This window comes from Rhamphochromis longiceps, linkage group LG13 (genome assembly GCF_057381845.1).
Source record: "Rhamphochromis longiceps isolate RC_006_pf linkage group LG13, R_longiceps_female_GT1.1, whole genome shotgun sequence".
NCBI classification, from domain to species: Eukaryota; Metazoa; Chordata; class Actinopteri; order Cichliformes; family Cichlidae; genus Rhamphochromis; species Rhamphochromis longiceps.
Window position 1 is genome coordinate 18,071,566 of NC_140569.1, and position 72,089 is coordinate 18,143,654.

At 40.3% G+C, this 72,089-nt stretch overlaps 3 protein-coding genes across 4 annotated transcripts in view; 1 reads left to right on the forward strand and 2 right to left on the reverse strand.

The window, feature by feature from the left end:
- golga7bb (golgin A7 family, member Bb) overlaps positions 1 to 944 on the forward strand; it is a 13,937-nt gene extending 12,993 nt beyond the window's left edge. The window contains exon 5 of the mRNA XM_085427724.1: positions 861 to 944. Coding sequence (XP_085283850.1) covers positions 861 to 944 — 84 coding nt within the window. The remainder of the gene's footprint in view (positions 1 to 860) is intronic.
- Positions 945 to 13,600: 12,656 nt separating this feature from the next.
- On the reverse strand, positions 13,601 to 33,758 carry crtac1b (cartilage acidic protein 1b). 2 transcript variants are annotated; one of them, XM_085427559.1, is made up of 15 exons: positions 33,632 to 33,758; positions 30,653 to 30,843; positions 28,075 to 28,271; positions 27,571 to 27,707; positions 25,034 to 25,190; positions 23,256 to 23,390; positions 22,441 to 22,583; positions 19,743 to 19,879; positions 18,235 to 18,317; positions 17,851 to 17,951; positions 17,590 to 17,758; positions 15,846 to 15,991; positions 15,579 to 15,621; positions 15,327 to 15,470; positions 13,601 to 15,056 (listed from the first exon to the last, which is right to left on the reverse strand). In XM_085427559.1, exons 2-15 carry the CDS (start codon positions 30,835 to 30,837, stop codon positions 14,929 to 14,931), a joined length of 1,905 nt encoding a protein of 634 aa, XP_085283685.1. In that variant the 5' UTR covers positions 30,838 to 30,843; positions 33,632 to 33,758; the 3' UTR covers positions 13,601 to 14,928. The 2 variants fall into 2 exon arrangements, with proteins under 2 accessions (XP_085283685.1, XP_085283686.1); XM_085427560.1 differs by lacking the exon at positions 33,632 to 33,758 and having other exon boundaries at positions 22,441 to 22,609; positions 23,210 to 23,390; positions 30,653 to 30,837.
- A 12,635-nt stretch (positions 33,759 to 46,393) lies between these two features.
- Positions 46,394 to 70,790, reverse strand: loxl4 (lysyl oxidase-like 4). The gene is made up of 15 exons (XM_085428129.1): positions 70,744 to 70,790; positions 69,354 to 69,687; positions 67,140 to 67,456; positions 66,845 to 67,059; positions 60,213 to 60,251; positions 59,810 to 60,023; positions 59,543 to 59,720; positions 54,883 to 55,037; positions 54,622 to 54,789; positions 54,102 to 54,264; positions 53,780 to 54,023; positions 52,817 to 52,932; positions 52,350 to 52,486; positions 49,013 to 49,124; positions 46,394 to 48,925 (listed from the first exon to the last, which is right to left on the reverse strand). Exons 2-15 carry the CDS (start codon positions 69,664 to 69,666, stop codon positions 48,855 to 48,857), a joined length of 2,442 nt encoding a protein of 813 aa, XP_085284255.1. The 5' UTR covers positions 69,667 to 69,687; positions 70,744 to 70,790; the 3' UTR covers positions 46,394 to 48,854.
- Between the last annotated feature and the right edge of the window lie 1,299 nt (positions 70,791 to 72,089).

The following is a 72,089-nucleotide window of genomic DNA, read 5'->3' on the forward strand; positions in this document are numbered from 1 at the left end:
TCGTGAACATTTTATTAACAGTAAAATCAACATATGATGATAGTAGAGTAGCGCTGTCCAGTAAGACCATTGCCAAGGTTTATGAATGTAAGCAGAGAGTTCAGATAACTTTGATTCATACATTTCTGGACAGTGACACGCTTTTTGTCGCTACGCCACCACAGTGGATTTTAAGTAAACCAACGAGATGTGATCAGGGAACAGAGTTTCTGCTTTAACTAAAAAGCATTAATCCAAAATTATTTTTTAATCATTGAGGAATTAAAAGCAATTTTTAAACATTGTCTCCCATTCTCCGTGGCTCAAAAGGAATTTCACTATTTCCTGACAAGCAGTTCGACAGCCAGATGTTCCCTTGTTATTTTATGACAATCTAAGCAGATAAAAAATCTGGTGTTGAACTTGCGTTTGGTAGCCATTCGCTGGAACTCGCTGATGTGCAAAGAGCTGCAAGTTTATGCAAGAGAAGGAAGCTCTTATTTAGATGAAAAAGAGAGAAAACAAAATTTCTTCTTTAAAAGTAGGAATCCACTGGCCAGCACAGTAACAGGAGAAGGCCACAGAAGGCTACTAAATTATAAGATTGCAGAGTTCTTTCCACAATTAAGAAAAACAATTTCTTTGCATATAATCAAGTCAAGGAGACCCTGGAGGAGTCTGCAAACAAGAGAACCCTTCATGAATGGAAATACAGAGGATTTAGAACAAACCACTGGTTACACTGAAGAACAGTAAGGTCAGATTAGGCTTGCCCAAATAGTTGAAATACCTTACTGAGGTTTCTAAAACTGTATTGCTTTAAATTCTCATGGAATTTGTCGACAACGCACAGTGATCCTTGACATTCATCAAATTTTCAGCTTGAGATCAGCGTGTTTGAAGACCGGGGCTCGGGCGGCTCCAGTCCCAGCAGCACCATGTCGTCGGGCAGCAGCGCTCGGTGACTGGAGGGGCAGCACCAGGCTTACGGATACCACCACAGGGGCAGCGGCACACTTACCAACATCCGCATGCTGAAACATGAGAGCACCAGGTTCTAGGACGAGTGGAAAGAAAAAGGCGAGGAGGTGATTCACAACATTCATGCTCTCTCTGCTGGGGCCGACAATGTATCACCTCCAGAAGAAGAGCTGGCTTAAAAACACACCCTGGATACAAAACAGAATAAACACAAGTGCAACAGAACCCACACATACTCTAATCGTTAGACACAGCAACCAGTGTTTCTGTGAAGAAATATCCTACACTCTCCAAGAGCTATCAAACTAAAATACTCATTGATTGTTTTTGCTCTAATTTTTTTCCATTCACATTTTCTCTCATTCCATCACATCTGCTACTATGAGTCACACCATCTCTGCATTGTAGCTGATTCTCCAGACTTTCACTTCCTTAGACTAAATTTCAGTGCGGGACTTTTTCAAGGAGAGGTCACTTTGCCTGTCTGTTTACGCACTGACATTGCAATCTTAGGTTTTATGCAACATCTCTGAAATCTGAAAGGAAGGAAACGGCCACCTTACTGGGAGACTCGTAGCTGTCTGTTCTTGCTAAATGACTGCATTCATCTCAGGTGGTTTAGGTCAAGCTGCTTTGAATCCTGGCAAATTAGGCCAGCTGTGGGACTGCTTGGTTCTCTGCTCCGTTCACATACACTTGTCTTCAATATCAAAAGGCTAACAGAGAGCACCTTAAATTATTTATTCTTCTCATTCACGACAGTGGATACAAGTGATCCACATCACAGCTGTAGGTCACGCTCAAACACACTCTGTTTCTCACTTTCTTTCTGTCGCTTCCTGCATATTCACATACTTGCACATAGAAATGCACACAGCCATGTCATTTACTGCACTCGAAAAAACACATATCAGCGAGGGGGAGTGCACACGTGCATATACACAAATACACACCTGTAGATTGTGGCCAGGCATCCCTGCATGCAAGCAGATTCTGGTAGACTTGGAGTTGGAGTCGACCTACGCCTCAGCTCATTTAGAAAACAAGCAAACCTCAGGCCCTTGAAGGCTGTGCCATCTATTCCAGCTTAGCAGAGATCATTAAGAAAATATCAAACATCAAGGAGCAGTACCTTCAAGAAGCCACAGAGTCAGTCTGACATGTTTGGTTCAGAAGAAGAAGAAATCGAAAGACATCGGTCTTTTATCTCTACACCTATTCCACGCATGAAACAGCGTGGATGTTATTGGCAAATGCATATTTATATGTGAGTATAGATGTGTGCAAGAGGGCCAGCCACACAAAGTTCAATACCTAAACCCACACAAAAGCAAGGATTTAAAGAACTGTCTATTGACTTTAACTGATATATACCGCAATATGTTGATGCAGAATAAAGAATCTTTCATTTTGTAAGATAAAGAATAAGTTGTAGATCCTTTTAGATGAAAAAAAAAACATTATGTTTGATCACAAAATATCCATCTATCATCTATCACATATATCTAACTACTTATTCACAATATCACACTACAGTACAATACAATACAGTACATAAAAACTATTTCTCCTTTGGGAAATGAAACACTGTATGACTAATATGTATGTGTGTGTATATGTGGAGGCTGTTAAGATTATATGATGCAGCGAGCGTGCTGATTACCAACAGACAGCAACAATGCCCACACATCTTCCAACAAAAGACAAGGCCTTTCAGAAAAGTTTGTCTTGACCATGGTTCATTTTCATTTTTTATTTCTTGTTACCATAGTGTTGGTCTTCATCTTTTACCGTCTTCAGTCTTTTTCTTTATAAACACATACATGTCTCTTAATAAACCATGAGAGTGTAGGTTTTGATTATTCTTTAACACAGTGGGCTAGAAGCAAACTGCTCTGCAGAGAGCCCTTGCATGAAAATAGCCTTGTGCACTTTTACCAGAGCCATGTCGAGTTAAACTACTCACTGGACAGTCATTGCAGAAACGATTACATGTTGGCTTCATTCCAGTAAGTAGTTTAATTTCAACATAACATTTTATTAACTAGTTGATTGAGATTTTTACCACAGCAGTTGAGTTCAGTTGTGCTTGTGTTAAGCCTCCTGTGCTTTTTGATGCCTTCATGTTTCATCCCGGTGGAATGGATATCCAGCCTGGGGCTGATGGACTGATCGACTTTAAAATGACTCAGCACTGCCAATAAGCAGATAAAGGAGCTCATTAGACAATGTATAAAGAAAAAAAAGAGCGTGCAACAGAGTGTAAATGAACTGTACAGGAGATGAATTGTAGTGTACATGCTTGTCAATGTTTACCCACACAAACAAGTGGATGGGGATTGCCATGAAGCCGTTTTCTTCCCCCCCAAAATCACTGATGTCCAGTATCAATACATGTTTTCACAATCTGTCTACATCTGGGTATGAAGTGGACGATCATATTGTCTGTACAGCATGAGCTGCTGTATAGTATCATATGTAACAAGTCTTAACAATGTAGCTTATGATATTGTTGGTAATTATAACAATATTGTCACTTTGTGTAGGAGGTATAGAAAAGGGTGGTGTTAAAGATCCTCAGGGGAAATGTGCAAAATACATAGGCTAAGGTTCTTGGAGAAATATTGTTGATGTGTGGGATTACAGACTAGTGATGGGCGTAATGACTCTTTTTTAGGGGAATACAATTTGTCAGTTCACAGAAAGGTAGCCTGACAAAGTGTCCATTCACCCTCTGATTCCCAGTTCTGTCATTCTGTTTGCTGTTTCTCAACTCCCAGTAGAACTTCAGTGCCATATGCTCTCATTTAGTCTTTGGCAGTGCATTCATGTGAAAAAGAAAGTACACACTCTTTCACATGTCAGGATATAATGGAAAGTTTTATCTTTAGCAGGTCTTAAAATAAACAAAATACAACCTCAGATCAACAGAAATACATGAGATACTTTGCAGTGTTATCGTTTATTAACAGAAACGAATCCTTAATGCAGACTGTGTAAAAAACACACTGCTTGCATAGAATTTAGAGAATTCAGATCCAGGCGCTGCTAATCAAATGTACATGATTAATGGATCATCAGTGAGTGTGAGCAGCAGATGCTTTGGTAGTTTGATGGTCTGAAGCATTCAGGTATGTGTTAATGCAATGCCAAGAAGGAAAGACATCAGCAATGATCTTAAAGAAGTAATTGCTGCTGCCAATCAATGTGGGAAGCATTATAAGGCCATTATCAAACTATTTCAAGTCCACCACACTACTAGATTTTTCACAAGCAGAAAGCATTAAAGACTGCGTCCAGTCTTTTCAGGATTGGAGATCCCAGCAAATCTACTCCAAACTCAGAGAAACTACAGAAAACCAAAGAGTTACACCGTGGACACTACAGCCATCAGTTAGCAGGTTATATGTTAAAGTTCAGGAGAGCAAAATTAGACAAAGGCTGAACAAATATGACTTATTTAGAAAGGTTTCCAGGAGAAACACTCTTCTCTCTAAAATTAATTTGCATGGCTTAGGCTTGCAAAGCTGGATCTGAACAAAGACTTCCGGAACAATGTCCTTTGGATACATGACACCAAAGAGGAACACTTCATGCTAATACAGTGGAGGAGCTTGTAGCTCCTTGCATGAGCTTGACAATGAACTCTTCTGTATATCAAAAATATTTTAGATTCAAATGTTGGACAGGCTGTCTGGTGGACATCTAAAGCTTGTTCAAATCTGATTCCCACTACAGCTCGTTGCAACAGAATGGCTGAAAAAGAAAAGAATGCAGGTGTTGCAATGATTCAGTCCAAGTCTAGACTTTAACCCAATTGACATTATTAAGAGAGCTCATCTCAGTCAAATGAAGCAATGTGAAAGCAATGTGTTTAAATAAAAAAAAGTCACAGTGTAATATGTCATGTGTTGTTGTGAGGTTGTATTTATATAATTTTAAAACCTGGTAAGGAACAGATGTTTTTTTTTTAATTTTATCATAATATGTAAAACATAGGAATCAGCACAAATAGCTTGGAGATGCTGGTTTATAGCTTTACTGATCCTCCAGCAGTTGGTCCACTGTCACAATATGACTTTGAATGAACAGCTTCAAGAAATGTCAGATTTCCATCAAGTAACATGTTCCCCGCAAGATGAATCGTAATAACTTTGTGATAAATGAACTTTTTATTTAGCACCATCATCGGGTTTCAATTTGTTCATGAGAAAACACTAACAGAAATCCCATCAACATCATCTCTTCTTTGAGATTAGTGTAAATTACTAGATGTTACTATGGTAAGAATTTTACCTACTAAAAATTAAGCGCTGCCATTGTGGGAATGTTACCATGCTAACAATTAGTTTAACCAATTAAGTGCTGCTAAGCACAGCCCCACAAAGCAGCTAGCATGGATGTAGGCTTTTGGTTTTGTTTTAAGTGTGTCAGCATGTGGGTATGTGTGTTGGTGTAGACTGATCAAAAGTATTGCATTTATTTTCAAGAAGAAGCACTGTGTGCTATTTTATACTTAATGTAGCTTGTCCTTTCAGGAATGACTGATTCATGAAGACTGGCAGGGGAGTAAAGATTATGATAAAGCATTAAATATATTATTGTAAAAAGATGTCCATTGAGATACAAATAAATGATCACAGGCGAGAGTAGCCTTCACTTTGGATACTTGAGCCTCAGTCAAGCTACTTATCAAGATAACCTCAGAAAAACAGCCATCTAATGATGTACAGTTCATTTCAGTATGTAAATTCTACCATGATATGTATTTATCTTGTACTGTATGTGGGACTGCAGCTAGTTCATTTAGATACACGGGCTCATCGGCAAGAAGTAACATATGTGTATTATGCTGTTACAAGTGAGAGATTACTCAATAGTGCAATATGATGTCTTCCTAAAAATATAAAAGACAATAATGATGTGTAGAGTCTGGCACCAGCATCTTTGACTTGCTTTGAGTTGAGTTGTTTTGCTTCAGGGCGAATAAAACCGCATTGATGTTTAATACTGCATGATGTGTGTGTAAACAAAGCGAGACGACAAGAAGTGAAGTCCCTGATCCACAAAGTCTCCAGCGGTGCTGCTGCGAAAGAGGAATTTATATCTTATCTTGATGCTAATTGTGTGTTTACATTAGCTTATTTACATACTAATTAAAATGGATTTATGTACTTTTTACATGTATATTTTTTTTCCAAAGCTGATTATTATTCAAAGCCTGCTGAGTGAAGTTTTAACTGTCTCCAAGAGATGAATAAAATATCTGATGAAGCTGATAAAAAGAACGTTGCCTTTGACTCCAGGCTGCTGTTTGTAGCTACAGTTCATGTTGTTTATAAGCTCAGTCTGTGCTGTGTCTTTGCTTGTTCGTGATATATGATCTCTCGCTGTCTCTCTTGTACGCATTGCTGAGAATAGCAACAGGAAGAACTTGAGTTGGTATAGGATGCTCTTTGAGTTTGGAGCAGTGGTCTTGAAATTTGTTTTATGTGTTTCTCTAAATGTCCGTGCATTTGTTTTGACTGAATAACAGAATGGAAAGTAAGTTTTAATACAAAAAGTAGCTACCAAATCTCAATCTGACCTTTGGGATGTGAGCAGCAACTGTGCGATGCTATCCTGACCAACATGTTAACAGAACCTTGTTGAATCCATGCCATGAACATAGAAGGCCCAGTGCAAGCAAGGTGTGCCTAATAAAGTGTCCAGTGAGTGTATATGTATATTGACTTTTTCTGTCTCCCATGCAGTGCAGAGTGGGCAGTGAACAGAAAGCTGTAGGCAGCATAAAGTTCAAAACTGAACCATGAAGGTTAATCTGACACTGAATATTCAGCTGGTAGGCTGTTTTGTTCACATACCACCCAAACCATAACCGAACCATTGTTTGCATAAAGTTGACAATTTCTATAAACATTAGTCTTTATTTAGCCAAAGAATTGTTTGATGGATGCGTGACTAATGCAAAATTGTCCGTAACTAATCGACCCTTCTTCATTACAACAGTTCAGTAACAGAACAATGAAACATTGAAACATCTGCAACCATCTAACAATGAAACATTAAAAGTTTGTTGCTTACCAAAAATGTCATGGTTTTCTTAAAATTGGTATTAATTTATGAAGAATTGTAACATCAGTTATCAACTAAACAGCTTGATTTCAAATTTTCTTCCTAACTCTCTCCCCTATAAAGACGGCATTTGACAACCTTCCCAGCACCATTAATCATGAGCTTTGACACCTCAGTATGTATCAATAAATATGTGGTTTGATGACCATTTAAATAGTTTTATGGGTTTTTCCAAGGGTAGCTGCACAGTTCAGATGCACACCCAGTCATTTTGTTCAGTAAGACAGAAACCATCAAAGGGTTGTTCCTTGTAAGCTTTCAAAGTGCAAAGAGTTACCCATTTATATTTTCAGGAAAATGTGCGGTGCTTCATCATAAATAAGTAAAATGATTCCTGTGCACATCCAGTTTTCAAAGTTTTCAACGATCTAATGAATATTATTTTCTTTCATCTTTTTTTTTTTGGTGCGCACAGCTTTTTGTATTAGTGTCTATTTGTAAGCATGATTCTGTGTGTATGTGTGTGTGCGTGTGTATAAGAGGTGTACAGTAGATCCATCATAGCCTGCTCATAAGGCCATAAATGAGCGATAACATCCTGATTGACACTGAGGCTTAGTTAAAATCTCAGGAGTGTAGACAGAAGGAGGAGCGGCGAGAGTGGACTGATATTTTCTCAAAGACAGCAGAGGAGTGAAGAAACATCTCAACACCTGCGGGCAAAGGTCAGCCTCACACTACCGAAGCGCAAGCAACTCTTTCCTTCAGCACAGATCCCCCTTTTTCATCAAACTTTTGCTGGAAGGTTTTAGCTAAGTTTCTTTTCTCTTTCCAAGTTTAAACATTTTTTATTCTTCGGCTGCACAACGCTGTCTTTCTGTTTTATTCCTTCTACCCCCCTCCTGCTCATTCCTTGTTCTCCTTTTTTTAAAAAGGGGGGGAGGGGGTCTGCTTAATCTTTTCCACTATTTCTTTTCTGTCTTAGTCACAGATGGGGAGAATGGAAAGTCGCTTTCCGGTATTGATTGGTTAAAATGTTTATTCCCGCAAATGACAGAAAATCTATATCCTGTGTTTCAGGCATATTTTGACTGGCACCAGTGCCTGGCAAACGGAGTGCACCGGTTACAGTGAAGTTTACAATTGTGTGCTTGCATGTAATGCATGTAATGCGTTATATGTGGAACCCCTCGAGAGAGAGTCTTGGCCTCAGAGAAAAGTCCTGCCTGTAGTGACATTAAAGGATATTCACGCCTATTTTCTGCTCTTGACATTGGTTTGGGACCGGATTACAAACAAATACACGTTCATTTCAGTTCAATCACAAAAACTGGCATAACAACAGGAACTCAGTTAGGTAAATTAACCCTGGCAGTCCATCCCAAACATCCAACTGTTGGCTGGCGCCCTGGGGCCTTCCAAACATTTATCCGCATCTGTCCAAATTTCAGGATCACGGTGACTTGCTATTCTGAATGAAAACTCTGTGATGCAATGCACAGAAAGACCCAGTGCCCAGTCTTCCTTTCAAAACTCAGACATTTTGTACACACAGTCCCATCCACGAGGACTCTCTCAGCTTATTGTTTGAACGCCGGATGTTGTAACTGATTTTTAACATTTGTTTTGAGATTCCGGTATGAAAACCGCAGCCCTTCAGGAGCTCTTTGAAGAGTGGAAAGAGGTAAAACACAGTGGAAATGGCAGGATTTGTCTCTGTGTGTTTGGCCACACTTGATTTGCTGTGTACTCTTTAAAGTCGATTTTTCTGTTTTTTTTTCCTCACCATACTGCTGCCCCGCCTGTTGGCTTTGGCACCAATATCCGCTCGGTTTATTTAACCTCAGTGTGACTGACAGCTCTTGTGTTGTGTTTGCTGCTGGGCCTCCCCCAAGCACAGCCCAGAATGCTACATAAAAACACAATGTGAGAGTGGAAATGTGTGGTTCCAGTTAAAAATGTCACTTAGGATCACATTGTTTAATTGTGAGACAGCGCTTATTACGAGCACTCCTCCTTAGATCTACCGCTAAAGGAAAATAAATGTTCCCGTGTCAGTCCCTGCCCTCCTAATAGCTTTTAAATGAGTCAGGGATGAGATCCCGCCGAGCGCAGAGTTGAAACACAGATAATCGCTGAAAGAAGGAGAGCTGTGAAACACTGCATCTGTTTTCAGCAAACTCAAGGCCAAAAGCAATGATGAGAAAATACACAGAGAAATCGCATGATCGGTGTTGTGAGTTCAAAGCCCTCCAGGGGTCATTTAGTAGACAAATGATTAGGCTAGGAGAAACAAACAGGTAAGTAAACGGTGCAATGCCTGAAGAAGTTTTGTTTCCTCACAGTACACCAGGACTGACCGATGTGCTCCATCTCTAGCCTGTGCTGACGATTATTTTTGTTAGTTTGGACCTTTGATGAGTATTAATTACTAAGAATTGCCATTTAACTGATCTGGAGAAACACTCTAATGTTCAGCAGTATGAGAAGTTTGAGGTAAAAAAAAAAAAAACCAATCACCTTATGCTACAGTCACACTAGGGAAAACAGTGATTGCAGAAAATGCAAGAACAAGAACAAAATTACTATGACCGTGTGAAAAAAAAACTTGCCTTCTTGTTACCTTTGAAATAGTTACTTCGAAGATGGGGACCAGTTGCTGTCCTCAAAGTGACTTTGGTGCATCAGGACAGCAGCACAGCCAGAGTCAGCCTGCTTAAATTACTTATGCTTTTACACGCAATTTGTAACAACACAGTGTTAACTGTGATATATCTGCAAATCTGTTGCTCTACATTTACACAGAAATTCACATAAAGCAGAAATTTATATTAATTACTTGCATTGAGAATCCAGCTAGAATGTCATAAATTTGAAAAGAAGTTCTGAAATTCTTCCAAAAATTGACATAGACGCTCAACAAGTTTGCAAGACATGCATGACATACAAGTTACTCAGACTGATAGCGATGTGTCTATTTATAGCTTGTCTCCATTTATAAACTAGATTGTAATTATTTGAAAACCTTTGCCAATCTGTTTGAGAGTGACCGCAGTTAGTTGGAGTTGGACCACGTTTGTTTGGAGACAAGTTGCCTCCCAACAGATGACCCGTGGATCCGCCTTGTGAACTAAATGGTGGAGGGTGATGGACGCTCATTGATTGTTGCAACTACTTGCAAATGATCGCTGAAAGAGGGAAAAAATATTTTATTCCAGCCCCACTGAGATTTAAGGTTATCACAATTTATCCGAAGAGAGGTTTTGCTTTGATCTAATGTTGCTATAGTGATGTGGCCCCAAGGTTTCAGCAGTAACTCCTGTGAGTGTATTATCATTAAAATGCAGAGACAAGATTAGAAAAACAGATTTTTAGCCATTACTTATGACTATTGTACTATGTAAGAAAACCTTTTCTAACCCTTTCTTTGCAAATTACCTATTTTGTTCACAAACGGGCTTTTATAATAACCTACAACCTCTTAACAGTCAGCTGCTGATGCCGTTCATGCTCAAGTGGCTGTTCGAGTGCCTTAATCTGTAATGTCACTGACTTATTTTAGTGTGCAGGCTTGGTTAAATTAGTCGGATAAGTTTAAATGAAATGACCTGAGATGTGCTCGGGCAATTACAAGCAGGGTTGATAAAGTTTTAATTTTGATCTCAGGCTGCAATGAACTGGAGTGCACCCTTAATGGAATGAAGCTTGTGCTGGCCTGAGGAGTTTGCACACAGCATTATTATACTCATGAAGCTCTGAGAAGGCCGGCCTGTTGTTTCCACTAGGGATACGAAAAAATAAGCATACATATTCTCTGGCTGCAGCTAAAAACAAATGACCGCTACAGTGAAAAATCCACATTTATGCAGCTTTTTCCGTTTGCAACCTTCCGTTCTTTTTTTCTTTTTCTATTCATTTCGGTGCAGAACAAATGTTTTCTTAACATATCACTCCATATCTGATCTTCTGTCATTTTCTGGGAAAGCTTCCTAGTGTGTGAACATTGTGCATGTACTGTTTGCAGGGCGTTTCGGCATTGGCAAGACTGCGGCAAAATAAGGCATTTTGCAATATGTTTCCACGTGGACAAAATCCCTGCACACAAACCGACTGAGAACATGAACACACACACACTGGACTCCCCTGAAACACACATAAGCGAGCATTTTGTTCCCGGTTTTATTTTGCACAGGGACATCTCTACTCTCAAGTTCATTCCTGCAGAGAGAAAAACAGCTGGAGCCTCTGGGATGTAAATAACGCAATGGCACTGACCATGCCAGATACCACACACACACAATCACACACAGCTTCCTCCCTCAGGTTCTTGGATGTTATTCACAGACAATCTTTAGACACATTTTGCAATTTTAAGAGTCACAAAGTGATTTTTTTTCTAATTACATAGTTTCCCACTAAACACTATGCTCTAAGTGTATCTGATGATATCACGTGTGCATGTTCATCCACTCTATCCAAAAAATGTTTTTGCTTCCAGGTACATTTGCAGTGGTTGAGCAACTAATTCTTCACAGTGAATAGTGTGCTTTTATTTATTTCCAGTCCTTCCATACATAGAATGAGCTGTGAATGCAAAGACACCCTGCATGTTAGAGTAGATCGAGTAGACACAGTAAATACGGCACACAGCATATTTTAGCATGTACATGTCAACGGCAGTTGCCATTTCTATTTACCAGAATCCTAACTTTTCTCTACAAACTTTCCAATCAGCTGAAAGTTTGCAACCAACTTCAACACAGCTATAGGAAAATATATATACTAGATGTCTTTGACAGTAGATTGTTTTGAGCACTGTGTACTTTAAATATGATAAACAGGGTTAAAAAACTAACAAAAATATATTTGCACACTGTCCTTTGAAAGTGTGCAAATATAATGAACACTTTCAGATCCAATTATTTATGCAAACTGTGAGCTTACACAAGTCCTTGTTCTGTTCAAGTCAGACCCAGCAGCGTGCAAGAAAGTAGAAAAAGTTTTGCGTTCTCTCCTTACAGTCCAATAACAGCTCAAGAGGAACTTCAATTGAACCTCTGACATAATTTTTGAGAAAACATAAAAATGTTTAAGTGGACTTTGTCTCACTGAGCACTCAATCTGAAGGTTCTTTGGCTTTCGTGGAGGGTGTCACGACAATGTCAGCATAGATCCAACAGGGATCTGTGGTGATTCATTTTAATTGCTTTAACACATCCATCATCATTTGCTTATTAGTTTTTCATGCTCCGATGCCTCCTTATTTTTATTAAAAAAGAGAGAACTGAGTTCAGCTCCCAAAACCTCTGAAATGTGTGATATTCACAGGTGGCATCTGGAGTTTGGGTCCAGCCCATTAAGAGGCTCAAGGACAGATATCACGCGGCAGAGAGTAGCGCTGGAGCTTCAGTGGAATGTGTGAGGTTTGTGGTTAAGAATTTCCAAAATATATATAACACTTGCCTCAGCAAGCGAGTAGGGATGAATCCATGACTCATACAAAGACATTCGCTTCTCTGGAGAATTGCACTGGCCAACATTTAATAAGGAACATTATCCCCTGCTGTGACACTGATTGTGGTCGAACACTGGATAAGTTGAGGGTTGTGTTGCAACAAGTGATGTGCCCCTGCAGAATTATATGGAAGCAAAAACCTGTCAGTCAACGCGCTGTCATCGTGGAGTGGAGGAAAATGCTTTCACTTTTTGGTCGTCTTTTTTGTTTTTGGCCAAAGTATTTATTCGTTTCCCAAACGCTTCAAGAAACATGGCAATAAGGCAAAAAGATCTGTAGCTTTTAATAAAAATGAAGAGCTCCATATGTTTTATGTATTTTAGTCCGCTGTAGCGAAGGTTTCACGCGGGGCTATGTGAAACCTCACTGTGTGCAAATCACGACTCATCAAATAGCCACTTTCTTCCTTTTTTCCAGATATTTGTTTTTAATGTCATTGTCAACAAATCCTTTAAAAACACCAAAATAAAGAATTCGATCGTATGCCTTTGTAACTGAGCTACACATTTACCAATGTGCCTTCATTTTATGTACACGGGAACTTTTTTTTAAACAAGTCAATGCCACTTCCCACTGCAAACCAAATCTGCATTGTACAGTCAGTATAAATGCCAGCATACCACCGTTTTAGGAAATGATATATTAAGAAATTAATTTTTAAAGCTAAACTGTATATTTGAGCTTGAGCCACAATGTCACAAACATAGTAGGGGACTTGGAACGTAATAAGAGACATTGGGGATTTTGGTCTTGTAAGAGCAACAAAACTACTGAATGCCACTGCAACTTGTCAAGCTTTATATTATGTGGAAAACTATTAGGAATGCATTAGTGCACTTAAAACTTAAAGCGGCAGTCTCAAAGATTATTATTATTACCAACTAGGTGCCTGTGGCATCATTAGCGGAGAAAAAAAGCTACCTTTAAAGCAAACTGAGAATTTTCTGCTGCCACATCAAAGGTAGAAGGTTTGCTTTAATGCTTTCTGTCACAAAGCCTCTGCAGGGCACGGTTCTTGTTTTTGACAGGGTGTAATTTAACCCAAACTAGGATTTTATCTACCACTAAAACCAATGTAAAAGGAATAAAAATATTCAGTGACTGAATATTTTTGCTCTTAAAATGCATTCGAAGGTGGTTGCTACGAAAAATACTCGGCAGTTGTTTGGATTAATCATCTATCTACTGTCAGAACTAAAACACGCAAAGCTTGTCTCAGTAGTTTCTCGATACCAACTGCTCCAAACTGACGGTGGCTGTGAGCACTGGCATGATGGATTCCTTGTGGCGGTGATGTCGTACAAATATCCGGTTGCAAAAGAAGACCTGTAGGAGTCCCCAAATCAGTCAGGACTGAAATCTTGAAGACTGCTGCTTTATTTTGAACACTTTAAAATGTAAGAACAGCAGCTTTTACTGCATGTTGAGTTCATGATTGTAATCACAGTGTAACAGAAGGAGAAACACCAACATAAATTAAGTGCACTGTTCAGTTCAGTTTTAGGTGTTTTCCTTTTGTCATCATGTTCTTTGCACATGCCTACGGTGATATGTTTTAGTACACTTTCCAAAAAATGTAAAATCTGCCTCATCCTGTGCTCGCACGCACGCACGCACGCACGCACGCACGCACGCACGCACGCACACACACACACACACACACACACACACATGTGTTTGCCTTCTTCTCTGTGCTGTTGTATAATTCATGTGTAACAAAATGTAACCAACCATCGGAGACAGATGGTCTGGCATATGTTCCCCAACACGACTGCCTCTTTGGACCCAGTACACTGAGGCTCACACAGCCACGCAAACACATTAATACACACTCAAAACATACAGTTTGGAGGCCTGGTGTTCCTCGGCATCCCAGTAAGCGCATAATAAGAATGAGAGTGACATTGTAAGGATTACCATAGAGGCATTTTGGATATACAGATGGGGCTCAGCGTGTCTGTAATGAATGTGGTCTGTGGAGCCAGTAGATCTGTTTGCTGTATGCGCAGCGGTTTCTATGCCGAAGCTCCTCTTATTGACTTGGCCTTGTTTCAGGTCCCACTAAGATAAGTGCCAGGTGATGACGTGAGGACTCTGCGGGTGTGGCACAGTTAGTTCTGAACCCTGTAGCTCCCAGCGAGCATGCTCCCTGTATGTTTCTTTATAGTCCAGAGGGGGCCGGGAGCCAAGAGGTGACACAAAGCAGCAGATGACCAGGAGGCGAGACTGTAAATAGCTGATGGGTAAAGATAGCATAGATCCATAGAGGAGAAGGTGAAGAGGAATTTCTCTTTTTTTGTTAAAAGTTTGTTCTAAGAGTTTCTGTACACCCACTTTTAGTAGTGGAAAGAGTTAGGAAGGGGAGAAAACAGTCACAGCTACAGCAGTCCAGAATAGAGATGGGTAGAGATGAGTGGTAGCAGAGAGACGGGGAGCAGCCGGAAAATAAGGCCCGAGCACTTGCGCTCCCCAGAAGACCGCGTTCCCCCAAAGTAAGCCACCTGGGCTGCCGAGAAGAGAGAGAAACAAAGGGCAGGGAAATGTTAGCCAACATGTGTGTCTTTGTAGTTGGAAGACAGCTCATTCACATGAGGGTCAGTCATGCAAGACAGTGGGGTGCAGAGAGAGGACACGGTTGGAGGAATGTAAGCACCTCTAAGCCTTTTATTCCAAACCACTGTAATTAAGACTTAATGCATCTCGTTCTCTGGTAGTGCTTCTTTTGTTCTAACGATCTTGGTAATCCGGATACCCTGACTCTGCCAGGACCACTCACCCACACAGGCTGACCCATCGTCGTTGGGCTCAAAGCCCTGGTTGCATCTTCTCTTGGCGCGGCACTTATAGCTACCATAGGTATTGGTGCAGACAGGGCGGTCAGAGGGACACACAGAGGGGAACTGGGTACACTCATCTTGATCTGAGGGCAGGGAGAAGTGAGGAAGGCAAAGACACTTGACGTGTGTGAGGATTTTTAAACAAAGAGACAAGCACAGAGTTTGAAGGTGGATAAAGTGCCTCAGCTTACCCGTGCAGCGGCCATTCTCATTCAAAGCAAACCCGTGACCACACTGTAAGAGACAATTAGTAAGAAATATTATTTTTAATGAACTCTCCTGTGAAAGATCCGTAAAACTGTTGCACTATCCCAACAATTTACAATAAACAACTTGATGTCGATTGTTTCTTGAAGTTGGTGTTGTGTTTGTAGCAGCTTTGTTATTCGGACAAAATGAGTATTTAGTTTATTGAGAATAAAAAACATGCTGAAACCCACTATGAAGCACTTGTGTACCTCTATTTCCACAGTAGGAGTAACTTCCTCCTCATCTCTTGGATAGTGGATCTCCTGCACTGAGTTGATCTCTGACGGCTCGAGGGCCCGGGCTACTGAACGACCATCTGGCCAGAACACCTCCACACTGGTGGCCACATCCTTGCCTATTCAGGGAAGTAGAATCTGAGGTAGTTACAGTGCATACAGAAATATAAGACCACTGATCACTGAACCTTACAGTGTTGAGGTTTGTCAGACACATGACTAACCACATGGCAGTAACTTGTCTGTCGTTTTAGATGGATAACAATCTTGGTGACAATGTATGGTCAAGACATCAGTCCACAAAGGAAACATTTGTATTCTCCAACCAGTTGGCAGGTGGTTGCCTAAGGTTGTTGCTAAAGTCCCAGTCACACAAGCCTAGAGACTGCTCCCTTAGCAGCCTGTCTTAGTCGGCCATAGTCTGTATGGGAGATGCAAACTTGTCTGCAAACACTGTCCAGTAAGGTGTAGTAAATCTGTGCAAACTGTGACACAAACCAGAAACTGAGACTTTTCACCTTCAAAGTAAAAGCTGCACATTTTGACAGGTCAGCTGAGGCACTTTTACTTGGGAGGAGAACGTTCTCCATTTTCCAGTCTGCATTGCACTTTTCCAAGTTTCACTACAGCACAGCTAGTAGTTAGCAAATGTCTGCAAACAAATCCCCATCTTTCATGCAAATTATGGGCACCTGCAGCAACCAGGTAACAACCACAGCAATTTACAATCACACGGTTTTCCCTCCCAACCACTGGTTGTATCACATCCAATACAAGATACAATTCTTGAGCAATGTACACATGATGAAACGTGAGAAACCTCTATATATTGGAGGTTATCTCTTTCCTTTCTTTTTTACTGGCTCACGTTGTACAAGCACTCTCCCCTCTTCGCTCTATTAACTGTTTTCATTGGGCATAGAGAAAGCCCCTCTCCAGAGGCCCTCTGTAGCCCTTAATTAAAGTGGCATTTCTTATGTAAACAGATCTGGAGTTACCTTGCCAGACAGACAGTCCACTCAGCAGGTGTGCTGCCTGAGAGCCAAAGAATATTTCACCTGTTCTACACCCACGTGACACCGTCTCATTTTGTTGTGGGGAACAGATCTCACATGTCTAAGAGTACTGACACTTTTCAACCTGGAGAATGGAGGTCTCTACTAAAGCCACAATTGTCTGGATAGTTTGCTGCTTGAGTGTATTATGAGGGCCACCAAAGGTGATGTGAGCTTGGACAATCCTGATATTGAACAGGGTCAGTGAGGAGAGCCAGGGAGGAGTAGTGGGTGGGTGGGCTAGCAGGCCTGTATGGTAACCAGCTGACTGTCCTAGGGAAGGACAGTCAGAAAGAGACATAGAGCTAGTTCCTCACAACCATGGCTGGCTTCCATCTGCAGCACCTGTCCTCCTCCACTCTTCATGTTTTGCCCAATCAGCTCCCTCCCACAGAGAACTTTTGCTCCCGTGGGTGCCTAATCAGGCTGAAGGTATTAAGACAATGCTTTCCACATGCTTTTGTTTTCTTCCTTGCTGCTACTCTCTGCAATGTTTATCTGTCTTACCGCCCATTCAAACCTCAGAAACCAATTTGAGAACAAGAGAAGCAAGCTATGAAGAAATGCTTTTATTAATTTATATCAGAGTGAATTAACATTAGATGTTGCATCTGCGGATCAGATAAAACAAGTTAAGCGTGTATTTTCTGATATTTCCTTACCGAGGCCAAAGTGGGCAACAGGCTCCATCTCACAGAGGTACCCTGAGCCGCCATCAATTATTCTTGTGTGTGGGCCACTCTTTTTTGTATATACAACCACTTTAGCTCCCCTGGCAAAAGCGCCAAATTTTGTCCGGGGAATCACTCGCAGCCATGAGTTTGCATTGCCCTAAGAAAAAGGCAGAAAAAGGGGAAAAAAAGAGGGAGTAAGGCTTAATGTCACACTACTTATCGAGTATCACATGTCTCACAATCACTCACCTGGTTGACTTTGTAGACAGAGAGAGGCTGTGCTGCACTTTCACCGTGAGACACCAGCAGTTCCAGGCGCCCATCCCCATCAAAGTCTGTGGCTACCGCTCCTGGAGATTCATCACAGTAATGATGCGGCTAAACACTCGAGGATACATTCCTCATAACATTTATTATCCTCATGCAGGGACATAATCCAACAGTCATTGAACTAATAATGTGGAACCAATTCTATTTTTTCCTATAATAAAGTGCATGAGGAAACTCAGATTCTAAGTGGAGCTCTAATGCCATCTAGAGGTTTGATGTTGTAATAGCAGAGGAGATATGGTGTAGTGCTGCTTATCATTTTTAATAGAGCTGTATGACAGCTATCTTTTCTGCCATGCTCACCGGTTCCTCGTCCTTCAGGCTCTGCTGCCTCCCCGATATTCAGCTCTTCTATCTGGGGGTCTCCATGTTCTCTCCTGCTCACCCTATTGAAGTAGTACCACAAACATTACCCTGAAATCACTGCAAAAATTCTAAGCTGCTATAAATGTGGTTGCAGTATAGGAAAGATCCAAATAACACAAGGCTTTTCTGAAACTCGTCACTATGCTACAATTCACTGTTTTGTTTTGTTGTTTTTAAACTGGAAACTGGAAACTCTTTAATGCATAAATTACACAATTAGATTAAAATATGATAAGTTTATACTTGATTTAATAAAAAAGACAACGAATTGTTCCAATTGCTGATATCCGTAGTGATATTGTCAATAAATTAGTACATAGTACATATAATAGGCACCACTCAGACTACTGACAATATTCTATTATGAGTAGATTTTGAATAGACAATTACTGTAGTGGAAAACTTTACAGTGACCTGCAGTCTCCTAATCAGAAGATATAGTGCATATTACTACACATAACACAGGAAACTAACATAAATAATGCACATAAATCTCAGCAAACACAAATACAACAACCAGAAGACAAGAAGAAAATTAGATATTTCCAAACTTACATAATTACTGATTTGTATGAATTAATTATTATCAATTCGTAATTTGTCATATCTCTGTGAAGCACATTGGTGAAAATGTATTGAGTTTACAAACCTGTATCCTTTGTTAAACATATGCACATTATCACCCACCATGAACCTGCTTTCCTTAAAATAATTAGCTATCTTGGTACACTAATCTGCTGATCCTGACTATTAAACACTTCAGCTAAGCTAAATATTGATTCGTTGTGTTGAATTAATTAGTTTGGGCTTGTTTTTATTTCAGTGCCAGAGAATAGAGTTTGAAAAAAGCTGATTCATCTTCGGAGCAGACAATGGCAGAGCCACAGGCCATGGAGCTGTGACCCCTGTCAGACCATGCCCAGAAAGACAAATTTTCCTTCGATGACCTGGTGTGCAGGAATATTCAGCTCCAGGAAATCTGTGGAGCTCAAACTGATTATTGATATTCAGAATAAATTAACCCAACATCTCCTGGCAACGTTCATCATGAGTTCTGCATCCTGTTCAGATAAATATGCCAGATCAGATTTTTATTCAGGAAGATGGGTTCATTCTACTATTAAGTCCTAACAATTAATATGTATCATATATTACATTTTAAGAGCTGAGTTCATTAATATTATCAAGAGAGGAAGCCAAACCACGAGCCAAAAAGAGACCTAAAACTGTCTTAATGAAAGATTCATTCATGTGTGGAGGAGGAGGCGGGATGCCAGACTAGATAAGTATCCTTGGCTGGGAATTTTAAATTCTTCTCAGCTTCCATGCTCGGCTTTAGAATATTAAATCAAGACACAAGAGTATTCGATTAAGCTTCTCATCAAAGTGATGTTAAAAACTTACTGTCATACTTGAACAAAATCTGACAGTGTTGGTGCGAGTACCTAAAGAGTCTGTTGGCGGAGGGGCCTCTGTAAGCGATGTTATTGAAGAACACCTCCAACTCGTTGTCATTGTCAAAATCTGCAGCGACAACAGTTCGAACCGGGGAGGGCATGGAAAACTTCTGGGATGCTATGTCCTGGGGAAAAAGGTAACATCACTGAAACACATGCATGCATTTACAGAAGCACAATGCATGCATAAGTTGAATGCCTTTCAATTATTTGGATGAAACTGGATGCTGGATACTGCATTTTAACTATTTGGATGAATCTGGATGAAACTTACTAGATAAACTGCCCAGGGTACCAGAATTATCAGGATTTATATAGCTTTTTCCGTATTTATAGTTATAACATTCTAATTTTTACAAATAATATATTATATAGCCTGTAGCAGCTGATCTCAGTTCTGTTCTCAAAATTCTGTTATTCAGACTTAATGTACTTGAGTTGGACCAATTTTATTAATTAATAATAAATCAACTTATTTACTGCAGTTGAGTCCAACCCATGCAAGAGTGTTGAGGCAAAGTACACCCTGGTGGACAGGTCGCCAGTCAACCACAGGGCTAGCACATAGAGAGAGACAACCATTTGCACTCACATTTACATATTTATGGGTAATTTAGAATCACCAGTTAACCTAACCCCACTAACTGCATTTCTTTTGACTTTGGAAGGAAGCCAGGGTACATGCAAACTCCACAAAGACAGGCCCTGGCCTAGTAGTGGATTCAAAAAAGTTGCTCAATTCCACTGACTAATCAGGGTTAAAGGGTTTTCCTTTCCTTCAACTGTCTAGATATGAGAACACCAGAGTAACTTTGTATAAGCAGAAGAGGTTTTCGAGGTAAAAACATTGGAAGGATGTGTAATTTTACATGAACTTGTTTTTACATGAACCTGCTGTGATTACATCTCGTGGTTCCTTAGTCCATTTTGTTCAATGTTATGTGACCTGATGCACTCGCTCGAAAGACCGTTTCATAACCTCAAGGTTCAACCTCCTTCAAAATAAAAACATGTCAATCAGCGTCCAGTGCTTGTGTCTGGGCTCTTTTTACATCCTCTGGCATGGGGCAAGTCGACAGCAGCCCTCGTGCCCCACCTCCGAAAAAAGTCTGCAGCAGAAGAGTTTTTGCATGAGAAAGTAACAGATATCTCCCCGCTTCAGTGACACAGTGATAAGTCGGGAAAGAGTTATAGAGCAGCCCTTCACTCCCCCCAGTATTTACTCCCTGTTTTAATTATAAGGCTCATAAAGCTGCAGGGGTGGGGGCCGCCCACAGTGACCTTCTGCTTCTCAGGTGAAGGAGAGGGGATGGCCAGCTGAGGCCAAGAGTGAGGAAAGCAGGGACAGCTCCGTAATAAGTGCCGAAGACAGTAGGCGCATGAATAAAAGTGCCTTCAGGAACAAAAAGGGCTCTCCCCAGAACTAATACAGGGCTTCTAAAGATATAATCTGCATGGAGTTAATTAGAAATAAATAGTAAAATGACTAAATTTCCTTACACTGACCAATTTTTATTTCAGATTACTGAATGCAAAAGAACTCCAAGAGAACTTCTACTAAAACCTTTCTTCTTTTTAAATATATATTCATTATGTGTATGTGTGAGCACAAGTGTATGTTAAACCTATTCCAAGGAAACCCTCTGCAACAGATTTTAATTAAAGCACAAACGGGCCTAATCGGCACTTTCCACTGCCCAGGCCAGCTGCTGGTTCAGCCCAATTTAATTGGTGGTTTACTGAAGTGATACAACAGCTTCATTATGCATGCCAAAGGTCAACACGGCTAGTAGGAGTGTCAGCTTGTGTGGGCGAAGGGCGTCTTAAATATGTTTTGGGGTTGTGATTTAACAATCTTGGTTCAAAAAAAAACATTGTCAGGCTAATTCAATTTGTCTTTTGTGTTTTTGCACGTATAGGCGTAACAGGGTTTGAGTGTCTCAGTGTGTGTGTGTGTGTGTGTCATGCTGATGGAACTATCTCTGGGCAAAGCATCACACATTAACCCCTTACTCGACCCCTATAAAGATGTCTTGGGTGACATTTATCTCCTAGGTAAAAGATGCGAGTGCAGGTGGTGGCAGATAGATCACCGAGCCCGAATCCTCTACAGATTTATGCAGCAGGGCCTGTCTCTGACTTCGCCACTCTAAAACTTAGTACCCAAACAGATGCGTGCTGCTGGCTGCCTTGCACACGCTGTCTGTAGAGTCATTGATTGAGTAAATCACTAACCTTGCGTCTTTAAATACCACTCAAACGCAAAGTGGGCAGCCACTGAGTAGTGTTAATTCACTCGCCAACCATTTGGATTGATAGTCCTTTGATTCACAGTGATAACAGGTCTGATTTGTTTTATTTGTGCTCCTTGTTCATTAGACAGAAGAACAACAACCTCTCTCTGAAACTCTCTAGAGTTGACAGTGACAATCTGAATGGGCTTTTTGGGTCCTTCACTAAGTAAAATCATATTATTCAATCGGTTATTGCAGTGAAATCACAAGCACTGCAACTTTTGAGCACACTTTCCTCAGCAGATCACATGTGGAGTGGAATGTGTGGAAATGTGAGAATGCCCATGCTTCCATTTATCATATGTGATCATTTGAAGTAGGTCTTTATAAGGTATCTGGCAGTCGTGTCGGTTTGATGCTAACTGAGCTGATAGCATCAAATCCGGGCCCACCTTAAACTTTTGCTTGCGGTTACTGAGCTGCATGTACAACCGATGAGGTCCGTTCCAGTTCCCGTAGACGATGTCCGTCTTACCGTCACGGTTGAAGTCTGCAAGAGCCACCCCTCTGCCGTGCTGCATGGGGTCTTCTACACCTAAAAAGATTCGAGATGTTCCCAATCTGTTTCCATCATCTGCCATCAATATTTTCAAAACCAGGTAACCCTGACCAGTGCTGCTGCTGGAACTGTGTCATTGGGTACAATACAGCACTTCAGTGTCTGATTTATTAAACAACAAACTGGTGACATAAAAACGATGAAGTGCTACATTTCTAATGTTTAAAATCAATCACTGAATTCATGGCAATCACTTTCTTGTCATCATGAGATGACGGTAAAAAAAACAGCTTCTCTGATAAGCTGATGGCTTTGCGCTTCACCTGCAGCGATCAAACACATACTTTATCACAATGAGTCATTACAGAAAAGGAGGCCTCACCAGTTATTATTACTATAGTGCATTTAAATCATCTTGATTTATTTATTTTTTTAATAAACTTAATTTATTGCTTTCTCATTCTGTGAGGTTTCATTGCAGTTGACAGCTAATTAATCGTTAAAAGCCACAATATTAAAATATATGGTTTAACAAACTTAGATTTTTATATTAATTAGGTTGAAATATTTTAGGAATCATGCACGACTGATATTTATTCTATACAACAATGCCTCTCGCGTTTATTGTTTTTCACAGGATGATTGATGTGTGAAGAAATAACTGATCTCCCAGGCTATGATCTGGTAAACTGCACGTGATCATCTCACCAGCCTGCTGTGCCACATCCGTGAAAGTTCCATCGCCATTGTTCCTGAACAAGAAGTTTGGACCGTACTCATTGTCGCAAAACACATCAGACAGAGTCTGACTGACAATGGGCCCCACCACGACACCTCTTCCTCCTGCACAGAGAAAGACAAGGGAACAAGACACACAGCGGTGGGAGAATTAGGCAGCTCAGAAGAGGGCTAGCACAACATTTGGGAGGAAAAAAATGAAGCAGGATATGAGGAACAACAGAGAGAGCAGAGGGAGAGAGATCACCGCCTTAACAAAAGTGAAAGGGAAGAGATTATTACTGTCTTTCCAGGTCATTTCCTCTGAGTAGGGCAGCTCTTTCTGCTGACACAGACACTGACTCTGATGGGTTACATACACACAAACACAGGTAAACACACCTAAGCACAACAAGAAATGCAAAAACACAAAGAATCTTTTGCATTAACCAAAAGCAAACAGTAATTTTCTCCTTATGTAGTGATTTTTGTAACTGTTACACTTGAAGGTACACTTTTAGCATCACCCCAGGATTCTCCAGTGACATTCTGTAAAATGTAGTGCTTCATCTCAGACCAGCAGAGTTTAATTATGGAGTTGAAAGGGCTTTGATTGTCCTTCCAGTATGCAAAGTCACTGCTGCAAGTCATGACTCGCTGCTGATTTACTGGCCCGCTCCATCAACCCAGACAAATACCACTCAACCCCTACGGCCATAAACCACTAATGTCTCTCTGGAGATATGTAACCATTAGATATACAACTTCACCGACTGTCCCTCTCCTCTGATTAACGGCAGTTTGATGACAAAGCCATCTATCGTACATCATTCACAGCAAATGTGAGCAAGCTCATCTTCCCCCCTGGTGGATCAGATGATATCCTGCACGTGAAAAAAAAATCCATAGATGATGAAGATTCATGCCGGGGCGCTCACATACAAAGTCACCTCGTATTTCCAAAACTCACCAGAACAAGGACTTTTCAGTGATTATAATAAATTATCACAGGGGCAGCATTTTTTTTCATCATGACAGTCTCTATTATGAAGAAATTAATCATGGTAACATTTTTTGCATTTACTGTTCTGTTCTTCTATATATCACAGACCTAAATTGATCCACGTGATGACGCGGGCTGTAGTGACACATTTCAACATCATTTCAGTGAAATATTCATTTTGTTTCCAAAAACAGTTCTAAGCAACATTTTTAATGAAAACAGGGAGTTGATTTGCCAAATACAATGTTTTATGTTCCTGTAATGATTATTCTGCCAGTATGTGAAAACCCTTTAATCCAAACAATTAATGCTAAAATATAATTAATGCCATCCATGAATTTTCTCAATTACTGTCTTACTAAAACGGAAACTATTTAATTTGATTTAGATGCCAAGATTAACAGCTGAATTTCATGGTTAGAATAGGTTTGATATATGTGTTTGCCGCCCTTTGCCTTTGATTCCCTGTGACTTTGGCTGGAGTAAATAGCTGACAGCGCCAAAAGAGCCTTTACATCCTCTTTCTTCTTCTTTCTCTCAAGCCCTTTTTCTCTTTCTCGCCTGGCACTTCTCTAATCCCCTCTGACTCGCCCCTCGTCTGCTTCCCTGTGTGTCGCGAAGTCCTATATTTCAACCTCTGTGAGTACAACAAGCACATGCCCCTTCTGCAAATGTCTGTATAAATCAAACTGAAGGTCCAGTAGTGCTGGGTGATCTTAAAGCAATCGTCTATATCAAATACCCCCAGTCAGTGCTTCATACCCACCAATGAATTTGTTGACTCCAGCCCGCTCTGCCACATTGGAGAGGGCAACGACGCCCTGCGAAAGGTCACTCGCTGCCTCATCCATTTCTATGAGCGCATGAGGGCCCACGTTGCCACTGGCGTAGTTTGCTATGTAGATAGCATAACGACCTGTACCCTGTGCAGAAAAATAAAGATTTACGTGTATTCATATTTTTATTAATATAAATCAAGAATATGCTGCAACCCGATCAAATGCACTCATAGCTACGCATGAAATTATAAGCAACTGTAAATTAAAAAAAACAAACATGTTTTATATTTCTGCATTTCTGTGTTTCCTGAAGAGCTTTTTAAGATGTCTGTAGTCAGTAAAACAGACTCTACGGTGCTCATGTCATATATAAAAACATTTACTTTTCCTTTGACCATATTAAGGATTGGCTGCATTTTCTCTTATTTCATTAGTTCTTCAATTGCATCATCAACACAATTTTCTTTTACTCTTTTGAGTGGGAGTGGAGGCTCTAAGCTCAATATATAAATCTATGTTCTACCTCTAGACTGCAGGACAGGACAGAAAAATTGTAGTCAGCTTAAAAATGTCTGAAATACTATAAAGTTCCTTAAAGCCAACTGAAAAAGCAAATGTTTTGAAATATGCAACCTCTTTCAGACCCTCACGTTGGAGTATTCATCAAACAAAAATAGGATTAAACAGGTTATTTGTAACACTGTCTAGATCATCTTTTTTTATTATTAATATTCTGGAGTTACTATGCTTATTAATATTGTTTACTTTCCCAGTCAAACCTCTCGTCATCTTCAGCTCCACCTACCCCCATTTCTTACCCCGTACCCCTTATTCTTAGCCCTTTCTCCCTACTCCTTGCTCTGCCTCCCTTTGGAGATTAATTTCACACTCCATTATCAGTCAGAGTCCCTGCAGACACAAAATCACAGACGGAACCACACTAATAGACTACACACTCGATTCCAATGAGCTTTCCCACCAGGCCTAACATATTTCAATCAACAGAAACACATGCACATATGCAAACAAATGCACACACGCAATTTCACTATTTCTGTTACACCATATTGTATCTTTACAATGCAAGGAAGGTAAATGAGTCTGGTTGATATAAATGTCATTTAGTGTCACATGCTGTGGGAGCAGTGCGTCGCGCACACACCGCATGCCGGACACGCAAGCACGCTCCGAAGCTGCCAAACATGAAAATGAATTACAATGAAAGAGCTAAAGGCAACTGGAAGTTACTTAACCAACTTAAAAGTCAACGGTTTTTCAATAAGTCTTCACCCAAGGCTAATTTCTGTCACTGGGATTGGCATTGTGAATAGCGCGCTATACATGCCTGCAGTGCATGTTGGTCCAAGGACTGCACACCCTTTACATCAATCAAGAAGTATGAATAAGCTAACTTGCCGCTACTGCAGCATTTTTATTCTTTTATTGTCAAGAACTGCATCTTGTACTTTTTCACTGAGCTTCATTTGAACAATTTTTTAATTATTCTGGCTTTTAAAAGTCGTTTATTTTTTCATGCCTGCCAGTTTAAAGTTTTAGTGAACCAATCTATCAGTTCAATGTGAGGCCCTTCAATATGTCACCTTCATCAGTTTGTGTTAGAATGATGATGGGATGTCACTTTCAAGGAGACCGGGTAGGGACGAAACGGTCGGGTGGTAAATCGATCTTTTTCTCTTAAAGATAACACTTTATTTATGAGTAAACAACATCGAAAGCATTAGCTACCCAGCTGACTATAAAGCATGCTTTGCTTTTGGCCTGTGCAACGTTCTGCAGCTGTTTCTTTTAATATGTTCTAATAAAACCTGTTCAGCAACAGGAAAACATGTTCTCTCTCTGCTGGTCAGCTGGAACTGACATGCAAAAGCACACATCGGGGTTTTGGCTCCTTCCAAAAGAATCGTGCCATTTAAAAGCAGATATCTTTCCAATCGGTTTGGCAGCAGCACAACTTATCAGTGCTCAGTGTGATGGGACAGTGGTTAAAAAAATCTATTGTAGTCTTTACTTTCCTCTTCCCGCTATTACCTTCTTTAGCCCGTCCCTGATTGGAAGTGAGAATTGCATGCGTGGGTGTGAGATAAGAGACAAAGAAAGAGGGTGAGCGTGTCAGTCAGTGAGAGAAAAGGGACTAAAAAATAAAAGTGGAAACAATGGAGAAGGGACTGAGTGAAAGAGGGGAAAAAAATGCTACGGGCAGAAAGCAGTAGTGTGCAGTCATCACTCCTCCCCTCGTACGATGTTCTATAAAACAAACGAGCCCTGGCTTCTGTAATTACACTGGTGCGATGGACAGAAGAGAGAAAATGGCACACCATTCCCCCCAAATGAACTGTCATAGCACATGCTGAGAAGGGCGGCGTAGGCAGGGCATGAGTTATCACTGGTAAACAAACAGAAGCACCCGTGCATGTACGGAGAAGACACTCTAGGGAGTGTGCGTACGGTGCAGATCTGCATATAGTGCACTTGATGTGTGTGTGTGTGTTTGTATGAGAAGTACCTTTCTGTCCACACAGGCCACTGAGCGCCCAGCCATAGGGTTGGCTACGTCTCTGTGTTCGTTAATATCATCGCTCAGCAGATCTTCAAAGCGCCCATTACGGAACTTAAACAGCTTGTCAGAGTATGTTGCCCGACCTTGATGCAGAGAGAGAAAAGGTTCAGGAAAGACAAAGACTGCGTGGAGAAAAGAGGCATTGTGTAATGCAAAAACTGTGGGTGAGTGAAAACAGGCTCCTGTGGCTGGAAGTGAGCAAAGTGATAAAGGAGTTTAAGAAAAATGACAGACGTGAGGTGTTGCAGTTTTGGCAGTCTGATCTCTGGGTTTCTCACAGATTAATAGCAGCGCAAAGCTTATCTGTTATCTGCTGAAGACTCAGCTGAGATAAGCTTAATATCTGCATACCGATTCTCCTCCTTTGTCTCTGTGTAAAAGGAAAAAAAAGAAAGAAAGCCCTATGTGTGCCTTTGTAGTTTTCCAAAAGTGTATCAGCTCGCACTGTACCAGAGAAGGCGTTATTGGTGTTGAGGACATAAATCTCTTCCCGTCCATCTCCATCGATGTCACAAGCTGTCACTCCGATGGCGTTGCCTTGACGGTCTCTCAGGGCATAGAACGGGGAGCTACGGTTGTCAACAGCGATGTTGACAAGCCTTTTCCTCTGTTTGTCGTACTTTAGCACCAGGTTCGGGCCGTTGTAGCTGTCACGGGCAAAAATAGCACGCTGTTATAATGCACATGACTGACAGTATGACATTCTTGTTTTACAGTTTATGAGCTTTAGCAAGTGCTGGCTGAACATGCTGAAAGCAACATTTGCTTGCTGGTTTAGTTTGAAGTTTAACTTTATAAAGACTTTGATGACAGCTGGACTCCTGCATCTCTCTTCTATTCTGTAGTTGCAGATTTGATCAGAGAGATTGATTGGCAAGCAAAATTTTTAGATTCACATTTTATTTATTTATTTTTACTTATAGCAAATCATTTTGACCTTAATGTCTATTTTTTGCCTCTTAAAAATATCTGTTACATGCAAACGAATTCTGTTTATTGCGTAATAACGTCACTCATGTATTTTCATAATTTGGATTTTATGGCATGTAAGTCCAGGATGAGTCAGTCATGTAGTCCTTAGTTTACCGGACACAGAAGCCCTTTAGGTTTATATTATGGAGACGTTTCACTGAGATCTTATGCTTGTCACATTGGAGCTCATGAATTTTGTTTACCCATAAGTAGGGCTGCCACAAACGATTATTTTGATAGTCGACTAGTCACCGATTATTTTTGCGATTAGTCGACTAATCAGATCATCATCCATTGGACGTAAAACTACAGCTTATTGCACCAGCAGCATCTGCTCTTATATAACTATCATTAGCTTACAGCTTTAAGTGTTTAAGGTCTGTGCTAACTAAAAATAAAGACAAGATGATAGTTTATTAAATTTTAATGAAATTTGCAGATTGTTTCGGTGAAGTTTAATAAACTCCTTGCTATCTAAAATATACCCCAGAATATGCTCCAGAATATACCCCAGGACACTGGGGTATATTCTGGAGCATCTCACACTTCTGATAATCAGTTGTCTCCTTGAGTTTATTCAGCTGTGTAAAAACTATAACTTTAATCTCAGACAAACTGATTTACTCAGGAACAAATAAAATACTAAAAAAAAAAGCCAAACAATAACATTTTAAGTTATCTAAGTGACTCATATATATTTAACCTGAGTAGCAAAAGACGGCGGTGGGTTTGAAAACGATTTGCCGGGAGTCCGGTGTTCTCGCGGCGCTAGTGAGCCTAGCCCCCGGCTCGCTAACGAGCTAGTGGGTAACAGATGTCTCCGAAAACGTCGGAGCGCTTTTGAAAATATGTGGTGTCCTGATAAACTGAGCAGATATTTGAGGTTTACACAGCTACATTCTCGCCTGAAAATATGTTAAACGTTTATTTTGTGACCCAGAAAGAATAATAAGAGTAACATTAAAACTAACTAGCTGCCGCCATTGTTGGAAACTGCGCTGGGCCGCGCTATGAATTCTGGGACACAGCTGCTTCTTCTTCTTCTTCGGGGTTTAACGGCAGCTGGCATCCTTGTATATGCAATGCTGCCATCTTCTGTTTCAGTCCGTTATTACACTCTTAAATCCTGCCACTTATTCCTGCGTCTTTTGTGATCTTACAAAGCTTCAAACGACGCTTCGACTATTAAATCAGTCGTCGACGATTTTGATAGTCGACGTAATCGTGACTAGTCGACAAATCGTGGCAGCCCTACCCATAAGCCTCAGGTGCCATTGCAGTGGGGAGCAAATCAGTGAGAGGTGTAAAACAGAACCATGGATAATTTTGATTGCACACATTTTTTTTCAACAGTGTAATCTCTACTCATGGTTTTGATTTAGAATCCAAGCCTCTGATGTTTTTTATGCCAGTTTGCAAGAAATGTTGTAAACTTACTCTTGACAGTGCATTTTGCTAACATTCAGTTTGAAATCAAAATCTAAATTTGCCTAAATACTTAAAAAAATATAGTCTAAAATGTTTGGATATACACTACAAAAGCTTTCTTGGTTGTCACCAAAGTATATTAGAGAAGGTCGGCACTGTCAGTGTAATGTATATAAAAGTAATTCATCTGAAGATTCTTTTAATTGTAAATTAAATTACATCCTCTATGAGGTTTTGGGATGAGCTCCCGTCCAGGATACCTGCTGAATAGGATGTTTTACCTAAATTACATCTATTAAGCAGGGTCATTTTTGGTTCATCTATTTCCTGTTAAGCACTGGGAAATGTATTCATGCTCAGTCATTGCTGGATTGAGGCAGTCTTGTAAAGCTGTTCCCATCACTGGCACTCTTTTCGATCATATCCATTTTTCATCAGTTGACTGAGCCCCAGGGTGGCCTTAGCATCTCTTATCTTTTAGCTTTTTTTGCCTTTGTCTTTAACCTTTATCTTTTGGAAGTTGTGCTTTTATTTAAGCTTAAGAGTTAGACTAGTGGGAGGGAAACTTAAGGGATTTAGGGGTTTTTTATGGTGATGGTAAGTCCAGCTTTCTCTGCACGCTCCTCACCCAGCTACAAATATCTCCAGGTCTCCATCCCCGTCCACATCAGTGACAGCCACGCCATAGTTGAGCTGGGTGGGGTTGTTGTCGTAGTCTGGAGGAAGGACGGTCTTGGTTATAGCTGAGAACACGGGCTCTGACCTCTGAGCCACCGAGAGGGCGGGCAGGAACAAAACCAGCCACAACAACATCCTTACCTGAAGGGCGAAACACACTATTTGCAACATGACTTTTGTTTTAAAGAATTCAAGTGCTGAATAACGCCAACGGACGTTGTACAGACATATACAGTCTGAACAGCAAAATTACCATTCATCCAATCCACAACGCTATTCACCTGAACTACTGCACACGTGACCTTCTAGTTGATGTGTAATGAGAATCCCATAAAAAAATATGAGTCATTCATCTGCAACTGCAACACATCCCCCCACTTTTTTTTTGCTAGTTCTCCAAATCCATCATAAGGCAAACATTGCTGGCAAAGCTTCCTGCTATACTCAGACATAAAGATGAGGATATACCACTGCAATCAGCGGCATTCTGCAGGGTTAGATCTGAACAACCCATCACATGCAGACAGGCTGAGGAATTACAAGACAGAAAATCCATACATGGAGCGAAGGCATTAGCCAGAGGCCAAGTGAGTACAGAGGAAACCAATACGACCTGTTATAACAGACCTGAGGTGTTGTTTCCTTAGAGACAAGGACCAACACTAAAATGGAAAAGATTTTTTTTCTGTTTGGATAAAAGGACTCAGTGATGTATTATTGTCCTTTAAGTGGTAAGCAGATAAAAGGTGAACATTGATCCAATTCGAGTTGTGAATTGCAGGCAGGTAAAGGTGAGGTGGAGTTTCTGACGCTCAGGCTGAAAAGAAGCAAAGAGGAATTGGCAAAGAGAAGGGTCACCTTCTTAACGCTGAAATAAGAAGCTCATCAGCAACAGCCCTGCAAAACATCACACACACACAGACACACACGTGCACACATTTAAGTGGCATTCTAAAGGCTGACAACTTGATTTTCTCTGCCTGTGGATTTATGAACATGTCCTCCGTCATTCCATCTGTAATGCCGCTGAGACGCTCCCATCTATACTGCTGCAGATTCTCCCTTTCTGCTGAGTGTCCAGGTGATGTATGGCTCTTTAACATCTCCCTCAACAATTCAATTTAAGATAAAACCACAGTGCTGCTTGAGTAATACTCTCAAAAGCACAAAAAGCAGGAGAGGAAGCACCTCTGCTGACACCTGCAGAAATATGGCCGGGGCCAACGCTAACTCCCTGGGCAGGCAGCGCAGCGATAACGCCGGCAGAAGAGCCGGTAGTAATGTGGACTGTGCCTGTTAGCAAGAAGGGTTAATTAACAACACTGGGAGCTCAAGATGAGGCAGTTTCTCCCCATTAGAGCAGGATGTGATGACAAATGAGCTGGCCAGTTCCACACTAGAGAAAGGGACTTTACAGACTTGCTAATAAACTCCATATTAGATAGGGGGAGTGGGCTATAAATTAAAAAGAAAAGGAAACGGAAACGTGGAAAGTCAAAAAACTAAGTGTTATGGAACAGCACACAGTCTCTTTAGATCTTTTTAAATGAACTGCAAATCAGCCAATTAGAGGACAAGATAACAACGTGTAAATGATGCAGCTTCTACTAGAAAGGTGGACAGGTTAACTTTAATAGCCATGCATACAAGGTTATATTCATATTTCAGTTGAACACCAGCCTGAAAAAGACAAAAGGAAAAAAAAACTTTGGTATCCCTTATAAGTCACCCACACAAAGTAATAGCGACATGAAAGAGGATTGGTGATAGGACAGATGAGTGCATGAAATCACTGGAGACTTTTCAGTTTGATAAAATCATGAGGTACTATATTATCCAGCCAAGGACATGAAGTCTCTTCGCCACAGATTCACTGCAGTAAGAACCAAGACATCCTTCTTCAGCTGTCAAGCAAAGTTGGACTTTTCTGCAAGCACATATCCACAAACCATTTTTGCCCTCATCTGGGTTCGATGATATAACATCTGCCGAGGTCACCGCCCAAACAAGGGAACATCAAGCAAAGTAATCTCCTGTAAACCATTCAAAGACAATGAAACGGCCCAGGAAACGAATAGTCGTTTCAGAGCAGAGAAATGCTTTCGATGTGGTTATTTATGTTGGCATTAAGAGGTCATTACCACAGCGTGCAACATCAGCATGTGCTTTCTGAAGAATTCGTGCTCAGCTCTGATCCTGATAACACTGCGACAAAGAGCCAGCAACATCTTCACTTTCAAACACACTTTTGCAGAAGCTCTTTTCTGTGAAGGACACCCTCACTGCAGAACACACACACACACACACACACACACATACACGCATACACACACAAAGCACTCTACCAGTCACAGTGAATTACACTTCAATCAACACCTGACATTAATGACAAGCTCTTGTTCGTCTATCATTTACCACTTAATATAAGGCAACAATAAATCCAGCAAGGATTATTGTTCATTTATTGTTCATTTGACTCACAAAACACATCATATGAGTAGTTTAAACCACCACATAATCATTTAAACAACGTTTAGTAGTTTTTATTCTATCTATCTATCTATCTATCAAATAAAAATACTTCTTTTAAAAATGAGAAAAGTTAAAAAATAAGCGCACTCCACCTCGGTAATGATAAGTCCATTTACAAAACAAACCTGCTGTCATTTAACTACCTGCACATCGGCGTTTTTAAAACTATGAGCATCATTTAATCCGTGACAGCTACTGTAACCAAAGGGGATGACCGTTTAACAGCATTATTGATAACAAGCGTCTCTGTCTGGGTTGAGGTTTTGCTCTGAAAGTTACGTTCAAATCGTCAACTTTCTTTCGCGTCTTTGCGCAGCAGATCCCAGCTGAGCGCCACAACGATCCTGAACCCAGCGGAAGACGGCAGCTTCAGCAGCGGGCAGACTCAGGTACTCACAGATGCAGAGACGCTCGGGAAACTCCGACAAAATCCTCCAGCGAACTGACACCAGGGACGGTGAGAGAGAGCGAAAGAGAGAGAGAGCTAAACAGCCTTTATCTCAAGGGTTTTTCCCCACTTATTCCCTTTACACAACTTCCAAAAGATTTGCTTTATGAAATCGCTTGTACGAGATTTGAGCCAATCTCCGCGCAGCTTGTTGAATATCTAAAATGAAAACCAATAGGGAAGCTGGGAAACGGCGGGTGGGCGTGTCGGCAGGTGTTTATTATAATCTGGCAGTGGGGCGCAGCTGGGATGAGGATGAGGAGTTTACTCGGTTCAGTTGGGATGCTGTGACTTCTGTCCCATCCACGTGTGATTATAGATGAAAGTTATTAGATATTTTTGGATGTCAGCCACCATTTTTTCCTGTTTTTTTTTTTTTTTACACGCAGGCAGACTGATTTAAATGAGCCATTTAACAAATTGGAGCATAAGTTCGTTTAAACGGTGCCTCCAGGCTCCTTTCGTGTATACTGAAATATATCCCCACCATATATGTTATGTGTTCATAAAGGTTTATTATATTTATATCTTCAAAAGGTGCAGGCTTCGATTTTTCTTGTGACTCTATATAATTTATATTTATAAAAGAAATATGTTTTTTTTTTCATTTCAGTATGTTTTTTGCTTGTTGTAGTAATGCCATTGAAGCAAAGGAAAGCACTTAAAATGCTTAAAATGCTTCTTTTTTGTTATCTTAAGATGCCCAGAAAGCTGCTTCAGCTGTATGTGCAAAGTCATAAAACTAGAAGCTCTCAGGCTCTGCTAATGCCCTGTCTTGCGGTTTAAAAAAAATAATTGGAGAAAGCACTAAAATTAAGCTGGTGCTTTCTGTACCCACGCTCGACCATGCTTCGAGAAGTTTCAAGAAATTCGGTGCATTAATTTTTGCACAATCATGCTGATTGACAGGGAAATGGTGCATCCTGCTAGGAGGAACAACAGCATCATATCCGCACAAAGCTCGTTAGAAACATCAATATCAAACAGCAATAATAACAATAGTTCCCTCTCAGAGTGATCATCAAAAAGTTAGTGTTCTGCCTCATACCCGTGAAAGAGAGAGAGAGTTTGCAGGTTTACTGCTGCCAGATGTATAATTCTTATGTCACGCTCTGCTGAGTCCAGCCTCCCAGAGACCCCCCCCCCCCCCCCCCCCCCCCAACGAAATGAGTTGTGTGTGTGTGTGTGTGTGTGTGTGTGTGTGTGTGTGTGTGTGTGTGTGTGTGTGTGTGCACGTGGTTGCGTACGGCATGGTGAAATGAGATGTTCACATCCCAAGGACGTCTCCCACCATAATTTAAACTCACTGGTGCTGGAAGACTTCAAACTGAAAGTGCTGAAGTCATAAACCAGTGCACTTCTGTCTTTACTGTTATTGTCTGTGATCTACTGGTGTAAATCTGTAGGCAGGTGGCTGTGACTCAAACAATGCAAACATGAGGACAGAAAGCTTTTTCATGTTCTGATTACTGCATATTGGCTCCAGGCTATAAAATTAGTTAAAGACCCAAAGAGAAGTCCTTTTACATACTGTGTCTCATTGCTCTTTAATTGGAGTTTATCTGTCCTGGCTGATTTACACGTTGCACAGTTCTCTGACACGGCCACAAAATGTGAGGGGTTCGAGAAAGAGAAAATGCTCTGGGCTTGATGTACTACTGCGCATGATACCTTCAGCTATTTACACCCTGATCTACAGTCTCTTACACTGGAGATCAGAGTTTTTTGGCGGGTTTTTTTGTTTTTTTTTACTTATTTACGAGGGACGAAGAGACATCTATCAGCACTCAGCTGAAGCCAGTGACAGTGTATAGTGTGACTTTGAGGCGGAAAGTGAATTGTATTCCTACCCCTGGGGTACGCTGGGACAAACACGAGAAACAATGTTGTGGTCGCCGCCTGTTTCCATCAGCTACACACACCCATTCAGCGCTCCTCTTCGCCTCACTCTTACTTGTCGTCAAGGTCGTGCCCCCCCTTCTTCCTTAGACACAATGATCCTTAAATAGACCTTCTTTAAGCGACGACGAGGATTGTGGAAAGCTCGAGGGAAGAAATGGGGAAGGGACGGGGCTTTTTACTACAGCATGGAGAAATGTCCCCTTTCCCTTTTAAGGGCTGCTGAAAGATGTATAGTGCTACAGCATCATGATGAATCCCCTCTGCGGTGGCTAGAACACTTCTCATATCATTAAGCTTTAGTAATGGTCCCAGTGCTGTGCCCCTCCTGGCAGGGTTGCCTGGCATTTACTCCTCTCTGGCTAACAGGCCCGCTTGCTACCTACAGATTCTCATGGCTTTCCTGCAACCTTTAGGCTCCTTCAGGTGTGTCTGATAATGTTTGTTTCCTAAAATAACTCCTAGTGAGTTGCAAGCTCCTCTGTGTGTTCATGTCAATTCATTATTATTATCACAGAAAAGTTACTTTAACAATATGCGCTTCTGTAACCAAACTGTGCAAACATAACACAAAATGCACTAGTTATCAACTTTTGTGTCATAGTGAGCAGGGTGTAGTTTAATGATAATTATCTTTTTAAATGAACAATGTATGATAACTTATATATAAAGTTTTGTGATTTGCAAGAGAGAAACTCTGATTGATTGATAGACAGCTGCTGCGATATCATGACATTTAGTCCCCTGTTGGCTCCAAAGCAATGAATCCTTAACATGCAGAATGAAACTTTGCACCATATTCTTTTTATTTCTCTTGACTCTGTTCATGTCTTTAGGTTTTTAAATGCAAACTTTCAGTTTAAAAGTGATTTCACTAGATAATTTTGTCTATTTACGAAACAGAGCTACAGCGAGTTCTTACATACTGGCTGGCCTTAGTCTTTAGTCTTTATTATATTAGGAAGATAATTTCATTTCAAACCCTCCATGTTTAAATCTCATGTGAAAATATGAAAATGGATGCTGAAATATAAACACCTATAAATACATCCATTACCCTAATGTGAACTTAACCCCTATCTGGCCAGGACTTTGCACTAAAATTTAATGGTTTATGTTATAGGGACAAAAGGGATGCAAGTCCCCACAATGTCACTGTGTGAGGACATTTATGGGGAGTGAAGTTACACACACACACATGGACACACACACACAGAGTACATGTTTGATGGACTTTTTGTGAAATTGTTTAAAAATGCTTGCACAATCAAGAGCTGGTTCATTTGTATCATGTATGCTTCCTTTCTGTCCTCATAGAGTGTGATATATTACTGAAAAACACAACTTCAAGCTGAACTGCAACTTTAAAGTTGATACCCCCCCCACCCCACCCCCCAAAAAAACGTGTTATTTGCAGTTGAGCAGCTTATCCCTTGCTGTTTGCGTCCCTACTGCTTTTTTCGACTCATTTGATTTTCTGTGTGGATGGGCTTCAGCTCTGATCTTTGAACCTGTGCACAGAGACTCCACTGTGCGTCAGCCTCCAGGGTGCATGTGTTACAGCATGCACTGGTGCAACTACACTTACGTCTCTCCCCAGCCCTCTCTTGCACTCTCACACACCAACACATACTCACATGCTGGGATATAGGTTTCGCCGGGGTCCTTCATAGATCAGCCTCCCCTGACAGCTCTCTTAAATGTCCTTGGCAGCCCCCCAACCCTCAGCCCTCGTTCCCTCTCTGTTCCTGCACCTTTTCCTCTTCGACCAGGCTTCTGATGGATGCTGCCATACTTCTCTGCCTCTCTCCTCTGGAATGCTCCCATAACCACTGGGCCCTGTAATGCAAGACACAATCTGTATATATCCCATTAAGTGTCACTTTGTGAATGAACCTGTTTCTTCACACTCGGTTCACCTGATAGAATGAGATGCACGGGATGGAGGCTGAAAGTTGACCAGCTCCTTTAAAGCAAGAGCTCTGACTTTAGAGGAGCTGGTCTCCGATCACAAACGTCGCTGTTACCATAGCTAGTATTCCCATTGTTAATTGTCCTATAAAAGGGAGGTTAGATGCTGATACTTATTTATAGGCTTTGCTCCTTTAGCTCTGGCCCTACTCTGTCAATATTCCTTTCCCTTAAGCAACAACTCATCTCCAGCACATAGATGTCCTCAGAGCGGTGAAGAATTGTACTCAAAATGCAATGTTTGTTTTCCCTTCACCCTCTGCAGTCCCCAACTAATTTTTTTTAACATCATGAGGTTTTATACACACTCGCTGCTTTGCTATCAATCATATTTCTAATTTAATGTATGAATATGTGATTTATGTTGCCCAGGCAGAGGATATAAATCTGTTTTCCAAGGGGTGGAGTGGGGTGGGGAGGGGGACAGGAGCGCTGATGTTCCCTTATTGATTGGCTGGCTTAATAGTGTTTGTTCTTTATAGCTGATCTCAGGAAATAAAGAAAATAAATAGTTGAGAATGAGTTCAGTCACTGTGATGCTCACGGGGGTGTGAGAGAGATGGAGTATGGAGGAAGGAACAGGAACGGAAAGAAGGAAACAGCAGGGAAATGGGATGAAAAAAACAGCTCATGGGTCAAATCATAAACCAACGATAAATATGGAATGTCAGTCATATCCTTATTGCTAAACCGGTGGTGGTGAAACTGTTCATCTAAACAGAGAGAACTCATTAAGAGTATTAACTTGCAACTTTTCAGTCCTTTAGTCTAACTGTGAAATCAGGGCACAAAATCACATAATGTTTTCGTCACTTTTTCCACGAGGCTGGGTCAGAACCAGAGGTTAGGACAGCTGTAGAGGAAAAGTTTGCTTCGAGGTATCTCTGTCCTTTGCGTGGTCAAAATGCTAACTTTTATTGACACCTCGTCACAGTGTCACGAGTGACAGAACATGATGTTTTTCTTTGCAAACCCAGAAGCCACATGGTTAGATGTCAGTCTTGAGTCATAGCTTTTCTGTTAACGCAAAGTGTCAGGCCATTATTGGCTCTGAGACTGTTTTACAATTCTCTAAGGATTTGTCAAATTGATTTGAAAACCAAACTGTGGTAACTGCCCGGCACCAGGCTCTTTGGAGGAGTGATGAATTAAATTTGTCTTGACATGTCACATTAGGAGGAAGGAAGGAAATTACTCTTTTAGGCAGAAGTACTTGACCACGTTACATAAATACGCTAAAGTCATAATCACATAAGCACGAGTTTATGCTCTTATCTACATTCTTTAATTTTCAAATAGATCTTATATCAGCTCCTCGTCTCCAACATTTAATCATAAACAATGGAAGAAAAACGGCAAAAAGACTTCGGCTTCTTCCAACTTAACTGAAGGGAGGAGATGAGAGCATAAATCAAGCCCATTAGCCCTCAGGTCTCTTGGTGACAGTTCCCGCCCTATGGCTGATGTAAACCAAACTTACTGTTTGGAGATGAAGAAGCCTGTCATGCAGCTGCAGCCACCTCAGCCCCTGTCACCCTCCCTTGGAGATGCTCAAGCATTAATAGCAAATTGATTGTAGTTGAGAGACAGGAGAAAGTAAGGGAAAAAAAACGTGGTGTTCATGTCCGGTGGAGGGATGTGCATATAGGAAAATATTACAACAAAGCCTGGAAACATTTCGGATATCCTTGCCAGTCTCTGCAGCTATATATCACTTGGTTAGGACAAATAGCAGTAGGTGGTGATGACACCAAAGGACAGAAAGACACAATTGCACCTTTTAACCCTTTTGTGTTACGAAGAACATAACTCAAAAATGCGCATCATTACTGCACCTTTCTGTTAAACGGACTCTCTTCTGCTGCAGCAGATTTCATTCATTGGTGCTCAAGAGCTTGATTGTCAACTTTGTTGTTTTGTTGTTTACCAGCCGATGGATTGCTATGTGACCAAAGTCTCCCTGTCTACAAGCTTCCTGCAGTGACCTGATGATAGGAGTAATGGGGGCTCTTTCATCTCATTATGCCTAATAGTGCATTGATTTCAGTCTGGGAGAAATGACTACATCATCTCCTTAGTTAGCCCAAGTCATAGATACAATACACAAAATCTTTTTTAATCCCTTTTAACCGTAATCTCAGCAGAAACCACCAATAACTAGTATCTCACGGATATTTTGCTGAATATAAAAACTGGTATTTGAGGGCTTAATGTTTTGTATTGGAGTGTACTGTACATGCCATGTGCTCTGTGATCTGAAGGTGTAAAAGCACTGTAAGCGTCCTTGCTGCCGTTGCTGCCAGCCTTAGTCAACACACTATCCCTCCTTGTGTGTTTCTGTCGCTGTCTCCTCAGTGGGGTAATCAGCCATTCTCCTGCAAGGTAATTCCTGCTCAGGAGTGCATGTGGCCGACACTGCGGAAATTCTTTTTTTGGTTTAATTTCAGGCCTATTGATCGCGGAGCGCTTTAAGACTGCATGACATCCATAATCACAACAATGGTATGACAGCGCAGATAAATAATGTGGCAAAGGCAGAGAGAGCAGGAGGGATGAAAGGGAAGCTGAATTGAAAAAAAGGGAGGAGAGCCAGGATCCATCTCTTACTGTATTCTGTATTAATTACCAAACTCCAGCCTATTACACCCTCCCAAACCCAACCTAGTCACCTGATTGATCTCCTCTCAGAGGCCATAAATTAGTTTTCTTCCCAAACTTATCTGAAATCTGTTTGTTTAAGCATCCATTAAAGGATAGAAGCCAGTGCTCTACAGTAATTACCACAGCTACTGTAATATCTACAATTATTATGATTAGTGGAGCAGAATTAAGTTACTGCTAAAGAAACCACAAGGGGCTAAAGTCATGGAATAATTATGAGGTTTTGCATAGAGTAAAGCTGTAGAGTGCAGGCTGGAGCGATGTAGCTGAAATGAATATCCGTTGATAGAGCCCACAGTGGATGCTTACTGAAAAGCAAAACATTTTTAAAATTATTTTGTGGGCTTTTTTTCCTCCCTTCATTAAACAGGGCAGCATAGATGGAAATATCACGCAACACAGGTCCTCAGCTGGATTCAAACATTGCATGGTGGTGCAACTATCTGGTATGCACTGTAACCACAGAATGCCCCGGAAAGCAGAAATGATCACGCCAAACGTTTCAACTGTAAACTTGTGTTTGTTCTGGCGGAGCGTATTGACACTACCACTGGCTATTTGATTTAAAATTAGATGCTTCCACACCATTTTGCACCTTTTATGAGATATTTGTGGAAATATGCATGCTTTCCCGTCAAGCTGCTGAATCATTTTCTCCTCAGTAACTATAAACGGCCATTTCAGAGACAGCAGGGGCCAGTGCGGTCGGTGTTTGAGTGGGCAGGAATTTCGAGAGAGTCAAGAGAGCTGGTTTAAGCTGGCAGCAGAGGCCAAAGCAGGTCTTTCACCTCAACTAACATACTGTAACTTTACCACAAGGCTGCCTCATTTCAAATACAGCTTTAACCCCACATTCTATGTATTGTACAATGAGATGTGATAAATTAAAGTCCGAATTGTGACCTTTAGCAGTGTACATGTAGTTAAATGATAGTGGTGTCTAGTAAACAGTGGTTCCAGTGATGCAGCAGTGCATAAAGTGTGGCTCTTTTGGTTATTGGACTCTGAAAAGGGTTGACAGCACCAGCTCATAAAATGTCTTATGTCAAAAAGGCGATAAGGATGCAGGGTTAATGCGGCTTGGCACACAGTTTTATTTGTGCGGAGGAGGAGAAATCCTGCTCTTCTCCCCCCCTTCGAAGAGGCTTACAGCAAAGTGGATACTGTTGCAGGACGGGAAGCAGCGGAGGATGCCCAGCAAAACAGAGCAAGCAGGCGTGAGAACGAGGAACTGACCGTTTTTATTGTGGCCATATCAGACACACTTTGCAGGAGTCATCAAAATGACAATGCTGTAGTGTCACCTTTCTTACAAAAGATACAAGCTAATCAACTAGTCCCCTGGATTTTTTTTATTTTAATTTTGTAATGTTTCATCTGGTATAATGAAAAACAACACTGCATGTTATTGCATGAAGATTTTGCATATAGGCCTACATTTGGTGGCTCATCAACATAATGAACTTGTAATTTGAGGTTGTAACAGAAAAAACACTTTGCTTAACCTATTGAAGTTAACTGAAGTTAGCAGGTGTTCATTGACAGATCAAGTTAATCTAAGTGCCTAAGTGCCTTCCCCTTCCCACTTGGAAAGAGCAACTTCTCACATACTCTACTACTGAAGTATGGACCATCCAAAAACTAAATTAAGTGCTTGTTTTTCAAATGGAAAATTCAAGTGAATGGCCATGTTTTCTCAAGGTCTTTTTCACACATACAAGGCTGTTGCTATGTTTGTATAGCTGACATGCTGAAGTTTAAAATGAGCATCGGAGTGGGGAAGAAAGGCCGTTTAAGTGACTTTGAGCATTGCATGGTTGTTGGTGCAAGACACGTTTGTGTGAGGATTTCAGAAACTGATGAGCTACTGGGATTTTTCCAAACAACCATCTCTAGGGTGTACAAATGATGATCTGGAAAAGAGAAAATATCCAGTGAGCTGCAGTTCTGTAGGCGAAAATGGCTTGTTGACGTCAGAGGTTAGAGGAGAATGGCTAAACTGCTTTAAGCTGATAGGAAGACAACAGTAACTCAAATAAAGCATTCCGAGATGCTTTTTTTCTTACCTTGATGCAGCCAAGGTATGCAGAAGAGCAGGAGCACAGATGGGATACACCAACAGAAGATCACACTGGATGCCCCTCCTGACAGCCAAGAACAGGTATCTGATAGTTTGCATTGGTGGACACAAAATCGGACAACGTGTAGATAAATTAGAAAAAGTTGGTGTTGGCTGTACTCAAACGACCCCCATAGCCACCAGATTTCAATCTAATAGAACACCTCTGGGATGTGTTGGAACAGGAGATTCACATCATGGATGTAAGCAACTGTGTGATGCTATCATGTCAATATGGACCAAACTCTCTGAGGAATGTTTCCAGCACCTTATTGAATCTGTGCTAAGAACAATTAAGCCAACCGTACATTAACAGGATGCATCTAATAACTGCATGGTGAGGTTATACCTTTGACGGCTTGGTAATGTAACAGCTACAGGCAGTAAGGTTTTAGAGCAAATTGCTGATCACAAGAGGATTTTCAGCCATGTTGCATGTAGTCACTGTAAAAATCTCCTCACTTGCTTCCATTATCCTGAGCCCCTGGATTTCTCTGCTGCTAAACATGCATACACAATGAGACACGGCTTGGCAACAAAACTATTTCTTGTTGGTGTTAGGGATGAGCACCACTGGGAGTGAATTGTACTGCCAGGCTCCACACCACTGATCAACTAAAGCTATTTGTATGTGAATCAACAACACCGCTGTCTTTTTATTAGGGAGGGCCAGTGACCCTATCATGGACACGACCTGTTAAGAGAAGCAGCCTTTTCTTATCTGCATGCCCTTGGAGTATGCGCCTATTGATATGCCACCTTGACTCTATCTTCATGCCAAGATGCTTCCAATTATGCGAGCCGCTGGAGTGAGGCAGAGCGTGGGTTTCTGTACGATGAAAACTAGTCCATGGGTAATGTGATTGTGCTGCTCTTCCCCATAGGTATGGTTTTCTGCACACGGAGGGGGGATTAAAATGAACAGCCATTTCTCCCATTTCTCACCATTTTCCCCCCACAACCTCATGACCCTATAAGCTAGACTGATCTATCTAGTTAAATAGTAAATGGCTTATCACGGGGGTTTGAGCTCTGCTACAGCTATCGATTAGATTTAGCAGTCAATTTTTAAATCATATGTGGGGATTTTTGCTGTGATATAACCTCCTGGCTGTCAGTTCTTCTGTAGACAGTCCAACTGTTGGTGTCAAACATTATTCTTTTCTTTTATTATTTTCCTGTCAGGATTCCAGAAATAGTTCTCTCCATATGCTGTTATCTCGGTTTGGACTTTGCTGTTCGATACACTGTGCACAAGAAAATGATCTGCACAGTGATTTAACTCTCAAATTTTTCTCCTGTTTTTGCCATATTCAATTTATTTGGTATCCCAGAAGAGGGCAGCACTTCTTTACCAAACTTGCAACTTCTTGCTTACATAGTATTCTAGTACTTAAAGCTATACTGCGCAATTTAATGAGAAACACGCGAGCAGAGATCATAATCTTGATACTTTTCACACACAAAAAAAAGACTAGAAGAAGGTGCTGCTCATTTACTGCATGCTTCTCGTGCCTTTAATCTAAGCTCTGCTACTTCCTCATTTTCAAAGTGATTCAGACTAAAACACAGCTTGTCACATGCACTGTGATTTATGAAGAAAGCGTAAGACAATTTCAAGCAGACTTTAGTCACTTCAAATTGCACTGCCCTTTTCTGCTCTGTCTTTCTGCCACTCCTCCTCTTCTCCCTTTCTATCTCAACTAGCCTCACTTTTTTCATTTCCCCCCTTCTCCTTCTTTGCTCCTGCTCCACCCTGTAATCAGGCCGGTTCATGGCTCTCATTTGGAGTGGTATATATAGCAGTAATTGTCAGGGTGCAGTACTGAGACTGGGCAGAGCATGTGTACTCTCTCACAGGGCTGTTTTGCAGTAAATCTCTTAGGGGAGAAGAGAGGTCCAGGCTGGGGAGGGAAGGGGTTGGGGTAGTGAACGTGCTAAATAACATGCACATGTGTGAAGACAAATTCAGTTCAACAAAATGCTCAGACAATGCAGAACTGGATGAAATTCTCAAAGCAGCTAAGCAGAGGCACTCTACTTAATCTGCCCCTGTAAGTCATTATGTATCGCTGCCTATTCATTTCCTCTCTCAACGAGCCTTACGTGGAAAATGAGCGGTGTCTTGCGATATGCTTTTCTCTACAATTATGCAAATGTGTTCATTATTTAGCAAGGCGTCTCATTGTCAGTAAACGTTAACAATTCCAGGTGATGAGCTGTATGTCAGGTGGTCTGCTTATGATTCATGAGCAGATACTGCACACATACAAAGCAAAGAGAACAGGAAACTCAATCCCAAGTGGAGGAAAACCCAAGTGATCATCTTCAGCATAGTTTCAAATTCAAACATTATATAAGTTCATCTTCCTGAAAGTGATTCAGAAAAAAGCAAGTCAACGTGAAGGCAAAAAGCTGTCACGTGGCTTTCAGGGACAGCATTCCTGCTCAATAATCTGAGATATTATCAAGAAATCCACTCGTGTCTGTCTGCTACACCATGGAACACTGCCTCCAAAAGAGATGACGGCAAAGCCTGTTATGTAGTTCAGTTGTTTGTGTGTGTATTTGAGAGACTATTGGCGTGTGAATGGTTGGTGGGTTCCCTGTAGCTTGTATGGACAGGTCTGTCATTCACTGAGAACACACAGTCTCCATTGTGGAGCTGTCTGTGGACCCCATTAGGTCAGGGCGGAGTGGGGGCTCTCCAAATAAAAACATGTGCTGCAAACAGGAAGTGGGCATGTAAAGATAAAATGAGAACTGCTTATGAATGGGGTATGCTCATATTTCCTTGGTTTTTCCTTCCTCAATTTCTGATTCATCTCAATACAATGATGTCGTTTGCTTGAGTTCCACATGTGTCTACACTGTAGCATGAGCACTTCTGGAGATTTAATCAAGTTCTGACTAACAAAATCATATTCTAGCATGTATTCTAGCAGACACTAGTATCTTGTGTCTGCCTGCATGAAATGATAATTGCGTGCTTTCCAAAGAAGTAAGGAACTGTCTTCCAGAGAACAAATGAAAATGTAAAAGACACATGTGGAATTTTCCAAGTTGCATGCGGTTCACTTAAAAAGTTTAGCATAAAAATAACTTATTTTAAAGAAGTCAAGATAAAGTCAAGTTTTGCCTCATAGTGCGTGTGCGCTTTGGTGAAAGTGCATGAAAGGATGCTGAACTCACTCCATGACCCCAGGTGCTCTGCTTTCAAGTTTTCCTGTCTTGTTTGCCCAGCAGCTGTTTCATCTCAGCGAGTGACCACTTCACAGCTCTGCTGTTTTCTTTCTGGGTGGATTTGTCAGCTGTGATCAAATCAGACTTTTGTTAAAAGTAAACTTTCTGTTCAGACATAGTTGATTACTCTACCCACGTCTCCCAAAGTTGGTATGTTTGGATTTAGTCATTAATGCTTTCTTGTTTTTTTACTGGAATGGTTAGTCAATTTCTCAGTTCCCCTGAGAGGCAGTATTCACAAGGGGACTGAGTCAGAGCAAACCTAAGATCTTAAAAGGGAATATAAAACTGAAGAACATAAGATACCCGACACATATCTTCCCACCAATTAACTTGCACATCAAGAGCAGGTAAAAGTTAATGCTACACATAATATCACATCTACAGTTTTTACCGAGTTCATACAGAATTTGATTCGTTTTCTCATCAACAAGTATGGGGCGATCGTGGCTCAAGAGTTGGGAGTTCGCCTTGTAATCGGAAGGTTGCCGGTTCGAGCCCCGGCTTGGATAGTCTCGGTCGTTGTGTCCTTGGGCAAGACACTTCACCCGTTCCCTACTGGTGGTGGTCAGAGGGCCCGGTGGCGCCAGTGTCCGGCAGCCTCGCCTCTGTCAGTGCGCCCCAGGGTGGCCGTGGCTACAATGTAGCTTGCCATCACCAGTGTGTGAATGGGTGGATGACTGGATATGTAAAGCGCTTTGGGGTCCTTAGGGACTAGTAAAGCGCTATATAAATACAGGCCATTTACCATTTACCATATTCTGCAACATCATGCAAGGAGGAGGCAGAAAACAGAGGACAACTTTGTATGTGATGAAGTTTTATTGATTCACAGTTATGATGGATGAATGGATTGCGATTTGTTCTTTAACTGAAATGTGGCTCTGACTCAGACAGTGTCTATCTAACTTTCCTCAAGGAAAGACGTAACAAAGCTTATCACCTTCATACCTTAAATTTTACCTGCAAGATAAACATGTGGGTACAGATTACATTTTGTAAGAGTGTTGACAAAAATAAAATTAGAAAAAACAAAAACAAAACAGATCCAGTTTATTTGGTGTCATAAGGTATGCATCACAGCTAAAGGCAAACTTAATCACATCATGTTTTTTAGTTTTTAGATGAGGTCAAAATCCCTGAGAGTACAGCTTTGTAGATAAGCACCACGTAGATCACACTCTCAGCTTAAAAGACAGAATTAAAGCACAACTGGCCGTAGAAAACAATACAGTAATATGATGAATATACAGCCACTTAAGCTATGGAGTGGCATATAATGTTAAATAACACAGAAAAAGGCCGTAATATGTCAAAATACACTGTACATAAGCACAAAACAACAGAAAAGCATCAGCAAACAGTAAATTTAGACTTTCCCCCCCAAAAAATCTCTTTGTTTAGCTGGGCATGCATGATTACAGAGCTGTAAAGGGCCTTCTTTGTCAAGGAAAAAAAAGAGTCCTGGATTACGCCAATCTGCTGAAGAAATTAATTAAGTCTGAAGCTGTCTTTATGAGTGACGTGTCTCTTCCACAACATGTCCTGGAATCTGTCCATTAGAAAACCATCTTAATGGGTTTAACCACTAAGCCAGTAAGCCAAACACATCAAACACATTAATGGGTAAATAACATCATTAACACGTGTTCCACGTTGTAAAGAAAATGTTGTATTATTGTTTGCTGTGCTAAGAGATTCAGCAAAAGTGTACAATATACAGTACGTTTTACCAGGCCTTCTGTAAGCACAAACAAGGCCAGTGTTGAAACATGAACAGGATATTTTATTCCATTTTTTTCTCCCAGACAAACATGTTGTCCTCGTAGGAGAGCTGAAAATGCCAGCTTGTGGTTGCTGTATGGCTGCCTACAAAAAAACACAGATTTGGTAGTAAAACTGTATGTCTGCTTGAGTCTTTCTCCAAACCCTGATCCCTTTCTGTCTTTCTCCTTTTCTTTTCCATCCTCTCTTTCCCTCACTTGCCAAATCTCTGAGAAAATCTTTTTCTTGTAGCCTATGTAAACACGTAAACACAAATTTGTCCCTTTTAAGTAACTACTCCATAGCGTTTCTTTGTAATGTCTTTGCTATACCCCGAATGTTAACCTTAACAGTAAGTCTAACCGAACGTATGCAATTAAAAGGCTTTTTATATGCTCTCAAAACCCAGCCTGCCTTCTTGCCTGCCCCAATGCTGTGGTCTTGTCACACCAGTTTTCTCTCCCATCAGAGAGGGTGGAAGAGGGAAAAAAAACACTTTACAGTTACATTACAGTTGTTTTACTAATATAATAAAATATATCTACAATTATTCAGCTGTATTATGGGGTCATTCAAATACCAAATACTTTAACAACTGTATAAATGATTTATCCACTGGTCCAGAAAAACAGCAAAACATTTTATATAGATTCTAGCTAACAACGTCTTGACTAAGAATGTTGTTTAGGTGTCAATTTCATGAATAAATAAAGTAATAATGTATAGCATAAATAACACATTGAATATGAAAAAACCCCTTTGTATTTCACTTTTTGACATGTAAATATGAAACGATAAAATTCTTAATGGTTAATGAAACAAGAGTGGGGACAAAACTAGAATACTGATGTTTAAAAGATAAAGTGCTTTGTTCCACAAAAATAATCTGACATCTACTCTAGATGAGAGGGACAGCTACACTTCTGTAAAATGCTGATTTTTCTTTAAACCAAAGTAAAAATAATCTGAAAGGAAAACTACCCAGAATGTACCGTTCACCTGAAATATACTGAGGTTAATATAATGACATACAGTATTGTTAAAGAGCACCAATAACACAAGTACTACAAATGATCCAATCCCAAGTTTCTATATTGGGGGAAAGTGTCATTTCCTTACAGCATCGGCATCCCTGTTGTCTTTGTGGCAGGTTAGTTACAGTGACATGAAGGTCTTTCATGTGTATGTGTTTTTAAAATCTAATTTAAGTTACTAGTAGTCCACATTCACAAAAAATATTGTAGTTATAATAACAAAAATCTTACTTAACTAGAGTAAAAAACATGTCGACCATCTTTAACCTCCCAACTCTTGTAGTCGGTGAGTTGAGTAGTGTCTCTGCAATGGCCGCTGTTGTGTATTATTATTTCCACATCTTGCAAGGAGATGAGCAGGCACAGTTTTACATATTATTGTGGGTCCTAATATCCAAAGAGCCTGATGCCATCAACGTAAACCCAACCTTAGTGGTCCCTGGGCCACATGAGAAGGCCTCCTCCTGGAACCTGGGACAGGCTACAGAAAGTTGTTGGTGATTTGCCTCTGATGCTCAAACAGGTCTTCAGTTTCTGCACTATATGCATCACCTGTAAAGGAACAACATCATTAATAAGAGGTGAGAGCTGAAACTTACGGCAATGTGAAAAAAACAGAAAGATTTTTAGTATCCTCACCTGCATGGCATCCATACATGTAAGCTCTGTGGCCATCATATTTGCACCGACATCTCATAACATTGTTCATAAAGTCAGACTCAGCCATGTCCAGTGAGGGGTTGACTTCCACCTGCAAAATAAAACGATAATATAGGACGTTATTTATTAGGAAACAGGGCGCACACTTTGGTCTAGTAAAGTATCCTCAGTAGACCATGTTCGTGGCTAAGGAAGGAACAAGTCTCTTCTCCCCACACATGGGAAAGCAGTTTAAATAAAGAGCAGTTGGATTTAAAATTGAGGGCCTGTTATTAAACTGCACTCGTAGCTGGTATTGTTTTTATAGTCAGTCTGTTTCTCATCTATAAAAAGTTGGATGACTTTTCCATACAGTATTACTATTGTAAGGATAAATACACTATGTGGTACTTTCACATGAACCTAAAGCTGGTAGTCTACAGCTGAATATATACACTGAATAACATGGGGCAGTAAAATGCTTTTGTTATGCAAAGCACAAAATATACTGTTTGACCACAGGAATTCTATTGTTTCTTGCTTTTACATCTTGTACAAAAAGATTTAACAGTTTACACAAATTATGGCAACTGGCCATGTAAGAAGCTCTGGAAATTTACAGGTGCCCAAAGTGTCTGCAAGGGAAATCTTCTCTGCTCCTCATGCTGACATTGGAGTGCACAACAAGGGCCTGAAATTAGCCTGAAATTGAAGTCTTTTGCAAAAGAGTAGTTATGCATAAGAATGTTTATGTGTCTGAAATTAGTCTTATTCTGAATGTTGCCATACACTCTACTAATAGCCTAGTCTGTCATTTGCAGAGCAACTCTGTAACTGCTGATACAACCATTCTCCTAATCTGGTCTGGTGATAATACTGAGACGCCATTTACTGTAATGGTTGCTCTGCAAACTGCTGCACCCACTTTAAGTACAGGTTACAAACTGCTTAAAGCAAGCAAGAAGGCTAACTATACTAAAAAAAGGGAGAAACCATCTTAAAAACACAGTGAATGCAGAAAAACTCTCTTAATTTTTCAGTGTAAATTACAGTGTTGGACCAGAGTGTATGAGGCTTTTGCAGAAGATTGGTTCGGTGACAGAGTGCGTTGCTCAGTGAGAAAGTAGCTATAAAAATAAAAACAGGGCAGGAGAAATTCCTTGGTGGTAAATTAGCCGTTCCTAATGGAAGAAGGGAACTAGGTGCTGTTTGACTAAAGGGAGGCACTAGTTAATTTGGGTAAATTGTGTGTTTCATTAGCACTGGGTGGTTCAAGGGCAGGCCTGCTAAATCCTCCTGTACAGCCTGCGATCTGTAGTCAGGCATCATCTGCACTTTACTAGATAAATGAAAGAACACAGCACAGAGGAGCACTGCTATAAGAGATGTTTGTATTTTTCCAATTCTGCAGCCTCAGTGAAAAACTCCTTCACAGGTTTTACTTTCTCGTTTCTCTCAGTTAAAATTGGTTCATACCCTTTCATGATGACCTTTGCACTTTCATCGTTTCCTGTCTCTTCCTGTCATTTGATATAACTCAATTTCTGCCTGTTCTATCATGTATTGGCCTTTATTTGCCTCCATACTATGCTACAGCAGTGTGCCACTTAATTACGCCCACTCATCTTACTCAAAATACATACAGTTAACAAATGCCTTTATATATGAGTATGACACATCAATCATGCCAAAATTAAATGAACTCTTCCTAAACAGACAGCAGAACAGTGTTAATTACAAAGACCTAGTGCAACCTCTCAGACAAACTGAGTAACAGCAATAATTATCAAACAGTGAGCTATACTGTAACCAGTCTACCACATCGAGAAGGTAATTGGGAGCATGCTCAGATCTGAAGACTGGTAGATCAGAGGTCTGTACTGAAAAAGGAAGATAATGAGATATGGAGTCCTTGATGTGTTTTAGACTGGCAGCCACAATGACTTCAGTCGACAAAGAAATGAGAGACACATGAATGGTTAAGGTGGTGACTGTTTAGAAGAAGGTTAGTAGGTTTTACTGAAATAGACAGAAACCACAACCAGCCATGAGGAAATCCACCTTTAAAGCCTGTGAACCTCTCTTAATAAAAGGATCTCTGATCTTGACGAACCAGTTGAACATTTTAAGAAATAAATGTGATTTTTTTCTGGAAATTAGAGGAGAACATTAATACTGCACTCATAAAATACTATTCAAAAGTCCTAAGCCAACCATTTTCTTTGTATTCTGTTAGGAAAATGGGAAATAGGTGCAGCAACGTATTAAAGTGTCCAAAATAAAGCATACAAAGTAAAAGCATAGGTTGTACAATGTTTGGTATGAGCACCTTTATTCTTCAACACAGCCTGAATTCTCTTAGGCAAGCTTTCTTATCATTTCTTTAAGTAGTCTCTGTTCTCCAGGCTTCTTGAAAGACATTCAAAGCTCATCTTTGCAGGGTAGCTGCCTTTTGTTCCATTAACTGTACAGATGATCTCACACTATTTAGATAATTTTGAGGTCTGAGATCTGTTCCATCATCTGTTTTTCTATCCAGGTATACTTTTACTGCATTGGCAGTGTGTTTGAGATCATTGCCATGCTGAAAAATGAAGCTGTTTCCAATCAGATGCTTTCCAGATAGTACTGCAAGGTGGATCAAGTTTTCAGCTAATACGTTTTTAGGAATCACCTTGTTTGCGCAAAATTATTATTTTATGCCTGTGACATTTTGTTATCATTGGCATTTTACATAGATTCAACAAATGACATTGGAACATATATGTGCTTTTGAAACAGCCTGCTAGAGACAAAGTGCCTAAAGATATAATCACCTGAAAGTGAGTGGAAAAAGCACTCAAAGTCCAAAGAAAAAGACTTTCAGAAAGGCTAGAGAACTATTGCTCAAGACCACTTTGCAAAATAAGTTTACAAAATGAAGGTTGATTAAGATTTGTGCACAGTACTCTAAATGTATGCCATACATAATGCAGCCAACAATCACTTAGCTTAGCTTTGAAAACAGAAGCTCATTAAAGGGCATATTATACAGTATCATGTTTGTTTAATCAGAACAAAAGTATATGTGTAAAAATATCATTGTTATATGCAGATCGTTCAGCAGATTAATTCTCCACCAGTCACAAGAAGGTTGTTGAGATAACTTAGAAGTCTGCAGTTTGTGCTGACAGTAGTTGCATTTTAACCAAACAGACCTACTTTTCTAACAGAATAAGCCTATTTCCCTTTACTTTAAAGTGTTTTCTGAAAAGCAAAGTTACTTATATTTCATTTTTCTGGCAATAAGATTTTCCCACATTGGAAAAAGAAAAGGTGACAAATATAAACTTCTGACCTGGAATATGTAGTCTCCTGGCCGTACATCAGTCACGTCAACCCACTGACAGTCGATATCATGGCGATATGTATCCCAGCAGCCCACAGAGATGCCTTGATCACCCATGTTATAACAGGAAAAGCGTTTCTGGAGGCCTAAAATACATATCAGCAACATTATCAATCACAACATCAAAGCTCATTTAATGCTTGGCACTCCCTGTTATTTTTAAGAGCCTTTAGCTTTCTGAATTGTACTGGACTGCATACTGTATGAACAATGGGCTTTTTCATATGAGCTATTTCATCCATGATATAACAAGTAAATGGAGAGTGAACAAACAACAACAGCGGCGATCTAATACATTAACCACAAAGTAAAAATCTGAATAGCTGTAGCTGAAATATTGATATTAATTTTCTGTCACTAATGGGAAACATTATGGGTTTTTTTTGGAAAGAGGGCTGAATTGTGCTGAAAATTACCATCAGGGCAATATGTGTCCTCCAGACAGAAACTGGCCTTGTGTCCCTCTGCAACCCTCGTGCCATTCAGAGTCAGCAGGTCGTAATGCGTGAACACCTCAATGCTGTGGTAGTGCCTGTGACGACAGATGGGAAAGTCCAGGTGAGAGCGTGTATGTGTGTGTCTGCATGTCTGAGTGTGTGCATTTACACTTACTGAACACTAGCTCCCTATGGCTTATATCCTTATGACCTCACTGCTTGAACATGAGAGAGGGTGTCACCGTAACACCTCTCACAGAAGCTTATTTTAGTTCTGGCTTGGTTGAAATGTTTATTCATTCTAAATGAATGGCAGGCTTTGAAACGCACATCCATAGCTCTGATATGTTGTAATAAACTGAGGCAGACTTGACTGCACGTAGGCTGCACGGTCCTTTGTATTACACCTAACCTGTGGTAGCCAGACGATTGCAACCATCATTTCCACAAACACGCGCTGTAGAAGGGTTCGTGATTTGGGACATCTCACGCAGTCAGCACAGTATGCCACCCTCTTCGCTTATCCTGACAGGTTTGAAAGTGCTCTGTTCTTACTGAAAAGAAACTGAGACCTAGTGATGGACAAAGGCGCTTATGTCTATTGGCCATATTGCACGCTTCCTGCCGTGTCCACGGGAATGAGATCACACATCAGTATGTTTTTTTTCCCTGGTTGCAATTGAATGCAATTAAAATAAATATACCTTTAATTACTCAGTGTGTAAGGAGCATTACTCCACATTCATATGTGGAATAAAGAACATGCTTTTGCCTGAATATTTCTGACAGCTCGTGAAAACCCAAAACACTCAGAGTGACCATAAGGGCAACCACAACATCCTACATCAGTATTTTAAAGTTTTTTTCCACTCCGTCAACCCACACTCCTAAACAGTAAAGCAATTTTACACTTCTCTTTACCTCTTTTCAGGGATAATATACCTGTGACACTGGTGCCATGTCCAGCTCTCTTTCGATGCTTTGGGTCTGAAATCAGAACGACCCAAATTCATGATGCGGGAGGAGAACCTCAGCAGGCGTCGGTGGCCATAAGGCCAGTTCATCCTGGCAGCAGATGATGACAGACAGTTCTCTTCATTGGCACAGGTCAGAAGATGGAGAGGACGGTCTTCCAGGTAGGCTGTCTCCTGGACCAGCTGGGCATCCACAACAAGGTCAGGTGCCGCTGAAGCAGGTGTAACAGATTATCTTAAGATTCAAACTGAACGAGAAGGGAAGACTACAGGTAAAAACTGCAACTTACTGTCAGAACAGCTGACCCCAGCAGCCTTTGCTCCACCTCCACGAGGACAATGGATATGGTTGTTACGACGACACTGTTGAATTGAAAGCTCTGTCCCGACGCAGTGAGTTCCGCTGAGAATCACATCGTTGACACTGGGGTCGCCAGGCCAGTACCAGGTTTCCTGTCAAAAGAAGGGTGTAGAGTTTTCTATCAATAAATTGTATCATAGTCATCATTTCCCAGTCATTGTTGAAGTTAATGAAGGGGCTGTGACTATGGATTGGTCTCTACGTGTTCATTTATTTCTCATCAATACCTTAAGACACTGCAGATTAGATTTTGATAAATCTTAGAGGAAAGATGGCTCTGACCACTTTACTCTGACATTTTCAAAATTAAACTAATTGGGTTAGAAGTGGGAGTGCTTCGTTGTCCTTTTAGAACATTTCAGATACTGATGACAATATTTTGGCAAAAGTTGGTTGCACTATAAAAAGAGATCAAAATAACTTGTTATGTTTGTCAAGGGGATAGTTACCTGATGAGCACTGGCAGCAAAGCCCAGGCCCAGCTGTCTGCATACCACCATGGCCTCGGTTATGCCCCAGTTCTCACTACAGACAGAGCCCCAGCGTTTACGACCCCCAACCTCCATCAACACCTCTACACGGCCTTCTGATGGGACTCTACCACCAGCAAGCCGCACCTTGAAATCCATTGAATTAAAAGAATTAAGTGGATGGTGTGTTATAAGTGAAAGCTCATAAGCTCATGAACTGTGATGGTGTAGATTTCATACCGTCTTTTCTGTGCCTGTTTTAGGAACGTTGCAGCGTACTGAGGCATCCTGGCTGTGTTTGAATGTCCATGGTTGGACTTCCTGGAAGTAGCAGTCTAGAATAGAGTGTTCCAGCCCAGTACACTGAACATTGTTCATATGGATGGGCCCTGTACCTGCATAGAAAGGAGGAGATTTATTAGATTAAAAAAAAATGATGCATCAAAAAAGTGGGAACAAATGAAAACCCAAAGAGCATGGGCATAACTGAAGGGCAATATCCCTTGTGACTGTCTGAGGCCACCCACCACAGATGCAATGGCATTACGAGACTCTGTCATGCAAAAGAGCGCAAACACATAAAACCGAGGCTCACTATTCCTTTCATATGAAAAGCTTCCTCTATGTTAGCATCAAACCAACAATGAAAAGTTCCTATCAGTCATGACAAAATGCTTCTGCAAGCCAAGCAGCAGCACAACCAACATCTACTTTGGGCATCTGTCACACCTCATTACCACCATTCTTTTGATTTACGAACAACAACGACTACTACATTGTGTGTAGTCCACCACCTTGGGTGAGCAAAAAAGCAAAAGCTATGTCAGCATTGTAAAGGATTCAGACAAGGATTTGTTTGCTATTTAAACCCAGATAATCTTTAAACAACATAGGAAAATGCAAAAGTTCTTAGGGAAATAGCTGGTGTGATAACGATGACAGGATATCAACAAACTATGGCTTCCGTGTTTTCCTAAAACACAAAGCACAAACTGTAAACTGAGAAATAAAGTAGCATTGAAATAAACACAACCAAACCACAAAAACTATGGGAAAAACAAAACCAAGAAAAAGGGCGTAAAAGAAGATAGTTGGGACCAGATTGCAGCCCAACCAAATACGTCTCTGTGTTGGTTTTGGTAGATTGTAGGCCTTCTTCCATACTGGTCACCATGCGTGGGTTTATATGGATGAAAAGGACATATCTAAACCACTTCTACCTCTATCTGCATGGTAAATGCCGCAAACTAGAGCCAAAATCCCACTGTTTAACATATGAAGACAAACACAGGGGGACAATTTAAAGCAAAACGAACAGTGACAAGATCTATTTAAGCCTTAGTTTGGGAAATCCACAAAAGCTTAAAATAAATTCCAGGAAAGCCACATGCACTCTGCATCCACACAAATACACACAACCACTGAGAGTGTTACTAAACTCTTTGTGTTCCCACTGTGTAGACTATAGTACACAAACATTATACACTGGGTGTACGGCACCAAGTGTAAGAGGGGAAACAAAACTGGTTAAGGATCATCAATTATAATCAGACTAAAGATCTCTAATCATCTAAATTTAAGATAAAGCACAACTTTATCTAAACAACAACAGGCACCATCATCACCATCATCATTAGAGCCAACAAGTAACAAAAATACTGCATCCTCAAAAGACACATTTGCGTGCCAGCACACACACATACACAAACTTAAACACACACAACTGTAAATTCGTTATTGATTGTATGTATTAATTATTAACAACACAATCACATGACTGATCAAGCTCTAACAACAAATTACTACTTTTCTACACCAGAATCAGCTGAGCTGTCACAGTTTTTACAGCTGCAGTGCTTAGGTTAAATGAGACCAAGTCCTAATCTCCCCTATTGCATCAAAATGGCTTTATATGTACGTACTTCACGGGTAAAATTACACAGCAAAAATAACAATGTTGGTTAAGAAAGGAAATAGAAACATTGTCCCTGTAATTTAACTCACTGATGATGATGATGATGATGATGATAAATGTAATGATGATGGGAGTTAAAGAGTTTGCGGGTGGAGTCTGAAGAGAACCTTTCTTCTCTTATATTCTGCCGAATAATTAAAACATGAACACAAGCATAAAATATCTAGGTTGTAGAGTGGATACATCTATGAGAGCAATAATGAGACATAATATAAATGTGGTATCTTAAATTTAGTCTATACAAGAAAGAGCAAGGTTGATATGTAATTATGACTGGGATATGCCAAAGATCATTTGAAGAGATTAGAAAATTGACTTTTGAGGACGGAAAGAGCATAATATCAGTTACATTCTTGTTGAGAATAGCGCAAATAGTTGGTTAGTGGTTACAAGGGAAACCCTGTTCTTGTCCTCTCTGAAATTAAACTCAATTTTAGGAACAGTTAAATGTGTGTAATGTTTTTCTTTCCATGGAATGTCTCTCTCTCTCTCTCTCCCTGCCAAAAGACTTTTTTCCCCTGTAAAATGCAACAGTCATTTAAATTTCTGCACAGATTTGCTTGCTTATTTGAAATTAAATGGCACAAGCAAACTTGCACCGAGATCGGCATGTATTATTTTTCATATTTATGTTGACATCTGGATTTCAAGGTTAGTTAGAAGATGGCATCTCACTAATCCAGCTGGGATATTCTATGTCTGTATACTATAAAGGCCATTTAATACGTGCAAGCAAGCGTTTCAACAAATCTGATAAGGGAGGCCACATTCAGAGGCAGAACATCTGACTGGTGCACTTCACTCTGTAATCAACCAGTCAACTCGACCACAGCCTTTATCACATTATTTATGATGATCAAATGTGATAAAGTCATGCTCTTCTGTGGGGTCCTGTTGGCAAAAAGATACGACAGAAATGATGAGGAATCTTTTTTTTGTGTGCGTTAAAGATGTATAGGTATAGGCAAGTTGGCAAAAGTAAACACTTTTTACACAAATTTACATTGATGTGTTGCTCCTGTGAGAGTTTATTCCATCTATGAGTCTAACTAGGCCTTTTCAAATGACATTTAGCCCAGTATGCATATGTCCTCTGAGCACCAGGGAAATCAGGTAATAAAAATGACAAGCTGAATCTGAGAGAGCTTTGAATATTGAGTACTTTAGGACTGGCGGCATGACGCTTTCCAAATTCACTCTTAGCAGATCATATCACTGCTATTGTTCTAAAACCGCCAAGTGAGCTAAACAAGGCGCAGCCAGCTGGTCTGATGCATATAAAAGAAGCATGGTTTGTCTGTAGCAGCCTGGTACATATTGGATATACTTTATTTGAGGTTAATATAGTGGACAGCGGAGTGTAATTGTACTATACTATCGTGTATCACTTCTGCTATTTTCAAATGACTGCAGAGTTTCAAGAAATCAGTGACATTATATTATCAGTGCTCCAACGTTATCCACATAAAGCAGTATTCTTTGATTGTAACTAACTTAAGTGACATGGTTAACTGACATTTTGTATTTGCATTTTTTAAAAGATTTTAAAAGTCTAGAGGCAAAGCAGTTATAATACTTTGCTGATGAAATGCCAGTGCAATGCATTGTGTGGCCTCTAGAATAAAATTTCCACCTATTTACGTCTCTAAAAGAGCAAATCTGAAGGTCAAGATAATATCCCATCGTAAAGCTTTCTGCTCTGGTCAATGCATAGCCATAAAAAAACAGGGTTGCAAGTGTATGAGTGAATCACCAATTATAGAAACCAACTCACAGAAGTAAAATATAACAAATGTAAGAAGAATACATCTACCAATTCTGAGGCATTTTTATTTTTTAAACCTAATTAAAGATTTTCAGCTACTGTGTTTTTCTGTCAGTTATGATTGCAATAGTTTCTCTCTACCTGTGTATTTGTGTATGCGTGCAATGAATAGGAGAACCAGGTGAAGTGAATCCCAGTAAAAAACATTGTAACATTGTGGTTAAATAAACGAAACTCCACCGAGATAGAAAACTGACAAATTATACACCTCTGTCTATTCTAAACATATGACTTTGAAGCCTGGCCAAATAACTGATTAAAACCAGAAAACAATGTGTACGCAAACTAATGCAACTGAATCTGAGGAAAGCCAAAAAAAAGCTGATTTTAGTTCTTTAAGGTAACACAAATGCCAGTTCAAGAGGTAATCGGGTAAAAACACATAAAAGACATAAAAATATGCTTTTTGTGATCAACTGAACAGCTAGACCAGTAGAACATCATCCCACATTTAATCTCCATCAGCAAGATTAGAGACTACTCCCTACCATGTGGCATGGGGAAGCTGTTCTCACATCTCGTAAGGGTGGGGTCACCACTGGTGCAGCTGGGTACTGACTGCGTCTGTGTGTGTCATCAAAGCTGGACATTTGAAATTAAAGCAAAAAGACCACAGCTCTCAGTAAGTGAATGAAAAGCTTGCTTGAATCTAGCAAGATTATGTCTCTGGCTTTAGTATCAAATACTAATATAAACTACTATGGCTTATAGTATTTCATTTTGTGAGTGAGTGTTTGTCTACACACACATGCATATGCTGTTTGGGCAGCTGGAAGTCCTGGCACAAGACTCACATAATCACAGCTGGAGATACTGCAATCAACACATTTGCAGCTTCACAAGGCAACATACACAGACAGACAAACACACATGCCCACACATTATCTGATCAGTCAGAGCAGACGGGTGCGGCGTCTATGGTAAACAAAAGATAAGCAAAAGGCTGAAAAGTCTCCCTGTCTTCTCTGGAATACCATGACGCATGAGAAACACATTCAAGCATCCAAATTATACAGGCAGAATGAATTCATTAAATGTGGAGTTTTCCAGAATGTTTAATGAAAGTCTGTGCTTTGGGCAACAGAAATTTCTAGTCTTACCTTGACCCATAAAGGCTCCATGCAGCGCATCTTTGGCAGTACCAAAGCCCAGTTCCCTGCACACAACACTGGCTGCTGTTCTGTCCCACAAGTGATCTACGATAGTCCCCCATTTTCCATCACGGAGCACCTCCACACGCCCCTCTCCCAGTCTGGGGCCCACCTTGAGACGAACAGGCTGTATACAGCAACAAAGGGAGAATAAAAATCAGTTTACTAAGAAAACTACATGATTGTGCAAATGTAGATACAAATTCTTAACCTTACCACAACTGGATAGGGCGCTTGAGGTCTTCCTGAAGAGATGCGAGCAAACTGAGGTCCTGGTACACACTTGACCACTGCATGTCTCCCATTTTTACAAGGGGTAGGACTACGGGGGATTGACAGCTGAGCATGGCACTCTGAGAGACTGTTCTCAGTGCCTATACAATGAACTTTCTCTACCCAAAATCCTTTCTTTTTTGCCATGAGACTCAGTCTGCAAAGAACAGAAAGTAAATTGTAGGTAACATATTCTTAAAGATACTAACAATTTGGTTTTAATTTGTTAGTGTTTCTTAATGATATTAAGTAGTAGTAATTCCTGTATAGTTAATACAGGAATGTTGTTATAAAATTGCACATTTGTAGATAAGAAACAAAGGGTGAAAAGGGTCATTTTTATTACCTTGTTGAAGGATCTTCAACCTTGGTATCCCATATTTTCCTGTAAAAGAACAGAACAGAAACAGACATGATCAGGACTGTCTGTTTTCTGAGGTTGCAAACACAAACACTCACACACACCTGGACCAATTTGAATATCATCTGCTGGTTTTTGTTTCTATCTAATCCAATCACTTAAAAGTGTTTTCAGCACAGAGAGCAGTAGCAAACACTTAAAACACCAACTTCATTTTTACTAGAAAAGTAGCCTTACTGGGTTACTTGAAATGAACCGTGCAGCTGCAAATATAACTTCTGCACATAAATCAGGAACAAATTTAGCTGTGGCTTTGTGGTGAGTGTAAAGTTAGATATATTGATAGTAATGACTAGTACAGTTTAGTACAATCCTTGTCCTTTTTCAGGAACCTCACTTTTCATCTCTCTGTATATATTCAGTATGATGTATTTCTTTCCTGAATGTGGGCTGTTTGCTATTTCCCAAGTGTACTCTGTTTATGTTTAGAGCCTGTGTAATAGTATGTTCTGTACCCACCAACATAAATATGTGTTCAACAAAAATGTTCAGGGTAATTTTTATCTAAATTACACACTTTTACATTAAATAAACTAACCCAGACTTTCTGACTTTCGGAACAAGCAATGCTGCTTAGCTGAGATTTACGCAAAGACACCAAGATGTGAGCTATAAAGAGATTAAAGAAACAACAAAAAAACAAATGAAAAATGAGATATTCTGATCTATGCTGTTAATCTCCAAAACCACACTAGGGGGAGGGAAAGCATGCCATACAGTGTCTGTGAAGAAGAACATTTCTTAAAAAACAGGCTTTAACCAGGCACGATATACAAATAAAACCTCTGGCACTCCCCGACGCTGAATGTCCAAGAACTGTAAGATCGAAACAGAGATTTATGTTCCAACTAGGCTGGCTGAATTGGGAGAGCGGTGGAGAGGAAAGCCGTCTGTTCTCTTGGCAGACACACAATGCACACATGCCAAACAGATCATACCAGGACATCCTCCAACCACTGCAAACTGCATACACCATTACCAACATTCACATCAATTACACCAAAACACTCAAGAATATACATGGCACAATCACAGTGACATTTTTATTTTATAAGTCTGGACAAGTGGCTTAAGTTATTATTAAAGTAAGATTAATGTTCTTCAGTCAGGAAAAAAGACCTATTTGTTGGGCTCCAGCATGTACTGGCTTTCATCAAACCACCCTGTACAGTGGCAATACACACACACAGTATCAATATCAATATATATGAAAAACAATCCAGTTCTGATTTGAGTGGTGTTCCCATTTAAAGAAACAAACACATCGAAGATCTAGGCATATTTGTATGAAAGTTAAGGCAGGTCAATATTTTTATTTCGGACATGAAACTCAGGACATTCCTGGAAAGTTGTAAGAGACAAACCATTAAAAAAGCAAACAAACTGAGGAATGAAGAAAGTCGTTGTCAGTGACATGATGTTATGCTGATGGTTGAGTAAAGTCATGGGCTGCTGATTTTACACTTTCCAGAATCACATAATAACTTGTTTCCTAAAGCTATAAGTAGTAAGTAGGCAATGAGACCTAAAAATATAAACAATCCTTCAAAAAGTATTTCAGTATTAATAACATGTTTTTATTTCAGGAATCATTCAACATACGTTTTGAAATTCACAGATATATCTCAAATCTTAAACCAGTCCTTTTCTATGGCCCATTTGAAGCATAAATGCAAAAACGAACATCTGTAAAAGATCAGTTGCATAAATAGCCCTGCCCTGATACATAACTACATGAAAAATATATCGAACAAAACCCCATGAAGCCATTGTTTTAACTAATGTGCATAGCTTAAAATAAAGCCCTATATATTGTCATGCATCTTACTGTAACTTGGACTAAATTGCATTCAAATTTAACACTTAAACTTTACAGTCTCTTGAATTACACTTGTAAAACATTTAAATGTGTCTACCATGTGGCTTTATAGTACCATAAGATAGACAGCGAGGAACAGCTACACACTCATTTTCACATGAGGCAAACATGTCTGTGACTTGTTTGTGACCTCACCACAGACAAATCAGCTAACCATTTACCCTCTTCAGAAGCCAACAGGACTACTACTTAGACTATAAATGATACCTTTGGGTATTTTATTTAACGGAATTACAGCACTGTTTGCCATGCTAAAATCAAGCACAATGAAAGCCATAAATACATTAAATATATAAAAAGAAATAATGCAATGTAACTAAAATATGAGGGGATAGGAGCTGTATGAAAGTATATCTGAGCTATCTGAATAGACAACCCCAGTATTCACTTGTTTTTCACCTCAACAGCATTCATCAGCCAAATAGTGTGTCCAGCACATGTTGTGGAAAAGAAATGAAGATAATGATAGGGAGTCTACACCTGCTTGTTAAAAAAGACATGCATTACATCACTGTTTGGGTTTTATCAGCTTTACACTGCTCAGCAGTGATATTAGGTCATTTCTACATCTTCTGATGCTACGTTACAACAGAATTATATATAAATGACATTTTGCTTTACCTCAGATAAATTTTAAAAACCAGTATTGGCAAAAAATAATAATAATAATAATAATAATAATCAGACTTGCTTACATCCATTTTTTCAGCAAAGATCTACCTTAAAGTAGACACCAAAGAAAAGTGAAAAAAAGATTTCAAGTAGAATTACACAGAATAGAAATGGATGCAATTATTATAATTAAAAATAAATAATATAAAGAGAATTATATAAACCAATATAAGAAATTAAAGAACATTTTTAACCTACTTTGAGTGGCTATGGTAGAAAATCTTGCTTGTGAAACAGTTGCTAGGCCCAAGTGAAGTGATACAAATGCCTATGATTCAAGTCCTTTTTAAAAACCACCTTTCACAGTCTGTTCCAAGCCACAAAATAGCCACTGGCATGCACACAGAAATAAAAAGATGGGAAAATAAATTAGAGGGAAGAACACTGAAGAAGATCATACAGACATCAGACAGGAAAACCAAATTTGGTCAAAGAAAATGTCACCCAAAAGCCTGAAAATGATACGTTCGTCATAAGAAAATTTTAACTGAAACATAATTAAACATAAAGTCCCCAGTTAAGTCCCCAAATCACTACGGTGACAGAGGAAGACAGACAGCTGCTGACACAGCAGGCAGCGCTGCAAACTGCAGCTGTAATTGGCTATATTTCACACGAGCAAGCGAAAATCTGGCTCGTCTGACTGCTGCTCTCTGTCTTTCTCTCCATCCGCTCTTCTCTTGTTACTCTCTGCCTCCATCCTCGCCATCTTCGTCTCACTCTCTCTCACACACGGCTATAATTGGGGGTGTTTTTTCACCCTCAGCAGAATCCCTGAGAGCTTTGGTCCTGACCAACTTGTAATTATAGCATCTTCAGAATTTCATCCAAGTGACACAGGAAGAGTCATGGCAGGGTCTGGAATTTCTAAGAATGGACAGAAAAACTTGGAAAGAAAGCTTGGCTTTGTTCAAACCGTGCAGTACAAGCCTATGCTTTTTTGGAAAGTGAAAGAAGTTACATGAACGCTTAACAACCAAATTACCAAATTGTTTTTCTATGACTCTTTTGGCTATCATGATTGTAATTAGAGTACAAAGTGGCAATTTAAGTCAAGTCAAAAGTGCAACCTTACATTTATCCCTAATCCCAGTCTGAAACAGAATGAACATTTTTGCTGTATTCTTCTGGTTGTTATTTTGTAACCTCACATTTAACACATTCAGATTTTAGAAACCAAGTCTGTTGAACAACTTGCTTATGTGACTTCGAACAAAGGCATTCCAGCAAATGTATCTGAAACAGCCTGAAGTCAAAAACACATGTTAAAGAGGGAACAAACATGCTTCTGTGGAGACAGAAAACAGGTACAGATTTGGAAACAAACACATCATCATGGTTCAGACTAATATAGTGCCTGAGGCTTTAGCAAAACCCCTGGTCATACCCAAGAAAGACAAACCCAGATGTATCACAGCCACTTCCATGACAGAGCCTTATAATTTATACATGCAATAAAAGAATTCAAGATATTGGCTTACAGTACTTTTTGCTGAACATTAAGATAAACAGTATTGTGCACTTTGTTGTGGCTTTGGTCAGATGCTAAAACAGCAGGACAAGTCCTGTTATTTAAGTTCCTTTTACTTGACCTTAGAGGATTTAAAAACAACATTAAAAAAAGACAGTGAGCATATCCCCCTGAAGATGTCAATAAAAGCCCTTCAAGCTATAACAGCCCTGTCCTCCACTGGCATATCAATCTTCCTGGTAAGCAGCCAAATCACCTCTATTCGAACCATACAAATCTATCCATCTAATTCCCCTAAACAAGAACCTGCACTACACATTTTCAGTGTTTTGTACCTGTACTGTGAATCTATACTGCATAAGAAAATCAAGTAGATGCATGAAAAGCACCACACCTGCAATGCGGTGAAGCTGTGCTCTAATAAATGATCCTGTACAGACCGTGTACAGAGTCGGGCTTGGCTGTTAAACAACAGCTTATTCGGAGGGACTTTTATTACTGAAGATATGATGCCATACGATCGCCTCCTCCAACAGTAGAATCAGGTTATAGCTTCACCCAATAACACACAAGTTCAACAGAGATGGCATAATTCAAGGGCAATGCAGAAATACTTTCAGAGTGGCTGCACTCCAATAGTTTGTCAAGTCAATAAAAACTCAGAAAAGTCTATAAAACAAATCAACTTCCCTTTAACAGTTACAGCATTTCAGAAGCATGAGGATTGTAGTACCTACAGCAGATTTTGTCACCAGTTGAGTCAGAGTAACCTGAGCCAGTAGAGGGACGGAACAGCTAAACTGGGAATCATCTATAGATGGCAGGTTTCCACAAGCAAGATCCACCTGGATCCATCTTCCACAATAATCCTCTGCTAATGTGTGGTCCTCCCGTGGTTTACAATATAAAGAGTCCCAAAAACCACTGCTGAGGGTTTGGTTGTTTTTTTTCAACAAAGAGGATGCGGGCCAAAGGGGCAAAAAGATACATGCTCATTGGGACAATTGCAGTAAGCACATGCTTATACTGAACCTTAACCATATTTTAAGTATGGTTTTTAAGTTAAATTCCTTCATGCTAAAAGTCAATGAGATGAGGTCAACATCATTCATTATTCATGCCTGTGCAGCAGGGTACTTTGTTACCTGGCTTAAAAACTGTGTCTGCCAAACTAACATAAAACTGCAACAACTATCTTCATTTGTCTGTGTTTTTTTTTTTTCTTTCATTGACTGAACAATCAAACTGAGTAAAATGAAAAGCTTAAGCACTGTCATGACATAAAAAGTAGCAAAGAACACATTGAGAAGTTGTTCTTTTCTGTTTCTCAGTAATAAAGAAACACAATCCCCAGCCCATCATCCATTTTCTCAACAACAACTCCATTTAAGGGTCGCTGGGGCCCTGGAGCCTTTCCCAGCTGCCATAGAGCGAAGTACACACAGGAGAGATTTCCAGTGTATCGCAGAGCTAACAAACACACAGGGCAGACAACCATTCACATTCACACCTATGGCTTTTGGACTGCCAGAGTAACCGCAGTCTATGCAGGCACAACATGCAAACTCCAGACAGGGAGGCCCCAGCTGGCCAGTGGATTCATTCCTATCCCTACTTGCTGTGAGACAACAGCACTGTGTTTTTTACTTATCCTTTTAAAAGTTATTTTCAGAGCTCTGTGATATTTTCCTAGTTTTAGTGTGAGCTGTATTTATAAAGTGTTCTTGTACCATTACTTGAATGAAATTAAACACAAATGAATGCAGAGGTTTCCATGCTTCTAAAGTAATGCACTAAAAGAGGCATTGTTTTTTGTAGATGTACCAAACTTTCAGTGCTGGGAAACATAGGAAAAAAGTAATTGGCACACTGCCAGCAAGTCACACATGCTTTTTCTGTGGTGGCATGTAAAAGTAAAGAAAAGCATGGCTTACTTAAGCCCACAGAGATTCTCCTGCCAGAAAGTCACTCTACACATACCATCATCCTGCTCTCCAAAAGCGACCTCTGTCTCACACATTGTATCGATGGGACAGTTAAGAGCACAATCAGCAGTGATATTGCACCTCTGCATTGGAATCTAAAAGTTAAAGTAGAGCTGTTTGTCTGTGAGCTGCAGGCTGAAGATGGTATCAGAAGGAGAAAGGGAGTGAGAGGCAATGAGGTGTGCAGAGGTGATTTGCCTAGAGAGAGGGGTAGAGAAAGGGCAGTAGAGAGGAGTAAGGGATCCCCTTTATCATCATCCTGAGGCTGAGGAAAGAAGGGGGGGTTGAGGGACATGGGAAAGCGGTGGCTGGGGGAGGAAGATAAGCCCAAAGCAAGACCTCTAACTGCAGTGCTGCTGCTGCTGCTTTGTTGTTTTTTATCCATTCTTCACAATGTGTTTGTAGTCATTTAACAGTCAGATGAATGGCATAGCATGTTGCCCTTCTGAACTACAGTCAACAGCCCAGTGTTTTGCAATCTAATGACCTGGCCTCATAAAAGTGGATTGTATTCCTGTCAGTGCAGCTAGTGAGAAAGATTCATACTTACTTATATGTTCTCACATTGTGCTGAGTAGCCTCTGGAAAGCCAAGCATCCCACACACAACCCGGCTGCTATTGAGACTCCAGCCCTTGTCGCAAACTTGTCTCCATCTCCCAGCATGCTTCACTTCCACCACACCCTCTGTCATAAGGCTCTTCTTCTTTGTAGACATGAGGATGGGGCGAAGACGGACCTCCTCAATTCGCACCTTACTTTGCCTCTTAGGGAATACAAATGTCACTACTGTTACATATTTTTCTACAAATAATGCAGTAATTAGCCAAACATTAACTGTTGTACCTGATAGTGGTGGTGATGATGATGGGGCCTTTGGAACCTGGGAACCTCATATGGATGTCCATTTCCATAATATCCATACCCTGGTTGCCCGCGGGTGTCCACAAGCCCCTGCCATTGAGGTGCAGTATTACCATTAGGCCTTGGAGCAGTGGTGTGGGCTCTGCTGGCTGGCTGACTCACCGCCCTACGCTCAGGGGTGCACACAACCCCCAAATCTTCAGAGTGTTTGCAGTCATTCACTCCCCAACCGTTGTGTTTGCAGTCCTTCAAGGACTTCTCTGAGCCGTCACAGCGTACATTATCCATCCATATTGGGCCTTGAAAAAGAATAAACGATGCAAAACTTGATTCACTCTGATTTTCATTGATCAAGTAACAGACTGGCCGATGCATCTAAACATCAGCCAGAATCACTTCTTAAATACCTAACCCTTGATTTTTAGTGCTACACTGATTTAGGGTTGCACCTTAGTGGCATGTTTAGCAGTAGATACATAGTATTTTACAAGGAAGACTGCTGTAGATCCTGCTCCCCGAATCCACTCAACTCTTTAATTTGGATTTAAAAGCAGCAGTAAAGAATGTCCATAAACCATGGCAAGTGTTGCACAACTCTGGCAAGCAAATGCTGTCATTATTCTAAAACAAATGCCCTTTTTCGGCCCATATATTTGCTCTGCCAGCCTGCCAGGCAACCTTAATGAGATGTAGATTCCAATCCCACAACGAGTTATCTTTGTCACTTTATGATGTTAGTTATTTTGAATGTCTTAATTGGCTGCCTTTTCATGAAGCCATACAGTTGTGAGCCAAGCACACTGTACTGTGGAAGTTTTGGAGTAGACAGGTTAGTGGCTGCCTGCCACTCCAATAAATCTTAAGCTATACCCACCAGTTACTTTGTACACCTTTGTGTCTGTGCAAGCTCCTTTGACTTTGTACACCTTTGCTCTCTATTCTATTCTTCCTTGCTAGCACCAGGTTGGACTGACTTTTCCCCTAAAAACAGTCTTAATTCTTAGTGGCATAGTTTCTACAAAGTGCTGGAAATATTCTCCAAAGATTTTGGTCCATATTGACATGATAGCATCATACAGCTGCTGCAGATTTGTCGGCTGTGCATCCTTTATGAGAATCTCTTGTTCAACCACATACCAGTGGTACTCTGTTGGATTGGGATCTGGTGAGGTGTGGAGGGCATTTGAGTACACTGAACTTACTGTCCCATTCAAGAAAGAGCTTTGAAATGTATATGTCATGCTGAGTACAGGCATCAAGCGATAGACACACTGTGGTTATAAAGGGATAGACTTTAGCCTTTTCAGTAATATTCAATTGGTACAAAGTATTCCAGGAAAATATGCCTATTGCACCACCATCAGCATAAATTGTTGATACAAGACAGGGCGGAGCCTTACTTTAATGTTCTCTATTTCAGTTTTACAACCACCAATATGTGAACTTCGCAGCAGAAATGGAGACTTGTCAAACTAGTACACACGTCTTCAATCTTGGTTTTCCAATTTTGGTGAGCGTGTGCAAAATGTAGCCTCAGTCTCCTTTTCTTAGCTGACCGAAGAGGCACCTGGTGTGGCCTTCTGCTACATTAGCCCATCTGCGTCATGATTTGGCATGTTGAGCATTGAGAGATGCTCTTCTGCATACCTCAGTTGTACAGCTATAAATAATCTGGTTATTGTCTTCTAACCTCTGGTGTCAGCAAGACATTTTTATCCAGAGAACTATTGTTCATTGAACATTTTACATTTTTTGGACCATTATCTGTAAAACCCAAAGATGGTAATATGGATAAATTCCAGTAGATTAGCAGTGAAATACTCAGACCAGTTATCATGCCACGTTCAAAACGACTTAAATCACTTTTCTTCCCCAATCTTCCTGACTATGTCTACATGTCTAAAAGCACCATGTTCCTGCCATCTGGTTGGTTCATTTTGTATTTGCCCTAATAAAAAGTTTAAAATAATATTACTTTGTTGAAACAATTAATGAAGTATGACAGTAAGTTAGGTGGCATAGACGCTAAATTGTCTGTGTAATACTAACTGTCAAAATTTAAAACCCAGTCAGAGCCCCCCCAACATATAATTTGGATTTTCCTGACAAGACTAAACTGAGAGTAAAAAAAAAAAAAAAAAAATTCTGACTCCCAAAGAAGACTGCACGGTAACTTCATACAGGGAGTGCTCTCACCTGTTCCTTCTCCATACTGTGCGCTGTGAGCCCACGTTAAGCCACCTTCGAACCCCAGCTCACGGCACACGACGTTGGCGAGCTTGATGTCCACCTCATCGTCGCAGACGGTCCCCCAAGTGCTGTTGTGCAACACCTCCACGCGCCCTTCGTGCGCTTGTCGCGCGAAGGTGCCTGCCAAGCGGACCTTGAGAGCTGGTGCGCGAGACACTCTGCGCTGAGACGCTGTAGTCCTCCGAGGTTCGGCGCGAGCGGGACAGGAAAGGGACAGGAGCACAAGGAGGAAGAGGCTGAACGATAGACTGCAGGCCATTACTGACTCAGAAGATGAGGTCTGTAGATAAAAATTGAAAAACGTTATTTATTTTGTTCAACTTTTCATAAATTGCCATTCGAACTATGCCATGAAACAATTTAACTGGCTTGCCAGTAAGTATAAAGTCAAGGGCCAGTCCTTATCAACTGTCTGAAGTTCATCTTAAAATTAGCAAAATACCAATATTTAAGCCTCTTCAACAACAAAAAAATAATAATAGGGTATTACCGCCTTTAGGCTACTGAGTAACAAGTCACAGCCAACCAGACGATAGCACGAGAGGCCTGGATATTAAACAGACCAACGGTGACATCCTCTGGACAAAATCTTGCAGGTAGTTTACTCTACCAGTGTGTCTACCAGGTAGTTTATGCTACCAGTGTGTTCCTCTCTGATATCACATCAAGAAATTAATTAGGCTCAGACACAGTTAACATTGCAGTGGTAACTAATCTGCTGACAATCAGAGATAGAACCTGACTTGTTTTGGCGTTCCACATTTTGATTTTAGTTGTCGCATAAATCTTATAGTGATGCAATGGAAGCCAGAGTACATAAAATGAGTACTTTGCACTCATGTCAGACACAGGCGTATAATTAGAGATACACTTTTGTATGACAGTTCACGTAAGTAAACATTCCCCAAGGCTAACTAACCAGACAGAAACATGTGGCAGGTTTAAACTGGAAGTTGACAAATGTCAAAGCCAAACAAGAGCACAGTGGGGGCAAAAAGTGAAACACTAAATCACTGACGGCCACAGGAAAGCCCTACAGACAAAAAAATGTTTCGTGGATATTAAAAACTTACAAAAATGCAGTTAAGAATGTTTAAACTTCTGTAAATCCGAAGCTAGAAGACATAAAAAGTATCCACTTTATGTTAAAGAAATTCTAACAGAGTAAAAGAACCTGTGCCAAAGTTTTATCTCTTAAAACACCTGTTACACTTGATGTCAGATGTGCCTGAATTAAAATGAAATTAACAAGTGAGAAGCCTGTAAACATGGAAATAATAACAATAATAATAATAATAATAATAATAATGAGAAGTTAAGATGAAGGATCACTCACCTTGCAGACAGCAAATGTAGTGGTGGGTGTCACTTACAAGGGGAGAGTGACTGAGTGAAGGAGTGTGCCTACCAAAGGCTTTCCTCAATCCTCCTTTCTTCCCTCCTCCCTATATTCCTCCCTGCCTCCCTCCTCTGTACATTTCTGTCTGGGTTTCATTCTTTGATACAAAACTTAGAAAATGTAAAGCTGGTTCATTTGAATGGGACCTATGTGTCTGTACAATATATATGCATATATATATGTGTGTGTGTATATATATATATATATATATATATATATATATATATATATATATATATATATATATATATATATATATATATATATATATATATACATACATATATATAAAGCTGTTCTTGTGAAACTAGGCTCCCTTTGTACTTGATTTCTCTTAGTTGACATTTTTGTATAACTGTGAATGAATACTCTGAAGCACTGCTGAATAAGCTCTGAGATAAAACATTGTGTGCTTCATAGACAAATTAATCATTAATCTGCGGGTAAATATTTCAGAAATTTGTCACCAACACCCACAGTGTCATCAATTTCAAGACACATGGTTTAATACTTTAGACAAAATTGACTTTGTATATATCCACAATCGTATTTTCATTATTTTAGCTAGTATTTTAGTTTTCTATTTTTTGTCCCTTTATATTTTGTACACTCTGATAGGCTGAAGGTGTACACAACTGTACCCTCATGATGTTACACAAGTTTAGGGTGAAATGTAAATGTAGCCAACAGGAAGGACTCTGGATCCAGAATAGTTTCAAACATCCCAGTTCCAAGTGTCTTAAAGAAGCTCCCTATACCACAGGGTAGATATTTCCTTGTTGAGATGGCCACAAACCACCAAATCTAAAATAGTCCCAGCCCTACCATAGCCATGGTGAACGTGACTGATGAGAATACGCCATACCACCCTTGACCAGGAGTATGTTACTATAGTCTAACCTATCATCATGGTGTAGAAAGCATAAAGCTTTAACCCATCAGTGTAGATCCAGAAGAAAGGGAAAATGTTCAGTTTATGGCTTTTAAACACTTCATGCTCGGTCCTGATTTGGGTTTAGGTTTCTCCCACATGTGTACTATTGGTTTGCAGGTCTGAAACCTGTTTATTTATTTCTTGAGTCATTTTTGGGAAGATTGGGGATAAATTTAGCTGTATGGAAATTTTTAGCCTCGAGGTGTTTTGTTGATAAACCCTTTTTCACTTTTTAAATAAATGTTGGTGGGCATGTTTTTCAGGGGAGCAAGGTTTATTCATAGACATGAAAAATTTCAGTTATAACAAGAGGGTTAGGAACCAAAACATCAAGCCCAACCGTAAAAAA

Bases quoted from the DNA above. Each gene is read 5' to 3' on its own strand.
- crtac1b (XM_085427560.1), bottom strand. From the start codon at position 30,837: ATGTTGTTGTGGCTGGTTTTGTTCCTGCCCGCCCTCTCGGTGGCTCAG. The intron at 25,191-27,570 runs GTACTTCTCATA...TTTTCTGCACAG, and splicing joins TGGCCTGTGTGGACAGAAAG to GGTACAGGTCGTTATGCTAT. The intron at 17,759-17,850 runs GTGAGTGATTGT...CCTTTTTCTTAG, and splicing joins CTGTCTACAAAGTCAACCAG to GGCAATGCAAACTCATGGCT.
- loxl4 (XM_085428129.1), bottom strand. From the start codon at position 69,666: ATGGCCTGCAGTCTATCGTTCAGCCTCTTCCTCCTTGTGCTCCTGTCC. The intron at 54,265-54,621 runs GTAACTATCCCC...TTCTTTTGACAG, and splicing joins TTGCTGCCAGTGCTCATCAG to GAAACCTGGTACTGGCCTGG. The intron at 54,024-54,101 runs GTAAGTTGCAGT...CACCTGCTTCAG, and splicing joins TGGGGTCAGCTGTTCTGACA to CGGCACCTGACCTTGTTGTG.